The sequence below is a fragment of the Bubalus bubalis genome, chromosome 10 (assembly GCF_019923935.1).
Source record: "Bubalus bubalis isolate 160015118507 breed Murrah chromosome 10, NDDB_SH_1, whole genome shotgun sequence".
Classification (NCBI taxonomy): Eukaryota; Metazoa; Chordata; class Mammalia; order Artiodactyla; family Bovidae; genus Bubalus; species Bubalus bubalis.
In genome coordinates this window covers 1,225,948-1,297,592 of record NC_059166.1, presented here as the reverse complement: position 1 = coordinate 1,297,592, position 71,645 = coordinate 1,225,948, and the positions used below count along the sequence as shown (strand labels likewise).

At 49.1% G+C, this 71,645-nt stretch overlaps 2 long non-coding RNA genes across 5 annotated transcripts in view; both read right to left on the bottom strand.

The window, feature by feature from the left end:
• LOC123327625 overlaps positions 1-1,650 on the bottom strand; it is a 10,492-nt gene extending 8,842 nt beyond the window's left edge. Inside the window, exon 1 of one of the 3 annotated variants that reach the window (XR_006639616.1) lies at positions 1,304-1,650. This is a non-coding gene — a long non-coding RNA (uncharacterized LOC123327625). The remainder of the gene's footprint in view (positions 1-1,303) is intronic. The other 2 variants (XR_006542218.2, XR_006542219.2) reach the window with 2 other exon arrangements.
• Positions 1,651-36,649: 34,999 nt separating this feature from the next.
• On the bottom strand, positions 36,650-64,676 carry LOC123464599. Of its 2 annotated transcripts, XR_006639614.1 has the most exons (4): positions 64,031-64,676; positions 47,925-48,060; positions 37,218-37,323; positions 36,650-36,868 (listed from the first exon to the last, which is right to left on the bottom strand). It is a non-coding gene; the product is annotated as an uncharacterized LOC123464599 (long non-coding RNA). The 2 variants fall into 2 exon arrangements; XR_006639615.1 differs by lacking the exons at positions 47,925-48,060; positions 64,031-64,676 and adding an exon at positions 37,669-38,147.
• Between the last annotated feature and the right edge of the window lie 6,969 nt (positions 64,677-71,645).

Sequence of the window (71,645 nt, the reverse complement as noted above, 5' to 3'; positions counted from 1 at the left end):
GGAGCTCCTGCTCCCGGCAGTGATAGAATTCTAGTTGAGCTATTCCAGATCCTGAAAGATGATGCTGTGGAAAGTGCTGCACTCAATATGCAATATGCAGTATGCACTCAATATGCAATATGCTGGCTCCCGGCAGTAAGTGACCCCTGGAGGAGGGCATGACAACCCACTTCAGTGTCCTTGCCTGGAGAATCCACATGAATAAGAGGATCTTGGTGGACTTCAGTCCGTGGGGTCGCAAAGAGTCAGACGCGACTAAGCACAGCACATAGTAAGTGATACAAACGCTGCTTCATAATGCTACTAAGAAAAGGACTGGCTTATTCTGACCATGGTTTGTTTTTAAAAGATTAACAAGCAAACAAAAATAGTATCACAAATGGTCACAGGCAGCTCTATGTTGTTGCCAAGAACCCCTGGAAGGGCCAACTTGGGACTGAACCTTGGCTATGATCATCATAGATCATCAACAGCGGCCCCAGGATGGTTCTTCAGTATTTCTAGACGTGGGTTTCCGGATGCATAGAGTGTGAACCTCAATTCTTCCCAGAGTTGTCAGGAAGGCGAGCGGACACATGGGCAGGGAGCCTGTAGCCCAGGAGCTGGAGGACGGGAACCGCAGTTTGCATTCTCAGGAGATTGCTCTGGGGGGACTTTCCTGCTTGACGCACAAGCAGCAGCTCTTGGGTATTTGCTGCTGCTGCTGCGTTGCTTCAGTCGTGTCCGACTCTGTGCGACCCCACAGACTTCAGCCCACCAGGCTCCACCGTCCCTGGGATTCTCCAGGCAAAAACACTGGAGTGGGTTGCCATTTCCTTCTCCAATGCATGAAAGTGAAAAGTGAAAGTGAAGTCGCACAGTCATGTCTGACTCTTAGCGACCCCATGGACTGCAGCCCACCAGGCTCCTCTGTCCATGGGATTTTCCAGGCAAGAGCACTGGAGTGGGTTGCCATTGGGTATTTAGGGCTTCATAAAACCCTCTACGCCTCTGTGGAGAACATTTACTCATCTAATCAAACCTGAAGCCTCAGCAAAGACCGATTCTGGTGATTAAGAGCTAAAGCACCATCCTGCTTTGCAAGTTTCCAGTTGCTCTGTATACAAAGGTCAAGGTCAGTGTGAGCTCTCAGCCCAGATGACCCAGCAGGGTGCCTGCAGTGAGAAATGTATCAAACTCTCGGTCTTGTTCTTTGCTAAATATGCCCCCAAGGCCATTAAATGACCTCCTTTCATCACGACCAATGTGTCGAGAATGAAGATGCCCAGGGGGACAATTCTGAAAACTCACCATCTGCACTTACCGGGGACAAAGAGGGCTCCTTTGTGAGCAGCAGCAGATCCAAGGAGGCACATCATGAGATCACGGCACAGAGCTGGCTTGCCACAGATACTCAGAGTCTGGAATCATCTCTCCAGGCCAGGATGGGGGCCCTGGGGCTGTGTCCACCCACCTCCGTTCCCTGGAAGTCAGGGTCCCCGATCGCCCTTGAGGGGAACAGCTTGCGTAGTTCTGGGTGTTGCTGTATACTCTATCACGAGGGCCTTCTGCCAAGTCTGTCCTTGAGTCCTGGGACCTTCAACCTGAGTCTCGAATAACTCTTCGCAGACACAGTGAAAGTATGTCGAAAGTGATTTGTGAGTCTGTTTGAACTCACATTCCTGTGTTCTGCTGCTTGCTGTGGGCAATAATTTTCTGATATATTCTTATGAACAGAGTTTATATTAAAAGTGGCTATTTTACTTTTGAGACATGAAGTGGTGATTTCATTAAGGGCTTTTATTGGGTCTTACTAACTTGCAAATTTTCTCCAGTTGCATTTGCACACAGAACTTTATAAATATAAAGAGAATTCTGTATTTGCCATTTTAAAAAAAGATCTGAAGCAGTAGATTTGAGTGGATAGCATAGTTTTTATATATGTATGTACCATCACAAGGAGTTTTGTTAAAGCTCCCACTGGAGGAGTTTCCTGATCCTTAGTTGTGATGTGAACTGTGGTTCCAATGATTTGCAAACTTATCCAGCATCTTCAAACAGGTGAGTGGAGGATGCACGAGATTCTGCATGTGGAATGCAGGCATTTCCTAGGTCATGAACTTGCAAGATTGTGTTTATAGACTTCTCTTTTGTCTTTATGGTTTAGTCACTGAGTCGTGTCTGACTTTTTGCGACCCCATGGACTGTAGCCCACCAGGCTTCTCTGTCCATGGGATTCTCCAGGGAAGAATACTGGAGTGGGCTGCCATTTCCTCCTCCAGAGTATCTTCCCTTCCCGGGGATCAAACCTGCGTCTCCTGCTTCTCAGGTGAGTTCTTTACTGCTGAGCCACCTGGGAAGTCTTTACCCAGATGAAGTAAAACCTCCTCCACCTTGAATTCCTAGTAGATCAGGATTTTAACCCTTTTGTACCCTTCAAGGCAGCCATTCTATAAATACAAATCAGCTTATCCTCTGGGATAGAAGTAAGATTTCACCACTGACCTGTGTGTCTGAGCACACGTGGCTGCAGGCGGCTATTGCCTTGACATCCATCTGGATGGGACCCCATCTTGGTACCTGGAAGATGGCTTAATAAGAAGTAAAGCAGGTAAATCCCTGATGCCAGGAAAGATTGGGGGCAAAAGGAAGAGGGCATCAGAGGATGAGATGGCTGGACAGCATCACCACTGATGCCATGAACATGAACTTGGGCAAACTCAGGGAGACGGTGAGGGACAGGGAGGCCTAGCGTGCTCCAGCTTGTGGGGTCGCAAGGAGTCAGACAAGACTGTGTGACTGAACAACAGCAGCGGAGCAGGTGCCTGAAGCCACTGAGACACCGCGCTTCGTTGCAGGGAATCTGTTTCTTCCAAGCTTACCCTCGCATCTTTGTGAAATGCGATGGGGAGGAGATCAGAAGTAACCAAAGTACATGAGACTCAAGTCAAAGACCCTGTTTTTGTTTCCAGGACAAGTTTCCTTTCATGATGAAGCTTGCAGGATATAAATAAAGTATATGTATGGCTTCCCTCCCAGTGAGGAATTTGGAGGAGGGAACTTTTCTGTAGTAAAATGAGTAAAATGGCATCATAATTTTAGCAAAATTAAGGAGGTAAGTAAAACAAACACATCTTATGCTATGCACTTTTCTGGAAATTTCCTTTTTTGTCAATGCTGAGGCTCAGTAACTAAATGCTGAAATGGTCCTGGGTGATCATGAGAAAAAGCAGAGATTGGAGACATCCAATTTATCTACTATGGCTGGGGTTTAAAATATTGACTTTAAAAAATTAGATTATACATAAAAAATATTTGTAAATCATATGACCAAGAAGGGGTTAATATCCAAAGTGGATTAAACAGCTCATACAACTCAGCATCAAAAACATTTTTTTAATGGGCAGAAAATTTGAATGGACATTTTTTCCAAAGAAGACATACACATGGGCTGACAGGCACGTGAGAATATGCTCGAGATTGCTAATCACCAGGGAAATGCAGATCAAAGCACAACGAGACATCCTCTCACACCTGTAAGAATAACGATCATCAAAGAGACCATACGTAACAAACGCTGGGGAGGATGTGGATGAAAGGGAGCGTTTGTACACTGTTGGTGGGAATGTAAGCTAGCGCAGCCACTGAGGAAAACAGCACTGAGGTTTCTGAAAAATCTACAAATAGAACTAACAAGATCTAGCAGTTTCCCTCCCGGTTACATATATCCAAAAGAAACAAAAATACTCCTAAAAAGACATATGCGTCCAAATACTCATAGTAGCATTATTTATAGTAACCAAGATATGAAAGCAACGTAAGAGTTCATCAATAGATGAATGGATAAAGAAGATGTGGTGTAATACACACACACAATGGAATATTCCTCAGCCATAGTAAAGAATGAAACAATGCCATTTGTAGCAACATGGATGGACTTGGAGGGTATCACGCTAAGTGAAATAAGCCAGAAAGACAAATACTGTATGGAATCGTGTACATGTGGATTCTAAAAAGGGCAACAACTAGTGAATATAGCAGAAAAGGGACAGACCCACAGACGCAGAGAACAATCTGGTGTCACTTGTGGACAGAGGGGAGGAGGAGGGGCAAGACAGGGGTTGGGGATTAGAGGTACCAGTTGCTACGTGTAAAATAAGCTACAAGGATATAGGGTACAACACGGAGAATACAGCCAATATATTACAGTAAGTATAAATGGAGCATCCTTAAGAATTTGTGAATCACTTTATTGTATGCTTGTAACTTACATAATATTGTATATCAACTATACTTCAATATACAAAATAATAAAGTAATTGAAAAAATTAGAGTACACGTTAAATGCTTTTTAATTTTTAAAATTTTCAATGTCTAGAGTATTAGCATATTTCTAGGTATACATTTAGCAGGAACCCTTCCTAAACTATACCCGTCATTTAAATTCATCATGATATCAGCTACTTAAATCATACTCTAATTTCATTTACTATGGCCTCTTTGTTTATCTATTACATGCCTCTCTGGAATTATATTTATGATTTAATATTTTTGTTATAGGAAAGAAGTCACGCTGGTCAATGGTGGGCTGTCAGAAGAACTCTAAAAACAGGCATTTATGATAAACAAGGTCAGCGAGGCAGACTGTTGCAATTATGAGATGAAATTATTGCACATCTTGTTCTTTGCATTTTCATTTTTGACATTTATTAGGACAGTGGACATGTGTTTGACATCATTATTTCATGCTTTTTCTGTGCATTATTTTAGGCTTATTATTTTGTGTCATAAATACATATCGTTGCTATTTCACAAAAGCAAAGCACAATCAGTTCAAAATCAGAAAGTTAACAGCGGTTCGACGCAGCACAGATGGTGTGTTGCAGTAACGTGAAGCCTGAAGGGAAAGGCTGGGGCAGTGAGACGAGTGAGCCGGCGCAAGGAGGGAGTCCAGGCTGTGGGCTTCGGGAAACACGCAGAGGCGAGGAGGGGGGGGCCTGTGTGCGGAAGCCCTACCCCCATGTGACGGTCAATGAGCGAGGTGGCGAGGCTGAGAGGGTGAAGCCCCCGTGGGTGACATCAGGGCCCTTTCAAGGGGACCATGCACAGCTCCCCAGCCCCTTCCTCCACCAGGGGGAATGGGTCTGTGAACCAGGAGGGGGGCTCCCGCCTGTGTCTCCCCACACAGTGATCTCGGACATCCAGCCTGCAGGACTGTGAGAAGTCCATGTCCTCTGTTGGCAAGCCCCCTGTGTGTGGCCTCCTCTCAGGGCACTGACTGAGACAGGAGGTGGAAGCGGAGGGCTGGTGAGTGGGCGGCCAGCGCTCTTGGGACCAAGTGTTTTCCTGGAAAACCAAGCAGTGGAGAGGTTTGAGAAGGACCTACACAGCACAGGGGGCAGCGCAAGAGTGGGCGGCATTCGGGGCAGCTCTGCTGGGCAGTGTGCGTGTGCGTGTGTGTGTATGTTCATGAATGTGTCCATGCAGGTGCGTGTGCTCGTGTGTGTACATGCATGTGTGAGTGCACATGCATGTGTGTGTGTGCATGCACGTGTGCACTTGCATGTGAGTGCATGTGCGTGTTTGTATGTGTACGTGTGTGGTGTGTGGTGTGTGTACACACATGTGTGCATGTGTGGTCTCATGTATGTGTGCATGTGTGTGTTCATGTGTATGCATGTTGTATATGTACATATGTGCATGTGTGTGCACTCGTGTATGTGTGTGTTTATAGTTCTGTGTGTGTGTTCGTGTGTGTGTGTAGTATATATACATGTATGTGCACTCTTGTGTGTATGTGTTTATAGTTCTCTCTGTGTGTGTGTTCATGTATGTGTCCATGCAGGTGTGTGTGCTCGTGTGTGTACATGCATGTATGAGTACACATGCATGTGTGGTGTGTATACACACGTATGTGCATGTGTGGTCTCGTGTGCGCGTGTGTTCATGTTGTATACATACATATGTGCATGTGTGTGCACTCGTGTATGTGTGTGTTTATAGTTCTGTGTGTGTGCACGTGTGTGTAGTATATACATGCGTATGTATATGCGTGTGCTTGTGCATGTGTGTGTGTGTGTGTGTGTAGTTTCGTGTGTGCATGTGTATTTCTGACACCAGGAGCTTTCCCATCAGTGAACCCAGATCCCACTGCCTCTGGAAGGACAGTGGAAGGGCCTCCGTGGGTCTGTACACAGCAGCCATCGCTCCAAGAGGACCTGTCAGGACAGCTATACGTGGCCCGGATGCTCTGGGGTGGGACTGAGAAGACATGATGGGTGGCTTGGAAGCAAACCCTGATGACCTTAGGAGAAGGGTCCTCAGGAGGGGTCCGGGAGACCCTACCATCTTATCAGCACTCAGGCCCCCGCCGCCTGTCAATGGGCAGATTGATTCACTGCGAAGATGAACCATCCCACCCTCCAGCCTTTGCCCTGCCAGCTTCTCCTACCATGATCTGGTCCAAGCTGCAGGAGGGCTTTCTTCCTGGGGGCCTTCTGGGGTCCCCCAGGTCCAGCTTCCCTTTCCCCCAGAGTGAACTCGCCAGCACCTGCCTTCTGTTCCAGCTGGGCTCAGCTGGAGTTAAATCTGCCTTTGGTCTCACAGTTGCCTCCCGACTGTCTGTTTTGAAGTCCCGGGTCCCAGCACAGTCTGCGGGTTTTGGGGGTCTGTGTCTCAGCTGGTAAAGAGTCTGACTGCAATGTAGGAGACCCCAGCTCAATTCCTGGGTTGGGAAGATCCGCTGGAGAAGGGCTGGGCTACCCACTCCAGGATTCTTGGGCCTCCCTGGTTGCTCAGATTGTAAAGAATCTGCCTCCAATGTGGGAGACCTGGGTTCGATCCCTGGGTTGGGAAGATCTGCTGGAGAAGGGAAGGGCTACTCACTCCAATATCCTGGCCTGAAGAGTTCCATGGACTGTATAGTCCCTGGGATCACAAAGAGCCGGACACGACTGAGCCACTTTCACTTTCCCTTTCAAGTCCCCCAAAGCAGAGAGCAGACAGCTGACCATCTCGTGTCAAAGGAGGACACCCCACGGCCCATGTGTCCAGTCAGTCTCACATCTGTTGTCCTCACTTGCCCTCCAGTCCCCTCTGTCCGTCCTTGGTGATGAGGAAGGTCCCCAGGAGCACAGACGGGAAGGCCAGGCAGCTGGCAGGAAGGGGCTCTGGGAGGGTCAGGCTACCAGGAGCCGGCTGTTGAGCTCAGGGTACGAGAGCAAAGCTGACGGGCGACTCTCATGGGAAGAGCTTGAGTCTGAGCCTCGTGGGAAAGTGGGGTTTCAGGAACTCTCCCGGGGGCTTAAGGGGTATGGAGGTGGGGGAGCTAAGGGAGGGGTGAGATGGGGGATCCAGGCCAGATCCCCCAACACGGGGGCAGGAGGGCTCCTCCCCGCAGGGCCCGCCTCCTGCAGCAACAGGAGCATCTCAGGTGGACCGTCCATGCCCTGGTCACCGCTGACGCGTGTCTGCACCCCACTTCTTGCCCCAGGCCCTGAGTCCCTCCAGGGTCACTGTTCTACCGACCGCCTCTGCTCCTGGGGCTGGAGCCTTTGCTTAGAAACCCGTCTGCTGCTGAAGCGTTTGGAGGGCAGAATGCCCTCCAGGTTCCATTCCCTCACAGGAACGGCAAGCTAAGCTTTCACCCTCAAAGGTGACCTTTCCATTGAAGCTGTGGCTTTGGAAGGCGTCCACCACGTATCTGAGAGCAGTGTCAGGGCGGCTTCTCCGGTGTGGCCTCACCCCCAGGGAACCTGGGCGAGCCTTGTGGGGGTGTTGGGTGGGAGACTCTGGCTGGGCCTGGGAGGGCTGCATGCCCGGTTTTCATCTTCTCTGAGTATTTACAAAACCAAGATCTCCTTTAATCTCACAGCACAGCTGCGACTCCGCTGGGCCACACGGCGGCCGGGGACCGGCTCCTCTCTGGGAAGGGGGTGCCAGCGCGGCCGTGTCACCCGGGTCCCGGGTGGCGGCAGGAGGAACCCCACACACCAGTCGGTGGGGTCTCCAAACCCTGTATTTGGTCCCCGGGTTAGCTTTTGTGTTAATTTGCATGGTTTTGACTGAAGTCATCTGGCAATATTGAAGCCCAGAACAAAATCAGCGATTTCATCTGACATTATTGCGTGTAGGTTCATGAGGTTTTGTGGTTTCTTCATCAAGCATGTAGTTAAATGTTACAAAATGAAACCATAAAAACCTTGTCTAGGAAAAATTCTTGTCTCTCCAGAGGCGCCAAACGCACTCTAAGCTGAACGGCTGGGGAGGCTGGAAAAGTTAGTCTTGAATCAGCAAACCCCATGAGACAAGACATGACATCCAGCAATTAGATTGCTTTTAATAATTTAAAATTTTGAAATAAAAATAAACTTGGAAAAGAGGGCTGGTACAAAAAAACAGTGTCCTTCTGAATATCCCAGAAACCCTGAAGGTCAGATGTTGACTCACAGCTTTGACCAAGATCCATGAGATCATCTGAAGTTAAAGAAATAAGTCAGCCCTTTCCTCAAAGACAGCAAAGCTCGGACGCTGGGGTCCCAGCTCCCGCCGCTCGGAGCTCTGCGGCCGGTGTGCCTGCGTCTGCAACGCAGACTCCTGCAGTTTTAAACATTTCCTTGTGTAATGAAAAGTGTCTACTCATTATTGATGATGAAGATATCGATAGCCCCTGAATTCGAGGACCTCTCCCTCTGCGTCTCCTGTGAGTCACTGTGCCGCAGGAAGATAAGTTTCTGGTGCCCTGGAAGCCACAGTGTGGGGGGCGGTGGGGGGCGGTGGGGGGGGGGGGGCCGTGAGAGTTCTGCTGAGTCAGCGGATTCCTGGCCTGCAGGTTCCACTCCGGCCTGGGCAGTGGGGGAGGGGGATGAAGCTCTCCTCCCCTCTGGAGCTTACAGGCTAGTAATAAAGGACAAACATCAGGGACAAGATACATCGGTGCTGGTGAGAACCACCCGCAAAGGCAGGGATGTGGGGGCAGGGTGCCGTCTTACACAGGCACCAGGGCTGCACCCCGCTCCCCGCACACCCCCACGCCTGCCCCAGATGGCAGTGCCACATTCCTGCAGCTCCTGGTGCAGACCTGCTCCAGGCAGAGGGATGACCTGTGCAAAGGCCCCGGGGCAGGGCGAGCCTGGGTCCACCAGAGCCCAGTGTGACTGACACGGTGTGGGAGGCAGACAGAGTCCCGAGACCCGCAGCAGGAGCCTTGCTGGGGTGAGGGGCCCTCACGGTCTCTGCAGGACAGGCTGGCCAGGGCGGCTCTGCCTGCAGGGCTCGTGAGCGGGCCTGGCCCAGGAGGGAGCCCAGCACAGCCGCCCTCCCTTGCGATCTCTTGAGAAAGTGACACTTGGAGAAGATCCAGGCTTCAGCACCCGGATGGTCGCGGTTTTCTGAGTGGAGGAAACTGTTCCCCAGGACACACATCAGGAGTCCACAAACATCCTGTCTGCTTGGTCCCTGAGGCCCCCCAGGACACCCTCCCTCCCCCGGGGGAAGAGGGGTGCAAGGGGAGCCAAGCTCCATGCTTTTAGTTCTCATGGAAATGAGACCTTGAATACACCAGGTTTGGGGATAAATACGTTCTAAAATTTCAGAACAGGTAAAGATCTATGTTCCAAACGCCCTTCCAATCTCTGCAAACAGATGCGGCTTTGTGGAGCTGTGGGATGTCGCCGGGGTATCGGGAGGGACTTGGACCACAAGGACAGAGCGGGTAATGTGCGTTGCTTTCTAGCAGCTTCTTCCTGGCATGGGCAGCTGCTCTCCTGGAGACCTGGGGCTGGGGGAGCACACGCCAGGGCACAGCGAGCCCCAGGGGCGAGGCGGCCTGGCCGCGGCTGGGGCGGGCCTGGCTCCGATCTGGCCCCCGCGACGCCTGGGCCTGTGCCCCTCACGTGTGTCTTTCAGGCAGCAACTTGAGAGCAAAGTGCCAGGACAGACACAGGTGTGGCCTCGGGAGAGAGTCCTCGAGCCGGCTGTCACAGATGCCCTGGGGCCTGCCGGGGCCTTGATGGCCTGAAGACTCTCCTGTGACGCGTCTGCTGGAGAGGACAGGCCTCCTCCTCCCTTTACACTCAGCCCGGCTCGTGGCCACCCCTGTGTGGTTCGGGGGGACCACAGACCGTGCGTCCTGAGGCAGCGTCGCGTCCCTCGGGGAGGAGCTGCCCGTGCAGCTGGGAGCCGTACCACGCCGCCAGGAGGAGGAGAGAGGTGGCTGAAAGAGACGGGGCCAAGGGCTCCTCAGGGACCAGCCTGCCTTTGAAGCAGGAAGAGGAGAGTCTCCGGGTGCTGGCCGGGCTGCAGAGGCCGGAGGAAAGCGGTCCCGCCGAGGCCCATCATCCCTGGCGAGCGGAAGAGCCTCGTGGCCGGAGGCGCGGTTTCCTACCGGCTTCTAGTCTCTCCCTGCTTTGCTCATTGCATCATGAACTACAGCTTTTCATTTCCAAGACCATCCCAAGCTTTGCATTTTCTGTCTGCACAGTTTCCTAGAGGGAAACATTCTCTTCTTCCCTCGAGGCTACTCCAGGCAACTAAGACCTCAGTCACCGTCCTCCCCGGTCCCTGTGAGTTCGGCTGCCAAGCGTGTCCATTCCGCCCCCGAGCCCTCTTGCCGTGTCACCTAGATCAGAGCGACATCTACCACCGACCCTTCACGGCCACGTAGCAGACTAAAGGACAGAGTAGATATTTGTGGTTGGCAGAATGTTAAACTCGTGCTGCTGGACATCTTAGAAGCCAACTACATGATGATCAAATCCCAGAATAAAAAACAACTCTGAAAACCATCAGTCCCAGTGTTTCTCAAACATCTTAGCCACCATATCCTCTCTCCAAGCTAAATCCAGGGGGAAAGCCCAGGGGAGGCACTGTTGAAGAGGGGGTGGGGCTGGATGCCCCCACATGCTCTCTGCCCCCCACCCTGAGCACCCCCGGCCCGCAGAGGCCCCAGGGAGGCCCCAGGATTTGGAGGAGCAGTTTTCAACCATCGCTTACAGTTCAAGCCGTGCTAGGACCATGCCCAGTGAGCGCCTGACTACACAAAATCACCTCCGCGAGCAGGGGTGAGCCTCCTTGGCTTGGTCCTGTGCTCACCACACACCACTGGGCAGGAAGGAAAGTGAGGCTTCCTGGCCATGTGTGGGTGACGTTCTGCAGGATGGCCGTGGTGGTGTGGTTCAGTTCTAGGGACAGAGGGACAGGCCAGGTCTTGGTGACTGCAGAATGTCACCGCCCTAATTCACCTTTCTAAGCTTCTGCGTTTACGCAGAAAGTGTGAGGCTCAGGCAGTAAGTGGTTGGCGCTTGTTAATGACGTTGATGATGGAGATGACAAGAAGAGAGCTTCAAACAAGTTTATTCTCTTTCCCACACTGTGCATGGCGGGCCCCCCGGAGGAGCACCGGATGGTGTGCCCCATGCCAGCCACCACAGACTCACAGAGAGCTGTGCCCAAGAGCCGAACCCGGGGAGCTGAGGTTTCAGAGCCTGTAACTCCCTTGTGTGACATAGTTATTTTAAATCAGATGTGAAACATGAAGGAGGCACATAAAATTCTATTTTTAAAACTGAGAACCCTGGTTTTCACTTTGAAGTTTTGATTTTTTTTTAACTGTATTGATTTAGGGGTGTTTGAGAATACTTCTAATTATAATGGGACAATTAAAAAAAAGTGTGAATGACAAATACGTTTTGGTAGAAAAGGACCAGAGACAACGTTCTCTTGGCCCCTAGACACGCAGCTCTCTGCCCCGAATCTCAGAAAACCACCTTTCTCCAGGAAGTGAAGAACCCGCCTGGAATTCAAAACAACCAAGATTTATTTGCCCACATTTTCAAGAGAGTTCAGTTGTCTACTTGTACCTATAATCCTTTCTCAGTGATGAGTGGCTGCGTGACAGGGATCAGAGTCTGAGCATTTCCTTTTTATGGAGTGATGGGGGTGGGGGCAGTGAGGGTCTCACCGTTTTGCAGACAGTGACCCACTGACCAAAGCCAGCCCTCTGGCCTTCCCTCCGGCCCTCCCAGCCAGCTCCAGTCTCAGCATTCTGCGTTGAGAGGATGGAAGCCCTTCAGAGGGAAAATGACAAAACCCCTTGGACATCGACGCTGGAGAGGTCAGTGGGTCCCTGTGGACTGAGGCGCCCCGGACGCCCCGAGACAGACTCGGGCTCCAAGCTCATGGGGACGTTCCGGCTGCTCGCTGAAGCTGGAGCGCCATCCTGGAGCCGGGGCAGTGCTGAGGGAGGGGTGGGCTGGCTGGACGGAGAGTGGACGCCAGCCCCACTGCTGAGTGCGCCCCTCCAGGAGCCCTGGCTGCTCCGGGCGCCCCCGTGCGCTCTGCCTTCCGTGCACGCAGGGACAGGGACACCTGCAGGCCAGCTCCGAGCTGAGGGTCCTGAGGGTCCTGAGGCTCCGGGACCAGTGCTGCCGCTCAGCCCCAAGGCTCACGGCCCTCAGGCGACACTAAGTGCTTTGAGATGGCTCCAGAGTCCCCTTTCCGCTGATTCTTCCCAACTTGGCTTCCACCGCGTGGGATCTGGGCCCTTTTGTTCCCAGGCGGTCCCAGAATGTGCATGTCCTGAAGAGCCATCAAAGGCAAAGTTGTTCTGATTGGTTCCCCATCTTTTGTGGCTGTCAGAAAATAACCTGTATTTATTTTGAAATAATGCTTCCTGCCTTTTTGTTCTATATAAATATAATTTCTAGTTACTGTAGAGAATTAAGAAAATACAGGAGGGTGTATGGAAGAAATTTAAATGACTTATGTTTGTGCCACCCAGAGAGTACTTGGGTTAGCATCTCGGTGCGTTTTCTTTCAGGTTTTACGTGTATGTGTTTATACACGGGAGATTATTCACGTTAAGACGTTTGCTGTTCACTCAGTGCTGCGTTATGAGCAGCGCAGCCCCATCGGTGGTCACCCTGTAATAGGGAGGCCTGTTCCTCTGTTGACCTTGTAAGTTTCTATCTTTTAATATGACAGGGAATGCTGTGGCAAGCTCTGTGTGCAACTCCCCAAAACGGGTGGTCATTTTCTCAAATCCTGAAAGTGTTATGGGGTCAAAGGCCACAAGTCAGACGTTCTTGCCCAAAAGTTTGAACTCAATGTCTCACACACATTGCTGCCAAGGTGAACATTTCAGCTCCTTTGCATAGTTTTGTCCTCTGTGAGAGGTGAAACGTTACAAAACAAACGTGCTTCCAGCTATGATATTTTTCCTTGTTTTTAACGGAAGTTCAGACCGCTCTGGGAGAGGCGTGTGCAGGACTTGGGAGGCTTGCTGAGACTGGCTGGAGGGCAGGGCCATTGCACACGTGTTGGGATCCAGCTAGGTCTCCCAGAAAGGCGTGTGCGGTGGGAACCTCAGAGCCCAGAAACACGGCCTTATTTGGAAATGGGGCCTTTGCAGAGGGAGTCAAGGTAGGGTGAGGTTGTCAGGGCGGCCATAACCCAAAACGGGGCTTCCCAGGTGGCTCCATGGTAAAGAAGCTGCTGCCAATGCAGGAGATGCAGGTTCGACCCCTGGGTTGGGAAGACCCCCTAGAGAAGGAAATGCCAAGCCAATCCAGTATTCTTCCTGGAAAATCCCATGGACAGAGGAACCTGGTGGACTACAGTCCATGGGGTAGAAAAGAGCTGGGCATGACTAAGCAATTAAGCACACAACCCACTGTGACCCCTGTCCTTGTAAATAGAGGTTTGGATGCAGGGACAGGGAGAAGCCATGTGAAGATGGAGGCAGAGATGGGGGCCAGGCGTCCATGGGGGCCCCAGAGTCACTGACACTGCCCGGAACTGCAGGAGGTGAGGGAAGAGGCAACAGGCCAGGCCCCTGGCCTCTGACCTCCAGGGAGAACGCATGGCCTGGTTCATTGTCCCTGGTTCCCACCCCAGACACTTGGGCTGCAAGCCCCGTCACTTCTGGGACCCCAGTCCCTGGGGGGAGCGGGCATCTTCTCCCGGCTCTTAGCACAATGCTGTGGACCCAGAGCTTTCCTCCGGCTGCCGGTGCAGCACCCCTTCCTGCGGGGTTCTGGGGCGGCAGGTGTGCTGGGAGGCCTGTCCTTCTCTGGGTGCAGGCGTCACTCAGAGGCTTCAGGGGAAATACCTTGGATCATGTTTTGAGTACAGTCCTCGGGCCTCTTTGACGCAAGGAAGCTCGAGGCCGGCCCTCGGGGTCATACGGGGGGAAAGGGCGCAGGAGTGTCCCCGGGGTCACACGGGGGGAAAAGGCGCAGGCCCTCAGGGTCACAGGGGGGGAAGGGCATGGGAGTGTCCCCGGGGTCACACGGGGGAAAGGGCGCAGGCCCTCAGGGTCATACGGGGGGAAAGGGTGCAGGAGTGTCCCCGGGGTCACACGGGGGGAAAAGGCGCAGGCCCTCAGGGTCACAGGGGGGGAAGGGCATGGGAGTGTCCCCGGGGTCACACGGGGGAAAGGGCGCAGGCCCTCAGGGTCACACGGGGGAAAGGGCACAGGAGTGTCCCTGGGGTGTGTCCCGCTGGAGTGCACAAGCCAAAGCTCAGGGGAGGAACCTGGCCCAGCACACACAGCGTGCAGCGGGGACCCCTGGGCTGTGTCCTCTTTCAGAGTCCGTCAAAAAGTTGGTCAGTCCCAGGATAGGGTCCACAGGCATCACCCACTGCTGCCCATCGGGGTCCTTCTGCAACTTGAGGTGGCGCCCGCTCCCCCGGGGGCCCACGCCAGCCTTGCCAGCCACCAGCACACTTTTCACAGCTCCCCTTCCCTGAACCTGCTGGGCGTGTAATTGCTTCCGAGGGTCCACAACTGATGGAGAAGCTGAAACGCCTCCCGATCCCCAGCGCCCTTCTTGGGTAGACAAAGGGCGTTGACAGCAGAGACGTCCCACAGGGTCAGGCTCTTGGGAGTGGACGCTCCGCAGAGATGGACAAAGGCTGGGGACACGGGGAGGGAACCAAAGGACCACGTCCTCCTCTGCTGGACACTCGTTTGGAGCCAAAATGTTCCAACGGGTGCGTCCATTGAGAGCATTGCAGAAGCAACCCCCGGAGGGCAGGTGCGTGTCCAGGGCTGAGGTCCCAGGGCCCGGCCCGAGTGCGTCTCCCCGCACCCTGCCCTGCCTCCTGCCCCTAAGCTTGGTCCCTAAGGTAGATCTAAAACAAGAGCGAGTCTAAAATGTTGGGCTTTTGTCTATTAAAAATTCCGCTTCTTAAACAAAATAGTGCATACTTCTAATCTCTTCTCCTAAACCCGTTTTTGAGAGATAATTAACATGGATGTAGCCTTGACAACCAGGCAACTCCTCCTGGACCAGTGGGGCGGCAGTCAGCTGTCCTCATGCCTTCAAGCCCTCAGACAAATGGGACTGGGGAGAGTGGACGTTTCCTGAAGGATCCTCCCACCCGCTTCCCACTGGTGTCCATCGCTGCTTTCAAATACCCCGTGAACTCCAGCTCTGAAGCCACTTTTCCTCCTTTCTTCTATTTATTGTATTATCATCATTATCCTTTACCTACCAGAAAAGGAGATCATCGCCTTTGTCCTACCAATCAAAGGTTTTGGAGAAATCGTTTTCTCTGTGGAAACGACAGAGAATTGCCTGGAATGGTGCGTTTCCCGCCCCCCCTTTGCTTTGCAGGACCATCCGGGCAGCCTTCCCTCTGAGGGCACAGGTCGCCCCTCTGAGAGCCCCTGCGGGGCAGCACGCCTGTGGCAGGCACACAGCAGGTGTCCCCTTTCGGAGGCCGTCAGGATGCTGGCAAGCTGCCATCACGGCCCAGGTGCCAGGGCCATCTTCGTCCATCGAGCTTATTTCTGACAGGCACCAGCAACCTGGTACAGTTCCCCAGGGGCAGCTGAGAGTGACCGCTGCCCTGTGGCCAGGGGCCTGCACCCACGGGCACCCCTGGAAGGGCAGGTCTAGCACCCCACACCTCGCTGACCCCAGGCAGACCCCCCCTTGCCTCCCAGCACCTTGTGGGGGGAGCTGAGGCACCACCTGAGATCCCACGTGAAGGAGACTGCTCGTCGGGGGTCCCGTGGGGTCCCCCACAGGCACAGGTGGGGGCCCCACACAGGTGCAGATGCTGGAAGCGGGTCCCCAGGTGACTGGTCTGCCATGAAGGCACGAGGGGATGGTGGCCACGGCAGCATCTCCAGTCTACGGCAGGCCTGGAAAGGGGTCCTAACACACCCCCAGATACGACCAGGCTCATCCGAGTGGGCCCCGGTGCACTCCGAGCAGGACAGCATTCCTGCTGCCTGATTAAAGGAATTTTCTTTTGTGAATTAAACCACACAAACCCCAAATTGTGCTGGTAACAGCCACACACGCAGTCACCCTCAGAGCGCTGCGGCCACGAGGCTGCACCCAGACCACCCGGGGCTTAGCAGCTTCTGTGCCTCTGTGGGGACCGCCAGTTCCTCGGGGGGGATTCGGAGAGCCATGGGAACGGTTACCAGAAAAGCTCGCTTCCCTGCTGTTTTCCATAATTGCTCCTCCTCAACCCAATATGATTTAAGTGGAAAAAAGCAAACACATCCATTTCGGCCGGCCCTTCCCCCACTCCTTTAATATTTCTTCTTCTGTGTATAGTCAATCAAGGCCAACTGTGGGTGGTGACCGGGCAGTGGGGTCCAGCTCACCTGGGGTCCTGGGAGGGGAGGGCCCGGCCCGAGGGAGCAGCTCCGAAGCGAGAGGTGGGGGAACCGCATGACGCTCCGCGGGGGCCCAGTTTCTATCTCTTCTTCCTTTAAACACCCTGCAAGTGTTTGTCATCTCAACAGAACCGTCCCCTCAAGTAGACTCGTTGAGCTTGTTAGAAAATGAGAGTCAGAGATGCTGGCACCTGGTCTCACCTTGAGCTGACGGCCCCTCCTGGTTCATGGAGGCAGACCCTGCCTCAGCCGCCTGGGTGACCTTGTGAAGGGCACGAGGCTTGTTCCTGACAGACGATCCCCCTCGGCGCTGTGAGGGGTGAAGGCCTGGGGTCGGAGTAGTCTCTACAGCAGAATCACTCGGAGAAGAGTTTCAGGCTGTGCCGAGAGGGCGAGTTTTGTCATTTCCCACGCAAACAGTCATGCAGGGCCCCAGAGATGGGGCCTAGGGGTTGGCCTGCTCTGCGTGCGCTCAGAGGCTCCCAGAGGCCAACCCGGACCTGGGGCTTGGACTAAATAGAAGGGGTGGGGAGGGGGTCTGCAGACAGCTGTGGGTAGGGGTGGTGGGCGCTGAGGAGCGGCAGGGGGGACTCACCTGCCCAGCCAGGACGAGCCTGGCTCCACCTGGAAGGGACCGAGGCGGAGACACCGGTCAGCACGTCCTCACTCCCATCCAGCCGGGGCGAGTTGGGGGTGTGCAGGGCAGGTCTTCAGGACAGCAGGCGGTGGGGCTTGGCCAGAAGGGGCTCCTGAGCCGCACAAGCTGCCTGTCAGTTTACAAAAGCCACGCTAAGTCTAGCTCCTGGGGTTGATTCGCGCGTTCTCTCTCCTCCTCTGTCTCTGTCTCCAGCAACGTAGGACTTGCTTGTCCTCCTTCTCCCCGGGAGTGTGTGTGGGATGCTGCGTGCCTTGCTGTTGTGCGGGGTGGGCGGGAGGAGCAGCTCTGTCACCCCTCGCTTTCAGGGCGGATCAGCAGGCTCTGAGCCCCCAGCACCGTCCACTCCTGAGAGCTGTAACTGCAAACTGCACTGAGAGTTTGCGGTCACCTGTGGTCACTGATAGTCGGCTACGAGTCTGTGAGACGGGACCCAGAGGCCAGTTAGAAACACGAAGTTGTCTCCTCCAGCCTCACCTCTCCAGGTGTTCAAAAGCACACTTCACGTACGTTTAGGCGTGTCGTCCTTGAGAATCTCTGCCCGGGCCATCCTTGACGAGCGCAGCTTCTGTGATGCTGTCTCTGCTTGTGACAGAGCCGACGATCATCAGAAAGACACGCTGGAAAGGCAGGGGAAGAGAGGGTGGTTAAGACAGTCGCGGGAAAGCAAGCTAGGTGACCAGAAGCTCAGCAGGAAATGAGCCGCTTCCTGGGGCGTTCGGACGGCCGTGGCTGCTTTCGTCATCAGCCGATCTGAGATAAACTCGAAACAAAATACTGTAGGATATTTTGAAATCACTTCTGGAATTGGTTAGATCTGACAAGACAATTTTACAATCATCTTAAAAGGTTATAAACATAGAAGACACATTAAGCAGAATTCCTCTTCTGCAAAGACCCGCGAGGCCATTGCACCCGCCACCTTGGTCAGGACGAGACAGAGGCCAGAACCCGTATGAGGAGGCGGGGACCCAGGGACACTGCTCGTCAGACAGGAGCCACAGCACAGGCCGCTCTGGAGACGAGCGCCTGGGTCTGGGGCCTGAGGAGCTGCCCCCGGGAGGCTGGGTGCGGCCTCCAGGCTGGGTCGGCGGCTCTGACGGGTGACCAGTGACCAAGGCTGCAGTGTGGGAGGGGTCTCTCGGCCACACCCCGCTTCCCAGGGGAGGCCCTGCTCTCAGCGCTTCCCTTGGGGATCGCTCCTCCCCAAGCGCCATGCACACCTGGGTCCCGGCCACCTGGACCAGAACGTGCTGGAGCCAGCCTTTTCTGATCTTGGTGGACAACTCAGTTCTCCTCTGTCTCTGGTAGGAACCCAACTTACCCATCACTCCCGAGGGTTTAGGGAGTTTCGTGGAGGTGGGAACTTGCTGTATTTATTTTAACAGGGATTTTTTGAGATGAGAAAGAGGAGAAATGTCATGGTTGCTGTTTTCCTGATTTAAAGAAGAGGCAGAGAAGTTAGCATTTCCTGCCGATTGCCTTCAGAACTAGAACCAGACAATACCCTAGCTCAGCCCTCTCTGAGCTCCCACAAAACACAGCATTCTAGAAAACTCCATTGAAATGCATGGGCTCAAAGATGTCTGACTTTTGTAACTCAAAATAAGTGACAGTCAATGAGAACACTTGTGTAGACTTTAGTCTTAACTGAGTGGGTTAGTTGCTCAGTGTCCGATGCTTTGTGACTCCATGGACTATAGCCTGCCAGGCCCCTCTGTGCGTGGGATTTCCCAGGCAAGAGTACTGGAGTGGGCTGCCATTCCCTTCACCAGGGCATCTTCCTGACCCAGGGATCAAACCATTCTTGACTGTCTAAGCCACCAGGGAAGCCCCAGTCTTAACACTAAGGGGGAAAACAATTTCTTAATCACCTAGCTCAGTGCACTCTGGAGTCCAGAGGCTTCAGTCAAGAAATCTGCAGTCTCATTGACTCAACTGGGGTCAGGGTGGAGGGAGGTTTAAATTGCCAATCCTATCAAAAAGGTACTTCACATGAGAAAGAAAAGAACCCAACTCTACTGGTTCAATAAGCATCTCCAGCTATTTGTTTTAGAAGACCTTTGGTTGGATATTACATGACACTCACAAACGGTGCTGTTACCAGGAGAATTTCAGCCATCTGGAACGCACTTAGACACACACTGTATTCAACCAAGTGAGAAAAAGTCCACATAGTTTTTAATGCATGTTTAGAACAAAAAATGACTTAATTCTATAGGAAATCAACCCTGAATATTCACTGGAAGGACTGAAGCTCCAATACATTGGCCACCTGATGTGAAGACCTGACTCATTGGCAAAGACCCTGATGCTGGGAAAGACTGAAGGCAGGAGGAGAAGGGGATGACAGAGGATGGATGGCATCATGGACACAATGCACATGAGTTTGAGTAAGCTCCAGGAGACAGTGAAGGATTCAGAAGCCTGGTGCCCTGCAGTCCATGGGGTTGCAGAATACGAATGACTTAGCGACTGAACAACAACAACAAACTATAACAAACTACCAACGACTTCAGCATCTGAAAGTTCCTGCAGATGAACGCAGTGACTCGGCATGGAGCACGGAAGCTTTGTGGGCGAGTGAAGAGGAGGACACAGGGCCGCTCCGCCCCATCCCTCCGGACTGCTAACCTATGCTTACGTCCTGTATTGGTTTCCCGGGGCTGCCATAACAAATACCACAGCTGAGTGCTTCAGGACGACAGGGGTTTGCCCCCTCGCAGCCCAGGAGGTGAGCGGGCTGGACCCGAGGTGTCCATTCCCTCCTCCCCCTGCCCTTCCAGCCACCGGCGGCCCTGCGCGGCCCTCTGCTGGCGGCCCATCACTCCAGCCTGCCTGCCCTTCACCCAGCGTCGTCCCTCCGCGCCTGTCTATGTCCTGATCTCCTCTTCCCATGAGGACACCAGAGGCCTGCCCACCCCAGCGACCTCATCTGCCATCTGCAAAGACCCTGCTTCCACAGCCCCAGGGCCTGGGGGCTGAACGGAGCACAGGTTTGGGAAGCACAGTTCAATTCACAGCACGTGTGGCGGTCTTGCTGCGTTAGCTCATTGACCCTCTCAGCTACCCCACCACCAGCCAGGGACTCAGATTAACGAGACAAGCAAGGTGTCTCCTGGACCAGAGGGCCCGGGGGCTCCCTGGAGGGATGGGCCGATGAGCAGCACACGCGCAGGAAGGACAGCAGTCTCCTGAGCAAGGTCCACTTGGGCAGGAGGACCCGGCCTCGCGGGAGCCTGCAGCCGATCTCGCCCCGTCCATCACCAACCGCAGCTTTACCATGTCCTTCCAGCCCCTCAGAACTGGAGGGAATTCAGCTCCAACCTCCCGATTCACAGGCTGCTATGGCTGGGGGCCCTCCAGGCCTGTCCCCATCTGCCACAGCCAGTGCGAAGCTCACTGTCCTCCTGCTTCGCACCAGCCAATAACCCTTCCTGTCAAACCTCGTGCTGGTTGCCTATACTGCCATGGCATCAGGCAGGGGCAGGAAGAAGCTTTGTGGAGAGCTACGCGAATCCCTCCTTTCCCTGGCTTCATGCTCCCACTCCCCCCAAGCCCCAACACAAGGCGTTCTGGCCTTCTTCCCACGCAGGGCGACCACGGACCCCTAGACCTCCTTACAGACCCACCTTCTCCACCAGAGCGGCACCCAGGCCTGCGTCCCCTGGAGCCCTGCTGTGGTCCCTGGGGGGACGCTGGGTGGCACTGCCACGCCTGAGAGAAGATGCAGGACTCTGCACACGTGACCGAGCAGGGCACAGGCACCCACGCCGGAGAGCCGCTCAGCTGGTGTGTTCTCTAAGGTGATACGCGGATCTGACTTGCCATCAGCTGTCTCATACAAACGTGCGTGCTCGTGTGCTCAGGGTCTCGGCGTGTCCGCCTCTTTGCGACCACATGGACTGCAGCCCACCAGGCTCCTCTGTCCACAGGATTCTCCAGGCAAGAGTACTGGAGGGGGTTGCCGTTCCCTTCTCCAGGGGATCTTACTAACCCAGGGATCAAACCTGTGTCTCCTTTGTTTCCTGTCTTAGCAGGCAAATTCTTTCCCACCGCGCCACCTGCAATCTAAACGAGCAAACACCTATTATAAGGAAAGGAGAAACCTCACTGATGGAAAGGAGTCCAGGGTTTCGAGCATAATGTGAGTCAGGAGGGGCTGAGAAGGAAGATAAAATTCAAGTAGGTAAAAGCCTAGTGAAGAGCAGTTTAAACACTAACGGTTCCAAAGCATTCCTGATGGATGTCTTGTTTATTATGCCAATAAAATCATATTTGTCCTAACCACAAATATTTTCCAGTTCAACCTACATTCCATGGAAGCCCAAAAGCAAAATGGATGTGGCTGAATGAAGATGAGCAAGCTTCGGAAAAAAAAAAAAAATTAAATTCATTTCTCCATTTTTACACCAGAAAGTTCTCTGAGTACATCCTTTGAAAACGCAAAGGCCTCTGAATAGGTGGGAGACCCACTGTCTGACGAGTGGTCCCAAAATCAGCCTGCAGGTCAAGGAGGCCCCCAGACACCCGCGGGGCCCTCGGAACCTCCAGGCCCTGCCAGCAGACAGATTCTCAGCTGTTCAGTTCTCACAAGTTACAGGCTTGCAATCAGGATTAATAGACTCGTTCATTCTGAAGTTAAAATACACCGTGCCTGGGTGCATGCGTATGCTGCTGCTGCTGCTAAGTCGCTTCAGTCGTGTCCGACTCTGTGCGACCCCATAGACGGCAGCCCACCAGGCTTGTATGCCAAGTTGCTTTAATCATGTCTGACTCTTTGTGACCCTGTGGACTGTAGCCCACCAGGCTCCTCTGTCCACAGGATTCTCCAGGCAAGAGTACTGGAGTGGGTTGCCGTTTCCTCCTCCAGGGCGTCTTCCCCACCCAGGGATCAAACCCGCATCTCTCTGTCCTGCATTGGCAGGCAGGTTCTTGACCACCAGCACCATCTGGGAAGCCGTAAATACACTAAGCGATTCTAAAATTTTCCTTTAGAGTCCGAAAATGTGCTCCGTGTCTTTATTAGTTTTTCAACTGATTTAAAAAGTAGCAGCACAATGAATGCAAGGGCTTGGTGGAACCGGGGGATGGTGGTGCCTCGCCAGTGAGCTTAGGGCCACGCACAGCCCGCCGCAGGCCAGGCTGGGAGTCCGTCCTCTGCTGGTGACCCGGTGACACCGGGTTCTGTCACTGTGGAGAAGAGCCCCGCAGTGTTTTCATACTTTAAGGCCATGCGGGGAAAGCCAGGGTTACAAGTCTAACGACATGCTGATTCAACGACTTATCAGAACTGCCTTTGAGAAAGAAATCTAGTCATTATAAGGATTTTTTAATGAATCCACATTTTCTTCAGAAACAGATACATGGATTTAAGGTTTTGATCTTCTGATTAGGAATTTCAGTGGTTACGTGGCATTCTTGTAAGTGGAGAAGATGGTGGTTCTACTAAGAAAGTTGTCATTATCTTTTGGAAGAAGCTAAAAATATTTCTCTGGAAAACGTGATCGTGATTCAAAGCCAGGGCAGTGGTTTTGAGCTCTTCCTCTGGCAAGTTTGAAGGTCATCCCAGGAGTGCAGGAATGGGCTGCAGTTTTAAATGTCCGACTCGTAGTACAGAAGAATGTGTGTGCAGTTGAGTTTCTACTTACAGAATACAGTGGAAATAATGATTATGGCATTTGCATTTTGATAACTAAAAAGACATGCTGTCAACTGAGATAAATCTTAGTTTGAAATAGGTTATATGGTTAGAATTTTCATGAACTCAGAATTTTCTAATGAATTTGAAATTGGAAACATGCAGTTGCCAATTACACATTTTTATGTGTTTGCCAAGGAAACTTTTTAAAGAGGTTTGCTCCAAAGTACTATCATCTTGTTTCATTTGGGGGAAAAAGAGCTAAAAGCAGAAAGAATAGATTTTAAGCACGAATGGTAATTAGTCCATTCTGAAGGAGATCAGCCCTGGGATTTCTTTGGAAGGAATGATGCTAAAGCTGAAACTCCAGTACTTTGGCCACCTCATGCGAAGAGTTGACTCATTGGAAAAGACTCTGATGCTGGGAGGGATTGGGGGCAGGAGGAGAAGGGGACGACAGAGGATGAGATGGCTGGATGGCATCACTGACTCGATGGACGTGAGTCTGAGTGAACTCCGGGAGTTGATGATGGACAGGGAGGCCTGGCGTGCTGCGATTCATGGGGTTGCAAAGAGTCGGACACGACTGAGCAACTGAACTGAACTGAACTGAGATTGAGCATTTCTTGGCTTCATTTTGTCACAGGCCAATTAAAATATCATGCATTTTTTAAGTCAGTGGATTTGGATCTGGAATGCTGATTGTGGGCCCTGGCCTCTGGCTTGCTGTGAGCCGGGGCATGTGGCTGTGTTCCGTGAGCCGGGGCGTGTGGCTGTGTTCCATGCTACGTTTGTAACACGGGCAGCTCTCAGTTTCATTTTGCCTCACAGGTTTCACTTGAAAATTAACTGAAGAAACGTATGTCTACGTGATCAGCTCTTGGCAGGTCTTCAGAAGATGTAACTCCCCTTCATCTTCACCCTTGTCTATTGGGGGCGCGTATGCCACGGAGCCCACAACTTTTATGACAAATACAGTTCCCTACACGATTTTGTAACACCTGCTGCTGCTAAGTCGCTTCAGTCGTGTCCAACTCTGTGCGACCCCATGGACGGCAGCCCACCAGGCTTCCCTGTCCCTGGGATTCTCCAGGCAAGAACACTGGAGTCGGTTGCCATTTCCTTCTCCAATGCATGAAAGTGAAAAGTGAAAGTGAAGTCACTCAGTCGTGTCCGACTCTTAGTGACCCCATGGACTGCAGCCTACCAGGCTCCTCCATCCATGGGATTTTCCAGGCAAGAGTACTGGAGTGGGGTGCCACTGCCTTCTCCACACCTGTTGGTACCCAAACCAGCTGTGACACAGGACAATAGAGGTTCCTCTGTATTAGGAATCAAGTTAAAACTTTATAATTTTAAGTACTGATCTGTTTCTTCTTTCCCTTCTATTATAAGGAGGCTTCTTCCCTGGTAGCTCAGAGCGTAAAGAATCTGCCTGCAGCACAAGAGACCCGGGTTCAATTCCTAGATTGGAAAGATCCCCTGGAGAAGGGAATGGCTTTCTCTTCTATTATAAAGTGCAATCATTTTACAGTTTGAGAAAAAGAAAAATTATTGTTATTGCTTTGCTACAAAAAATATTTGCAACGTTTTCTAAAAGGTGCTTTTCATTTTATATGATCTGAAAAGAAGCATAATTTTATCATCTTCCCATAGTTTTGATGACTTTTATCCTTTTATCTGGCTTTTTATCCGACTCTGAATCAAATAATCTGCTTTTTTCCTCAGATTTTTGAGTGATTGCTTCATTAAAAAATAGGTGCTGCTATCTACATCTGGTAATTAAATTCAAGTTTCTTAGATACTCTTTAAATGAGGTAGAATCACTGCTTTGAATTTGAATTAAATGGAATGGATGTTATTTAATTAAAACGGGTCAATCTTAAGCAGATTCACAGAATGATAATCACTATAATAATAAATAAATCATTTAATCCTGACTTTAATTCATTACCAAGACATAATCCTTACATGAGCGGTTCACAATGTGAGAAGAGCTAAGCCCTGCTGCTTCCCGGGAGCCAGCGCCCGCAGCCTGCCTCTCATACCAGCCAGCACTGCCGTTCACTCGAGCACTCGTGTCTGACTCTGTGCCACCCGTCGGCTGTAGCCCACCACGCTCCTCTGTCCAGGGGATTCTCCAGGCCAAATACTGCAGTGGGTTGTCATTTCCTTCTCCAGGGGAGAAGCGTCTTGCTTACAATGCAGGAGACCTGGGTTCGGTCCCTGGGTCGGGAAGATCCCCTGGAGAAGGAAATGGCAACCCACTCCAGCACTCTTGCCTGGAAAATCCCACGGACAGAGGAGCGTGGTGGGCTACAGTCCACGGGGTCGCAAAGAGCCCGACAGGACTGAGCGACTTCACTTTCACTTTTCTCCAGGGGATCGTCCCAATCCAGGCTTCAAACATTGGTCTCCTGCACTGCAGCCCTTGACCTGCCCTGTAGATTCTTCACCAGGAGCCATCAGAGAAGCCCTAATTACCATACAAACACCAGTTAAAACAGAAGCAACGGCCCCAGGGCTCTGGATGGTCACAGTGGCCGCGCCTCTAAGGAGAAGAGTCAGGATTTAAGAAGCCCTGCTGGCCGAGTTTCCTCTTTTAGCTCCTGGCTTTGCCCTGAAGGCTGCCCGGGTTGGGGACTGTCCAGTGGACAAAGCAGTGCCTTTTTGAGACAAACACCGTCCATCTGTCCAAGGACCAGGAAGAGGATTCTCTGCACTGAGTGTGGGAAAAAGACCCCTTTTGTTTTTTCTTTGCTTATCTCGTTTTCCTTCTGGCCTTCTTATTTGGTGTTCAATTCCTAACGCTCTGACAGTAACGACTACTGAAAATCTAAAAATCTAAGAGAAAACGTGTCTTTCTGGCCAAAGGACTTAAACTTGATAAAAAAAAAAGGACCCAGTATTTGAAGAGTATGAAAAATCCTTAATATTTATTTTTCCTTCTCTTGTCTCAGCTGTACTAAATGAATAGACCTTCACAAGCAACTCTGACCCTCAAGAAAGGAAACCCTCAAGAAACTCAAAGAAAGGAAAGACCAGTGGGGCCCCGGAGCTGGGAAGGATAACTGAGTGGATTTCCTGCTAAAACAACAGCAACAAAATTTAATAGTTTCCAGAAGATTTTAACAGGATTCAAAATTTCATAGTGTAGTATTAAAAATGTCCAGGATCCAATCCCAAATTATTTGAAGTACAATGAACCAGAAAATTAAGATCAACACTCAGAGGAAAAGATTATCAACAGATGCCAATTTCAATTGGCCCAGATGTTCGAATTATCAGAGAAAGACTAAGGCAACTACTCTAACTATGCTCCTTGAGATCAAGGTAAACACTTTTGAAATGAATAAAAGTGAAGTTCTCAGGAGGAAATGAGAAGCTATGAAATGGAAATTTTAGAACTAAGAAATGTAATAGATAAAATTGAATAATCCCATGGATGGGTTTGCTTGTAGAATGTAGGAAGTAGAGTGAAAAGTCAATGAACTTAAATTTCAATGAATAGAAATCATTTCATCTGAATGACAGAGGAAAAAACAATTGAAGAAAATGAACAGAGTCTAAGGAAGCTGTGGAATAATCTCAAAATTTTCACACTCACAGCACTGGAAAGCCAGAGTGGGGAAGAAAGAGTGATGTTTGGAGAAAAATTATTTGAAAGAATAACAACTAAAACCTTCCCAAATATTGTTCAAGACAAAAATTTATATATTCAAAAATTCAGTGAACCACAAACAGAATAAACTCAAAGAAACCGTGCAACCTACTTGGGATGCTGGAAACTAAATATACAGAAAAATATTTGAAAGGTGAGAAAAATAAAGTTTTTCACTGGGCACATAAGAACCAAAGTGTTTTCTTTAAAAAAAAAATACATCTGTTCGTGTTTACTTTTACATAAGACATTTAAATCAATAAATAAAGTGGAGGAAAGGGCATTTTGGCTCTGGAAAAGGATGTGCAAAACATGAAGTAAAATAAAAATTAGTGGGTACATTATCTAAATATTTGGAACCTCAAACAAATATTTGGTTTGATTTTGAGGCAAGTAAACGACTCAGTCACTTCTTTTTTTATCCCCTCTGGCTCATCGTCTGTGGCGATGACCAACGAATGAAAACACTGGGAGGTGAGTGACGGAATATAATCAGACGGCTGAAGAAATTGCCTGTTACACTCCTGAAAGTCAGGGACCTTGGGAGCTCATTTACAGACGATCATGAAACCAATTGCTTCATTCTCGAACTTCTGTGATAATCGTGGCGTTTCTCAGTTCCAACTTATTAATGTCTTGGGATGAAATGAAGGCCTAATATTGAGCTAGCTTGCAAAATGTGTCTATAATATCATACTTAGGACTTGTGTGGTCCCAAATGCCGTCTGCCGCAACTGTACAAGTGCTCCTGCATGTCCTAGAGGATTTTATTTCTTCATGGATCACAACCAGTGATGGTAAAGTTCCAAGAGCTTTGTGAGTGTGTTTACTATGAATCTGAAATTAGAACAAGTCCACTATGTGTACAATAGGGCCATTAACTACATGAAACGAGGTTCCCCTTATCGACTGAAGGCATTTTATTAGCACACATTCTTTATGTCTTTCTGAAACTCCAGTTTCAAAAAACTTACACAAAAGAGAAAAGCATTATAAAGATGAAATATACACAGAAATTTAAAGAGAATGCAGATGAGAGCTTTTAACTGTTGACACATGGGTAAAATGGAGTTTAATTGTATCTTCGTTTATAGTGGATTCCATTTAAAATCTTCTCCACAGGCCCCCTTAGCACCTCCGGTCATGTTTTATAAGGTCATGGTTTGACCTCTAACATATAAACCCAAAAGAAATGCAGGAGGTTGTACCAATAGTTTCCTCGCATCTGATGAAGAAGGAACAGGTAATGCATGATCCACTAAATGCACTCTGAGAAGAGAAAGCCAGCTTTCCCTGCCATCACAATGCAGCTAACTCATGTCCTCATCACATCAACTTGAAAAAAGCATTTGTTCACAGCTATGGAGATGGTAAGAGCATTTGGTTATTTTATATCCACGTTTGCTGTTTTTAGTGATATCTTAATAAAAACAGGAAATGGGTATACTCAAGAGTCTTTCTATACTTTTATCAAATTTGTCCTTTTTAATTCTTATAAAGAAGAACATCTGGACAAGGACTTTGAGATCACCACTGAGAGAAAATAAAACCAAGAACTCCATTTCATTTTGAGGAAAGCACGAATGACCTGTGAGTCTGTCCGAAAGGAGTCTTGACTCCATGTGGCCGTGGAGGAGAAGACTGTGCGGTTTGCCCAGCGATCTGCATTACGCTGCTGGAAAAAAAACACAAAAACCCTATTTTGAAAATGTGTATGCATCAGTTATTTTGCTTTGGGAAACTGTGAAATTCATGCCAGTTATTAAAGAAAGCTCACTTTGCTTCCTTTCCCCACAACCCAGAGCTGAAATGTGTACAATAACCCACCTCTCTATGCTGCTGATGAGAACTAGCCGACTATGACATGAGGAACAAGTGATGCTCTTGATTCAAAGAGAGTTTCTCACTCTGTGCAAATACGTTCCTAATATTTTACTCATGTTTGTCATTTCTACCAAGTCTGAAGATTCTGGGAAGTCATCTGAGCAATAATTCTTGTTTATCTTGACTAAAGCCAGGTTGGAAAGATATATAGCAACATAGCAAGCCTGACATTTACTAGGCATTGATTATGATTTTGTTAGCAGTTTGTTATGAGAGAAATCTGAACAGTTCTGTCTTTGTGGGTATGGATATATATGATTTTCTATGCACTCAATTCTCACTCTCAGTACTGATCTGTCAGCATTTTTGAAGTTGCTAAACTACACTCTCAATAGAGAAAATATGGGTGAAATGGTGGAGAACATGTAGGGGTCAAAATGATGCTATTATTTATGAAATTGAACCCATATTAGGGTCTTAACAACTATTTACATTGTTGAATCTCTTCAACCCATAATTACCTTATATCTTGAATCTCATCTGAAATTTCTCTTTAAGACTTTTTTTTTAATGTGAAACATTTTTAAAGTCTTTAGTGAATTTGTTGCAATATTACTTCTGTTTTATGCTTTTTTTTTTTTTTTTTTTTTTGCCACTAGGCATGTGGGATCGTAGGTCTCCAACCAGGGATCGAATCTGTACCTCTGCATTGGAAGGCACTGGACCACCAAGGAGACCCTGACATTTTTTTTCTGGCCTAAACTGAAGAATAAACTGAAGAACTCCCCAGAGAAACTGTGTGGATCACAATAAACTGTGGAAAATTCTGAAAGAGATGGGAGTACCAGACCACCTGACCTGCCTCTTGAGAAATCTGTATGCAGGTCAGGAAGCAACAGTTAGAACTGGACATGGAACAACAGACTGGTTCCAAATAGGAAAAGGAGTACGTCAAGGCTGTATATTGTCACCCTGCTTATTTAACTTCTATGCAGAGTACTTCATGAGAAACGCTGGGCTGGAAGAAGCACAAGCTAGAATCAAGATTGCCTGGAGAAATATCAATAACTTCAGATACGCAGATGACACCACCCTTATGACAGAAAGTGAAGAACTAAAGAGCTTCTTGATGAAAGTGAAAGAGGAGAGTGAAAAAGTTGGCTTAAAGCTCAACATTCAGAAAACTAAGATCATGGCATCCAGTCCCATCACTTAATGGGAAATAGATGGGGAAACAGAAGAAACAGTGTCAGACTTTATTTTGGGGGGCTCCAAAATCACTGCAGATGGTGACTGCAGCCATGAAATTAAAAGACACTTACTCCTTGAAAAGAAAGTTATGACCAAACTAGACAGCATATTAAAAAGCAGAGACATTACTTTGCCAACAAAGGTCCATCTAGTCAAGGCTATGGTTTTTCCAGTGGTCATGTATGGATGTGAGATTGGATTGTGAAGAAAGCTGAGCGCCAAAGAATTGGTGTTTTTGAACTGTGGTGCTGCAGAAGACTCTTGAGAGTCCCTTGGACTGCAAGGAGATCCAACCAGTCCATTCTGAAGGAGATCAGCCCTGGGTGTTCATTGGAAGGACTGATGCTGAAGCTGAAACTCCAATACTTTGGTCACCTGATGCGAAAAGCTGACTCATTGGAAAAGACCCTGATGCTGGGAAAGATTGGGGGCAGGAGGAGAAGGGGACAACAGAGGATGAGATGATTGAATGGCATCACTGATTCAATGGACATGAGTTTGGGTGAACTCCAGGAGTTGGTGATGGACTGGGAGGCCTGGCGTGCTGTGGTTCAAGGGGTCGCAAAGGGTTGGACATGACTGAGTGACTGAACTGAACTGAACTGAACCCAGAGAAAAGCAAAGCAGGTCACTCAACCATTAGGAGAATTTCCAGGTCAGAACAGAGAGCATCAGAGACCGCCGTAATCCAAGAGAATTACAAAATAGGCTGGTTGTTCCAGAGGCTATAAGGCAAAGTGCTGCTGCACAAATCTGCTTGCAAAGAGATCACCAGTAGCCTGGCGTCTGCCACGGAGAGGGTGCGGCACGAGTCTGCCAGAGTCCACGTCCCAGTGCCAGCCGCCCCCCAGGCCCCTCCGCTCCCTCCATCGCCTTTTCCCTGGGTGGTCCGTGGCTGCCACCGAGGTCTCAGGAAGCATTCACTGAGGCAGGACACAGGAGGACGGCGTCTAAAACTGAGAGCCAGATTCTTACTCTTGGGCTCCAACACCAGCTTCTGAAAACTGCGGCGGGGATGACTGGAATCCCAAGAGACTCATGGTGACTCTAGGAACCAAGCTCAGCGTGCTGTGTGGGTCTTGGGGGTCGCAAAGGCAGACTACCCTGCTGTCCCCACGTGGACGCAAGTCTTCCAGAGCAGAGGAGCAGGAGGAAGCGGAGGCCTCCGGGGCAGGGAAAGCGCTCGGACCAGGCTGAGTGGCTGAGCAGCGGCCCGGCCCCGCTGTCCTGCCTCCCACCCCTGCTGCTTTCTAAGCGGCGGAGCCCTGGTCATGAGCGTGGGGGACAGAAGGCGCCCAGGACAGGACAGCGGGAAGCAGGGCTCAGGAGAGGCTCCTCTGTCTGCCTGGGTGCGGGGCCCACAACACAGAAGGGGTCAAGGCAGAGGAGCTGAGACAGTCCTGCTGCAGCGAGCCAGACCTGCTCGGGCCTCAGAGAGACAGAGAAGGGGCAGCAGAGCCACTGCTTGTCGCCAGGGGCTCCAGGGCCCAGGGGCACGGCGGCCAGGGACGGTTTGCAGCTTTGGCCGAAGTGGAGGCTGATGGCCACAGACCAGACGGGGTGAACTCCTCTCTGTGGCGTCCAGGAGTGGAGCAAACCAGACATGTCTTCCCCTGAAGACACACAGAAGATACACAGTCCCCTTTGGAACATACAGCTCACACCCCGGGAGGAGAAACAGGCGCACAGCTCTGAATCAGCCGAGTTCAAACTGGCAACGACTCAGGGCTCAGAGACTCTAGTTTTTAAAGTGAGTAGGTTAGATCTCCTGCCACAGAGATACTGTGATTCCACTGAAAATCAAACCCAAATTTAAAAGAAAGCAAAATTCCTTTTTAAAAAACAGGCTTGAGGTTGTAGCTCATGGGAATACTGCCTTGGCCATATTTGTTGCTCATGAGAATTCTGTATTGCCTATATTTGAATGCCCCTGCAAGGGCCATTCAACAAGTGCTTATTTATGGTATAGGGTCAGAAAAGGGATTCTCAATGTATCTCCTGTTGGAGGAACTAGAAAACACCCCCGAAATCCCAGAGCCCATTCCTGAGCGCATCCTTCTTGCCTCAGACATTATCCATGCGTGCAGGAAACGGCTTGGCCTCTGGTGTCTGTGAAGCCAGGACGGTACAGCAGGTCTTCGGGACGGTAGAGGTGCTTCACTCTTGTGCTGACAGACTGCGCGCCTGAAATGTGTCCTGTGCACCCGAGAAGCTGGATTTTAAGTTGTGTTCAGTTGAGCTTCAGTTAACTGTGATACACAGGTGACCATGGCCCTTGTGATGGACACTGAGGCAGAGGGCTAGGTTCTTATCCACAACCCTGCGTGTGGCCAAGACTGCGACTGCGTTCCTTTCTTTCCTCGGTAATCTTGCATCCTTCTCATCGCTACAGTCAGGCGGAGGCAAAAGATGTCGGTCGAAGACCTCAGTCTTCTCTCTAGACTCCACCTGTCTGAACCTCAGTTGCCGGCTGGGCTGATCCAGGAGGAAGTCTGGAGACCCGCCTGGGTGCTGACCCAGTGCTGAGTGTGATGGTGCAGACACCTCTGGGACTGGGCTGGGCTCAGAGGCTGCTTAGCCGAGCTGCGGAGAACAAGACAGACCCGAGGCAGAACTGCAGCAGAGGGGCTGGTGATGTCGGCGCGCTGTGTGCGGGGGGCCTGCTTCTCGGCTGGGCTCCTCGTCTCGAGTGACTGAACGTTATGCAGGCTGGGCGTTTGCTCCACGGTCGTCATTCTTGTTCCCCAGTCCGTTCACACAGCTGTGATTCACAGTGTCTCTTGCGTCTGTATTTCCTCCCCTTTCACCAGCTATTGGCTCATTACACATTCACTCTTTATTTGTCACGGACTTACTAGCTGTTGGGAGGTAGGAAAAAGCTAGGAGCACAGCCAAGCGGAGCCCCCGACTTTCTGTTGCGTTTAATCTAATCAGGGAAACAACAATGCCCCAAATCTGTGCTGGGCAAGACACATCCTCTGGCTGCCTGCCTTCATTACACCTCAGCCAGTGACTTCAACGCTCCTTTGCGATTTCCTCACATCATTTCCTCCTTGGGTCTCGAGGGGGTGATGGGAAGACAATGCTAAATATGTTAGCTTTTATACTAAACATGGTCAGTTTTCTAGTCTGTATCCAACCAAAGCTCGAATCTGGGGAGATGATGTGTCAGGTTAAAGCATTTCTTGCAGCGTGTGGTGCCCATGTAACCAGCTTCCTCAGTGATGCCTGCTCCCCTCCCCCGAAGAGACCTGTTTAGGCAGGAGAGACCCAGGGGGCAGGTCCGTCTCAGCCTGTTGTCCCGCCCTCCGTCTCCTGTGGGCACCACGTGCAGAAGCCTGGAGTGAGGCAGCCAGCGGGTGAGCATGAGCCCACAGCGTGCTGCGCTGGTTTGGGTAACGGCAGCTGCAGCGATTCAATTTCATTGTCACAAAAAGTTGGTAACAGTGAATTGGAAGTTCAGTGTTCCTCCTCACCCCGATGTGGTGCTTGGAATCCTGACTTTTTCCACTGTGTGGTTCTCTAGCCCCACAGCTTCTGAGTTCTTTGCATGAGGCCAGCAGGCAGGTAAGAGAGTCTGGAGCTGGCTTACTTGCTTCTTGAGATGCTGACCTACCATATGAACTTTAAACTCCTACACTGGGAACCCGAGGTTTTCCAGCATAAAGCGATATCCCTCACGACTGCCAGATGGCACTTGCTTATCCACCCAGCATTCCTGTCGCCCAGACATGCACGTCCTCACTCAAAGCACCCTTTGACTGCCGTGCACGCGCTTCACCCCCCAGAGTTCTGCTCTGCAACTTCCACCCCAGTCACCCTCTCAAAGAATCGTCTCAAACACCGTTGTATGCTGAATCCTTACTCCTAGATGAACGTAACTCTTTCCTTTCATCTCTCAGACTTTAACATATACATCTCGTTTGATAGTTCATAACAGTTATTTTAAATTCAAGTTCAAATCTCATTATCTTGAGATAAAAAAGATAATGATAGATTGTTACTGAAGATTATTAACCAGCTTAAAAAATTCTACAGTTTGAATATTCAAACCATGTTTTATTTTCTAAATCAAATATATAAAACTCATTCATTGCCTCCTTATAAGTCAAAATTGGAATCTATAATTTAACAAATATTTGTTGTCTTGGACTGCCTACTATCTGAGAATTTCAGCTTCATGTAAGATTTATTAATCTTAATAATTCAATCAACATAGAAATAGTGGAAAGATGGATTCTGTGTAATTAAAAAAACTCTCCATGTGGCACTCGATTTTTCATGTTTATGAAATTACGTCTGGATGTCTGTAGATGAGCACCAATCACCTCATTTGTTTTTGTAACCACGATCCCAGACATTTCTCTAAATGAAATAATCTGTTGGTTCCATTTGTAAGTTGCGTTTTTCAAAAAAAAATCCTGCACTTGGATTTTTGAAAGTTTTTCTCTTTTGTCAAAGGTTAAATACCACCAGTCCCCCACACTCCAGCTCTTTTTCTCCTAGGTGACAGCAAGATGAAAACAGAAGCGAAAGCCGTACACACCTGTCACTGAGGGTTAAAACCCGCTAATATCCACCCTCACGTCACTCCAGCCTCTCGGATCAGTTTCCACTCCTCCTGGCGGGCGTTGGTGACGCTGGAGTCGCCTCGCTCCTGCACCCGCGTCCCAGGAGATTCCCGTCGGCCCAGTCTGCCATCAGCTGCTGCTCATCTTCAGTTGCCAGAAAACCCAGAGATGCTGCCTTTAGCACCCACAGGACACTTGGGACAGCCTGGGAATGCTTCTGTGGCTGTTGCTACAAAGGACAGGAAGGATCTCCATGTGGGGTTAATGCAGCCCTCCCCCACACCAGGGTGCGGGCTCCTGTAGGGAGCACCAGAAGTTTCCGAGACCAGCCGGAACCACTGTGGTCAGGCCGCACCCGTGTAAGGAAGGTCTTTGTCTCCATCTCTGACGCGCGTGATGAAACAGCACCAGTCAGGTGCCCGGCACTGAGTGACGAAGAGCTTGGAGGACCCTTCACAGCCAGGGGACTCAGGACTGTCCGTGCGTGTACACACACCTGGGGAAGCAGGCTCCCTGCAGAGGGACCCCTGAAAAAGGGCTGAGAGCGGGGCACAAGCTTTTGTCAGGACCCGCGCCAGGAGAGCGAGAGGAGAACCGCGGGCCAAAGGTGCCCACCTGGGAAAGGCAGGCCAGGGAACAGCCGCGGAAGGAGGGGAGGGTCTGAGATGGATTTCGACTATGGGAAGGAGCCACTGGGACTTTCTAAATAAGAAAAGATGTGCTTAGTTTATGCTTTGTAGGGACCGCTTGGCCACTGGCAGGAGCTGACTGTAGGGGAACGGGACCCGCTGGCATCAGGAGGCTGCTCAGACATGTGGCCGCCCAGGACGGCGGCAGCGGGGAGCCGTGGCGGCGTTTGCTCCCTGTGTTGGAGGCTGGTCCGATGCAACGTACGACTGAATTGATCATGAGGTGCGAGGTTCTGAGGAGGAGGGGCGTCCAAGGCTCCAGCCTCGGCTGAGGACACAAGACTAAGAGAATGGTGGTCCCACCGGTTGCTGTGGAGACTAGGGCTGGGGCGGGGGTTGGGTGGCATCCGAGCCTCTGGTGGAGCGTTGCGTTGGCATCACTCATGGGGTAGATGTACGGGGATGGGGGAGTCTGGGGGTGATTTGGAAGGCAGCGGCCTCCAGCGCTGTTCACACGCACGCTGGAGGAGGTGCAGGGGGCACCGAGTGCCAAGGAGGGAGCCCGCCCTGCTCAGTGTTCAGCGGGAGAAACGGTAAAGACTGGAAGGTTAGGGGCACAGCAGGGTGGAGGCACGGATGTTTAGCCCAGGAGCTTGGCCAGGAGAAGATGAGTAGGGTGACAAGTGAGGACCAACCCCTGGATGACCTTGTTGGTAATCTTGCCAAATGCCTTGCCTGTTCCAGTGAGGTGGCAGGGACCACCTGAAACGCTCTGAAGAGGACTTGGGAGGTGAGACTCTGGGGACAGTGATATATACATGTATGAGAAAAGCATGCATTCGTATTATTTAATAACCAACATGTACTGTTTGGAAGAAGGTGCTGCTACTCCAGTACCACTCAGAAACTGGAAGATGGACAATTATTCTGCTCCGTAAGAACAATGATGCATCTGGGGCCTTGTCCTCACTAGAAACTCAGGTAAATCCCGCATCATACCGCGAGATGGCTGCAGTAACGCACCCTCACAGTGACCTGCACAGCTCTGCCACCGGGGCATGTTGACTGGCGTGATTACACGATGCATCTTCATCGTGTATCAGTCCATGTGCTCAGTCACTGCCGTGTGTCTGACTCTCTGCAGCCCCGTGGACTGTAGCCCACCAGGCTCCTCTGTCCATGGGATTTCCCAGGCAAGAATACTGGGGTGGGCTGCCATTTCCTTCTTCAGGGGATCATTCCTGACCCACATCTCTTGTGTCTCCTCCTTTGGCAGGCGGATTGTTTATGGCTGAGCCACCTGGGAAGACCTATATTAGCCAATAATGCAACAGAAAATGAAAAGATGAGTCTGTACTATCACATGTTCACAAAGTCACTAGTCAAAATAAATCTGTTAGCCAAAAGTACATTCAATTACATAGAATTTTTCTTGACTTCTGATTTTGAAAAGCTTCTTTATTACCAGACAGACTTTTTAAGTTGCCCAGGAATAGATGTCTTAATAAATCTCCTTTTATCAGGAAAACAAATACCGTGCCATTGACGACAGAATGATGACCACAAGATGAGATCTTTTTAAAAAAAAACAAATAAACAAAGTCTCAATTAACCAGCATAGCCCCTTAAAGCGGAGAAGGCAATGGCACCCCACTCCAGTACTCTTGCCTGGAAAATCCCATGGACGGAGGAGCCTGGTGGGCTGCAGTCCATGGGGTCGCTAAGAGTCGGACACGACTGAGCGACTTCACTTTCTCTTTTCACTTCCATGCATTGGAGAAGGAGATGGCAACCCACTCCAGTGTTCTTGCCCGGAGAATCCCAGGGCCGGGGAAGCCTGGTGGGCTGCTGTCTGTGGGGTCGCACAGAGTCGGACACGACTGAAGCGACTTAGCAGCAGCAGCAGCAGCAGTAGCAGCCCCTTAAAGGTCTGAGGAACTTTCCAGGTCATCTGTCCTGAAGGTTTGCAGAACAGTTGGCTTGTCCTTCCTCTCCTGTCTTCCAAGAATTTTCAAGTCAGACTGAAAAAGGGAAAGGACCACAGAAGCCAGACTGTGAGATGGAGGTGGCAGGATCGCATCCACTTATCCCTAATTTAAGGATCTTTTGGGGTTGATGGGGCTTCCCTGGTGGCTCAGCTGGTGAAGAGCCACCACACTGCAGGAGACCCCGGTTTGATCCCTGGGTCGGGAAGGTCCCCTGGAGAAGGGAAAGGCTACCCACTCCTGTATTCTTGGGTTTCCCTGGTGGCTCAGCTGGTGAAGAGTCATCTGCACTGCAGAAGACCCCAGTTCGATCCCTGGGTCGGGAAGGTCCCCTGGAGAAGGGTAGGCTCCCCACCCCAGTGTTCTCGGTTCCCTGGCAGCTCACCTGGGGTTGATGATGCAGATGGGAACCCAAGGATATCTCTGACAGCAACTGGAAAAGCCAGACTCCTCTCTTGGCTTCCATCTGCTACAGTCCTTCGAGTCACCTGCTGGGATGTGGGCGACACGTTTATGGTTCAGGCAGCCTCAGGTCCAAAAGGCTGGGGTATTAGTTTCCCCAGATTATAGGGAAGGGGGGAAACCACACCTGGGAAGAAACCAGAAGTGGAAACTTCACCCCGCTGTGGCCCCAGCATGGAAAGAGTGAGAAGGGAGGAAATGAGTGGCTGTGACCGCTCTCCGCAGGAATGAGGCAAGGTGGGGATGCAGCAGGACGTGGTGCCAACGATGCCCCGAGTGGGGGTTCGGGCCCCAGCTCAGGCCGGGCGCCGGGGCTGAGGACGAGACCTAGTCACTGAGGATGGAGTCAGTCGCTGCGGGTAGAAGACGCCTACCTGAACAGACAGCAGACAACTGGGCGAAGGCTTCATTAGGTTCCAGACTCCATGGGGACTGAGCCAACTGAAGTTGAATGGAAATGAATGTTAAGAAAATGCTGTGCGGTGTGGGCACAGACTGTCCGTAAACATACAAGAGGAAATTCTCCCATTTGGTAGGTGGGGCAGCAGCTAGCATGCCTCTCAGTTCAGATAAAACAGACTCCGGAACTAGTAGGACTTAAATATCAGCAGACAGACACCATAAATCCTCTTAAGAGTGTGGGAAGAGGTTGATACCGTTGAACAGGACAGTTAAATTGCAGGACAGAGGAGCTGGAAAACCTCAAGCCCTATGGGTTTGTCCATAAATCGTGGTGGGCATTTCAGGTCAATGGCACCCCACTCCAGTACTCTTGCCTGGAAACACCCATGGACAGAGGAGCCTGGTAGGCTGCAGTCCATGGGGTCGTGAAGAGTCGGACACGACTGAGCGACTTCACTTTCACTTCTCACTTTCCTGCATTGGAGAAGGAAATGGCAACCCACTCCAGTGTTCTTGCCTGGAGAATCCCAGGGACGGGGGAGTCTGGTGGCTGCCGTCTATGGGGTTGCACAGAGTCGGACACGACTGAAGTGACTTAGCAGCAGCAGCAGCAGCAAAGCATCACAGGTCAAACCGCCCCAAGGCTTCGTGGTCACTCTGTGGGGTCAGCTGCGTATGGTGAACGCTTTGTTTCTGTTAAAATGTTATTCTTTCTGTAATGTTCAATGTGGCAGTGCTGAAAGTGAAGTCATGAATCCCTGCAGTGTGATTTTTTCCTATAAAATAAGTTTCCCAAATTGTTGTGGAAAACCTTGAACTTTTTTCTTCCTTTTCTACTTGGTAGTGTCTCTTTGCCCAGCGTCTTTCCATTATGTTTCTTTCCTCCGATCATAAAGGAAGTGTTTGTCCAATTTAAGTAGAAATGCTCTGTCAATATTAGTATTATTCTTCAACTATTGAGATAAAACTTGCATACAGGGAAGTGATGCCTTGACTTGTAATCGCCATTCCAATCAATATAGAACCTGTCAATCACCCCAGCAGATGCTTAAACTGAAGCTCTCCCCCATCCTCCACAATCACCCACAGTCCTGACTGCCATCCTCTTAGGGTAGGTTTCCTTGCTTTTGAACTTCACACAAATGGAAGCATCCGATATAAACTCCTCTGTTTCTGCCTCCTTCCACTCAGTATAATGTTCTAGAGACTCAAAAAGTTACGAGAACCAGTTAATACTTTTTATTGCTGAGTCATGTTCCATTGTGTAACATACCACAAGCTTATCTATGTGATGGATGTTGGGTTGTTTATAGTTTGGAGCTATTATGAATCACATTTTGTCTAAGATATTTTATGGACTGATATTTTTTAAGGGAAATAAAAAGATAACGAGTGAAATTTTTGCAAGCTTTCCAAAGTGTGGTGCAACCGTTTTAGACTTCCATCAGCAGTCCATAGGAATTCCTGTTAATTACAACCTTGCCAGCATTTGGTCTCTCAAAATTCTAAATTTTAGCCATACTGAGGTTAGTGGAATGGTGTCTTGTGGTGATTTTAATTGATATTTCTCTGATGATGAGCAATGCTGTACCCCCTTTCAAGGGTTTATTGGCAAATTCTACAGCTTCCTTTGAGAAGTGTCCAAGTCTTTTGCTCATTTTATTAGGGTCCTTTTTATTATCTGTTTGTGGAAATTCACTGCATGTATTGAACATGAGACCTTGTCAGATACATGCCTTGCAAACGTTTTCTCCCAGCCTCCGACTGGCTTTTCCTTTTCTCGATCATGCCGTTCAGGTCAGGAGCTTGTTGTTTGGGTGAAGTCCAATTTGTTGACTTGTACGTGTACTCCTTTTTGAATCCATTCTAAGAAACTTTCTCCAGTGTGAAGGATAAAAATATATTTCTGTTTTCTTCTGGAAGTTTTACAGTTTTAGCTTTTATGACTCATCTTGAATTCCTGCTGTAGGGGTCTAAGGATGGGGCTGTGGTTAATTTTCTCCATGTTCATCCAGATGGTGAAATACAATCTGCTGACTGAGTCCCCTGCTCTTTTCAGCTTCTTTAAGGTTCATTGTCTCAAATTCAGGTGCTTTGTAGTAAGTTCTGAGATCATTTAGTGTGAGTCTTCCAATTTTGTTCTTTTTGAAGTTGCTTTGGCTATTTTAAGTCCTTTAAATTTCTAAATAAGTTTGAGACTCAACTCATCAGTTTCTGAGTCCATGAGGATTTGCCTGGGATTGTGTTAAACCTGTAGATCAATTTGTAGACAATCTTAATGATATTGTAGATTGTAGACAATCTTAACGATATTGAGTCTGAAAATCCATGAACATAGTATGTTTGTCCTTTTATTTAGTTCTCTTCTAATTTCTTTCAGTGTTGTTTAAAAATTCTCAATATAAATGATTTGCATGTATTTCACTAAATGTTCAATTCAGTTCAGTTCAGTTCATTTCAGTTGCTCAGTCATGTCCGACTCTTTGCGACCCCATGGACCACAGCACTCCAGGCCTCCCTGTCCATCATCAACTCCCAGAGTCTACTCAAACTCATCTCCATTGAGTCGGTGATGCCATCCAACCATCTCATCCTCTGCCGTCCCCTTCTTCTCCTGCCCTCAATCGTTCCCAGCATCAGGGTCTTTTCAAATGAGTCAGCTCTTCGCATCACATGGCCAAACTACTGGAGTTTTAGCTTCAGCATCAGTCCTTCCAATGAACCCTCAGGACTGATTTCCTTTAGGATGGACTGGTTGGATCTCCTTGCAGTCTCTCAAGGGACTCTCAAGAGTCTTCTCCAACACCACAGTTCAAAACCATCAATTCTTCGGCCCTCAGACATCCATACATGACTACTGGAAAAACCATAACCTTGACTAGATGGACCATTGTTGGCAAAGTAATGTCTCTGCTTTTAATATGCTGTCTAGGTTGGTCATGACTTTCCTTCCAAGGAGTAAGCCCTCCTAATTATTATGATATTGTAAATGGAGTTCATTTCATTTCATATTTCAATAGTTTCACTGTAGTATATATAAAATATAATTGCATTTTACTCCCTAGATATTGTTTCATTCTAGTAACTGATTTGCTGATAAACAATGTTATCTTCTTCAAATAAAACTTTTTTTATCTTTCTTTTTAATCTTTGTGCTTTTATATTTTCTCACTGCCTTATTTCAATAGGAAGGTTTTCAGAACAATGCTGAATACAAATGATGAGAAAGGGTATCCTTGTCTTCCTGACCCTAAGAGGAAAACACTCAGTGCCTCACCATTGGCGTATGCAACGTGTCCATTACAAAATACACATCATGAGAGTTGCAGGTCCTCTGCTGGCTTTTATATAAAGCTTTTACATAATACAGGCACTGTTTTCTTACATTCAAGTTTGTGTTTGCTGAGATTTCTATCAGTAATACATCTATATTATTAAACTTACGATGCAATAGGAAATCACTGGGTACTGAATTGTGAAATGTCATGGTTATGACGGTGCCAAGATGGCAGTGGTCAGTTCAGTTCAGTCCAGGTGCTCAGTCTTGTCTGACCCTTTGCGACCCCATGGACTACAGCACACCAGGCCTCCCTGTCCATCACCAACTCCCGGAGTTTACTCAAACTCATGTCCATCAAGTAGGTGATGCCACCCAACCATCTCATCCTCTGTCATCCCCTTGTCCTCCTGCCTTCAATCTTTCCCAGCATCAGAGTCTTTTCCAATGAGTCAGTTCCAATACACACAATTTTGCTGTTAAATAAAAGTTATTTTTTAACAATAATGATAATAAAGATGTTAGATGGTAGGTTTCTCATAGTTGGTTTTATTTTGTTGAGGGATTTTTATCACGAAAGGATTGAATTTTGTCAAATGCTTTATTTGAATCTATTGAGACAATCATATAATTATTTAAAAGAACCTAGAATCCCAGGGACCAGGAAGCCTGGTGGGCTGTCGTCTATGGGGTCGCACAGAGTCGGACACGACTGAACGACGCAGCAGCAGACATAAAAGGGTATCTATTGAGCTTACACAAAGCTCAATATCAGACTTAGCTCATCTGTGGTACAGAAGTCATAGTACTTGTTTCCACTGGAGGTGGGCCTGACTGGAAGTGGGCACAGGGAAACCTGGCAGTTTAGTAGAAAGGCTGTGTCTACTGACCCCAGTGGCGGTTACACTAGTGTGTCCACTTGTGTCCATTTCGCTGGGAAGAAGCACTTGGTCATGGAGTGTCATCTACTTTAGATATTAAGGGACTTAATTTTGAGCATTACTTTGCTAGTGTGTGAGATGAGTGCAACTGAGCCGTAGTTTGAGCATTCTTTGGCATTGCCTTTCCTTGGGATTGGAATGAAGACCAACATTTTCCAGTCCTGTGGCCATTGCTGACTTTTCCAAATGTGCTGGCATATTGAGTGGAGCACTTTCACAGCATCACCTTTTAGGATTTGAAATAGCTCAGATGGAATTCCATCGCCTCCACTAGCTTTGTTTGTAGTGATGCTTCCTAAGGCCCACTTGACTTCGCACTCACCATTGTGGTTATCTGGGTCATGAAGATCTCTTTTGTACAGTTCTTCTGTGTATTCTTGTCACCTCTTCTTAATATCTTCTGCTTCTGTTAGGTTCATACCATTTCTGTCCTTTATCAAGCCCATCTTTGCATGAAATGTTCCCTTGGTATCTTTAATTTTCTTGAAGAGATCTCTAGTCTTTGCCATTCTATTGTTTTCCTCTATTTCTTTGCACTGATCACTGAGGAAGGCTTTCGTATCTCTCTTTGCTATTCTTTGGAACTATGCATTCAGATGGACATATCTTTCCTTTTCTCCTTTGCCTTTCACTTCTCTTCTTTTCACAGCTATTTGTAAGGCCTTCCCAGACAACCATTTTGCCTTTTTGCATTTCTTTTTCTTGGGGATGGTCTTGATCACTTCCTCCTGTACAATGTCATGAACCTCTGTCCATAGTTCTTCAGGCACTCTATCAGATCTAATCCCTAGAATCTATTTCTCATTTCCACTATATAATCATAAGGGATTTGATTTAGGTCATATCTGAATGGTCTAGTGATTTCCTTACTTTCTTCAATTTAAGTCTAAATTTTGCAATAAGGAGTTCATGATCTGAGCCACAGTCAGCTCCAGGTCTTGGTTTTGCTGACTGTATAGAGCTTCTCCATCTTTGGCTGCAAAGAACATAATCAATCTGATTTCAGTGTTGACCATCTGGTGATGTCCATGTGTAGAGTTGTATCTTGAGTTGTTGGAAGAGGGTGTTTGCTCTGAGCAGTGCATTCTCTTGGCAAAACTCCTTTAGCCTTTGCCCTGCTTTGTTTTGTACTCCCAAGGCCAAATTAGCCTGTTACCCCAGGTATCTCTTGACTTTCTACTTTCGCATTCCAGTTGCCTATGATGAAAAGGACATCTTTTTTTGGTGTTAGTTCTAGAAGGTCTTGTAGGTCTTCATAGAACCATTCAACTTCAGCTTCTTTGGCATTAGTGGCTGGGACATAGTCTTGGATTACTGTGATATTGAATGGTTTACCTTGGAAACAAACAGAGATCATTTTGAGATTGCACCCAAGTACTGCATTTTGGACTCTTTTGTTGACTATGAGGGCTACTCCATTTCTTCTAAGGGATTCGTGACCACAGTATAGATATAATGGTCATCTGAGTTAAATTCGCCCATTCCAGACCATTTTAGTTTGCTGATTCCTAAAATGTCAGTGTTCACTCTTGCCATCTCCTGTTTGACCATTTCCAATTTACCTTGATTCGTGGACCTAACATTCCAGGCTCCTATGCAATATTGTTCTTTACAGCATTGGATTTTACTTCCATCACCAGTCACATCCACAACTGGGTGTTGTTTTCATTGGGGCTCCGTCTCATCATTCTTTCTGGAATTACTTCTCCACTGATCTCCAGTAGCATATTGGGCACCTACTGACCTGGAGAGTTCATCTTCCAGTGCCATATCTTTTAGCCTTTCATACTGTTCATGGAGTTCTCAAGGCAAGAACACTGAAGTGGTTTGCCATTCCCTTCTCCAGTGGACCATGTTTTGTCAGAACTCTCCACTGAACTGATGGGATTTAATAATCTATTATTTTGTTAAAATTTTTCGCGCTTATGTTCCTGAATACAATTGGTCTGTATTTTCCTCTCTCTATATATATCATCTTCAGTTAGTTCTGATAGCAGTTCAGTTCGGTTCAGTAGCTTTGTCATGTAAGACTCTTTGTGACCCCATGGACTGCAGCACGCCAGGCTTCCCTGTCCATCAACAACTCCCAGAACTTACTCAAATGCCTGTCCATTGAGTTGGCGATGCCATCCAACCATCTCATCCTCTGTCGTCCCCTTCTCCTCATGTCTTCAATCTTTCCCGGTATCAGGGTCTTTTCTAATGAGTCAGTTCTTTGCATCAGGTAGCCAAAGTATTGGAGCTTCAGCTTCAGTCTCTTAAGAGTCTTCTCTAACACCACTGTTCAAAAGCATCAGTATTAAAAGTTTTGATATCAGAGTAATTTTAACCCCATAAAACAAGTTAAGAAGTATTTTCTCGTACTCTATTTCCTGATTTCTTTTTTTTAAAGATTGGTATCACTAGACTGATTTCAGCCAAACTTGAGTAAAGATTCTGGATTTACCCTTTTGCTTGAGCCAGCCATAAAAAATTCACACCAACCATGCAAAAATGATTTTCAAAACACTAGGACTAGACAGAGAAGGATGGTGATTGATGAGCAGCAGATGACTGATCTCAGAAACTAAGTGGGATCCGCCTGGTTAGTGTTTGGATGGGAGACATGGAAAGCAACTGAGCTGAGGTCTGTGGTTGCTTTGGGTCTCTGCCTTGGATGTGTTTCTAAGCTGTGTCACAGGATCAAAACACCAGCCAAAACCTGCAAGACCGCTGGAGTTGAGGAGACTGGTTTGACAGTTTGGTGAGACTAAGGCAACCAGAGTGCACAGGACTCAGTGCTGGAGATGAGAATGACAACATCAGAGAGAATCCGGAGATCCGCAGGGGTCCCACTCGACAGAGGACTGGTGAGTGCGTGTGTACTAGGCTAGGGAGTGACCCATTCTAAAAGATTACAGGAAAACAGTGGCTGGAACTCACACCTCCCACCAGCCACACTGGAAAACTCGTTATTCGTGGGGCGTTTGTTATGGTAGTCAGGAATGTCTTGCATCAATGGTGGGAAATAATTATTCTTAGAATAAACACTGCTCTAGACTCACTTAATGAATCATAAAAGCAAGAGAAGAAAGGCTCAAACTGCTTGCAAGAAAATTAACTGCAACCCTGGACAAAGCTCAAGAATATTTACAGGAATTAAGAAATATATAACTCTTCATAAGATGGACTACACCTTGTCTGGTATTCAATCAAAAATTACCAAGCCTGCAGAGCAGCAGAAAGGCCTGATGTATGAGGAATGACACTATTCATCCATTAAAACCAGCCCACAATGGACACAGATGGTAGAATTATTAGAGAAGGACGTTGAAACAGTTACTGTAATAAAACTAAAATATCCAGGAATCTCATAGGAAACATAAAATATAAAACAGACAAAATTCAAATTTTAAGAATTGGTAAATAAAATGTCTGAAGTGAAAAATGCACTAAGTCGGATTAATGGCAGATTATACACCGACAGTAAAAAGATAAAGAACTTGAAGACTTAAAAACAGAAACTATTCCTCCCCCTCAAAAAAGCACACACACACACACACACACACACACAGAATAGAAGAATGAAAATCAAATGTAAAGAACATCAGTGAACTCTGAACAGAAGCACACTAACATACATGTAATTGGAGTCATCAAAAAAGAGGATGGCTTGGGGGTAGGAACATTTTTAAGTAAATAATGTCAAACAATTTCCAAATCTAGTGGCAACTATAGACCCACAGATCCAAGAAGCTCAACAAACCCCAAGCCCAGCAGCGCAGGAAAGCACACTGGTAATCCACAGCACCACGCAGGAAAGCACACTGATAATCCACAGCACCACGCAGGAAAGCACACTGATAATCCAAACCCCAAGCACAGCAGCACGCAGGAAAGCACACTGATAATCCACAGCACCACGCAGGAAAGCACACTGATAATCCACAGCAACACACAGGAAAGCACACTGATAATCCACAGCAACACGCAGGAAAGCACACTGATAATCCAAACCCCAAGCACAGCAACACGCAGGAAAGCACACTGATAATCCACAAGAACACGCAGGAAAGCACACTGATAATCCACAAGAACACGCAGGAAAGCACACTGATAATCCACAACAACACGCAGGAAAGCACACTGATAATCAAAGCCCCAAGCACAGCAGCACACAGGAAAGCACACTGATAATCCACAGCACCACGCAGGAAAGCACACTGATAATCCAAACCCCAAGCACAGCAACACGCAGGAAAGCACACTGGTAATCCACAAGAACACGCAGGAAAGCACACTGATAATACACAGCACCACGCAGGAAAGCACACTGGTAATCCAAACCCCAAGCACAGCAACACGCAGGAAAGCACACTGATAATCCACAGCACCACGCAGGAAAGCACACTGATAATCCACAGCAACACGCAGGAAAGCACACTGATAATCCACAGCACCACGCAGGAAAGCACACTGATAATCCAAACCCCAAGCCCAGCAGCACGCAGGAAAGCACACTGATAATCCAAACCCTAAGCCCAGCAGCACGCAGGAAAGCACACTGGTAATCCACAAGAACACGCAGGAAAGCACACTGATAATCCACAAGAACACGCAGGAAAGCACACTGGTAATCCAAACCCCAAGCACAGCAACACGCAGGAAAGCACACTGATAATCCACAACAACACGCAGGAAAGCACACTGGTAATCCAAACCCCAAGCACAGCAACACGCAGGAAAGCACACTGATAATCCACAACAACACGCAGGAAAGCACACTGATAATCCACAGCACCACGCAGGAAAGCACACTGATAATCCACAGCAACACGCAGGAAAGCACACTGATAATCCACAACAACACGCAGGAAAGCACACTGGTAATCCAAACCCCAAGCACAGCAACACGCAGGAAAGCACACTGATAATCCACAGCACCACGCAGGAAAGCACACTGATAATCCACAGCACCACGCAGGAAAGCACACTGATAATCCACAGCACCACGCAGGAAAGCACACTGATAATCCACAACAACACGCAGGAAAGCACACTGATAATCCAAACCACAATGGCAATCGAATTGCTCAAGACCAGTTAAAAGGAGAAAGTCTCAACAGCCGACCAGGAATGTGCACGGAGGAGTGAATGTAAGGATGGCAACAAATTCCTCATCAGAAACAATATTTGAAAAAACGGTGGCTGAAAATCTCCCACATTTGATGAGAACATTAATTTGATAAAGTAAACTTAATTAATTTGATTAAAAGTATTAACACATTAAAGAAGCTAAACAGACTTTATTAGAAGAAAGATTCCAAATAACCCAACACCTACATTAAGAGGGCTTCCCTGACAGCTCAGTTGGTAAAGAATCTGCCTGCAATGCAGGAGACCCTGGTTTGATTCCTGGGTCGGGAAGATCTGCTGGAGAAAGGATAGGCTACCCACACCAGTATTCTTGGGCTTCCCTGGTGGCTCAGATGGTAAAGAATCCACCTGTAATGTGGGAGACCTGGGTTTGATTCCTGGGTGGGGAAGACCCCCTGGAGAAAGGAAAGGCTACCCACTCTAGTATTCTGGCCTGGAGAATTTCATGGACTGTACAGTCCATGGGGTCACAAAGAGTCAGACACGACTGAATGACTTTTACTTTCACTTTCTACATTAAGAAGCTAGAAAACTGAAAGCAAGCTTCAAGAAGGAAATAATAAAGATTAGCGTAACAAACTACCATGAGTTACTCCAGAAGAAATAGAAAGTCTGAATATATTAAACAAGCAAGGACAATATCAAGACCTTATTGTCAAAGGACAATAGCAAGAAAATAGAAGACAACCCACACAATGGGAGAAAATATTGCTCACTTATCTGATAAGGGGCTAGTGTCCAGAATATATGAGAAAAACTTTCAATTCAACAATGAAAATAAAGAGATGCAGTGAAAATAGGGCAAAGGGTTTGTAAAGATATTTCTTCATAAAAGATCCACAAATAGCCAATAACCACATGAAAAGACACTCACCATCTTTGGTCACTGAATGCACATCACAACAACTATGAGATAATATGCCGCTGCTGCTGCTGAGTCACTTCAGTCGTGTCCGACTCTGTGCGACCCCATAGATGGCAGCCCACTAGGCTCCCCCGTCCTAGGATGCCTATAATTAAAGAAGGAAAGTAACAAGTGTTGGCAAGGATGTGGAAAAATCAAGTCATACATTGCTGATGGGAATGTAAAATGATGCAGCCGATTTCTAAAACAGTTGGACAGTTGCTCAGAAATTAAGCCTAGTTTTACCATATGACCAACAATTTCCCTCCTTGGTATAATCCCAAGAGAACAGAAGACAAATGGAAAAACCCAGGCCTTCCCCCCAGCACAGCTCCTCGAGGATAATGGCGATTCTCTGCAGCCTGGAGGGCAGCCTGCCACTTGCCTGTCCCGCAGCCTCTGGGGGTGGGTTGTGGGGGCCGGGTCCTTCTCTCTGACTCCCTCATCCTGGGCACCCGCTGAGCTTGGTGTGGGAAGGACAGTCCTGGGCCTCCCTTCCTGATTCCAGCCTGGATGGCAAGGTGACGGCAGAAGGGACGACGGCGAGACCAGCTGAGCACACAGGGCCCTGGCTAGGAGCCCCTTGAGCTCTAGTACCTGTGAGCTGCAGAAAGAAGGCGTGTAACACGTAAACGCTGCAGTGTTTGTGTAAGAGCACGTGTAACATACATGCACACACACACACCAACAGCCGGAGCTGCAGGGAGCTGAGACGGAAGGTAATTTAAATGGTCTCCTCATACTTTTCTTGATGGACTAATTCATAGGATCACTACGTATCTATTCCATGCTCAGAAAAAACAAACGATAAGATTCCTCTGTTGAGCTATGAACGCTCCCAGAGGAAGAGTTCCAGCACATGCACACGCCACCTGGGCGGGGGCCACGGGTCGGTCTTGGGACCAAGCTTGCCGGCTGACTGTGCCCCGTGGAAATGCCGGGGGCCTTGCTGCAAGTGCAGGGACCGTGGGACCCGACGCGCCAGCGGTCTGGGACAGGTGACGCAAGACGCCGGGGTGACAGGCCAGTGGCTGGACAGGCTGGAGACCTCTGGGGAGGGGAAGGCTTCTGGGGAAAGTCCACTTGCAGGAGACCCACTTGCGTCTCACAGGCCATCATCCTGATCTTAAGGACTCTGACCTCACCAGAAGCACAGTTTACACAGATGACACGTCTGGGAAAGATTATAAAACCTTTTAACAAGAAGTGCAGAGTCTGATGCTTTAAATAAATGCAGAGTTCCAACTGAACGCAACTAGCCTCACTTTTGAAAAGCTCCCAGTCGCCAGAACACGGGGATGTAAGAATTTTTACTCCAGACTTCTTTTTGAAGTGTTTCACAGGATTTTGCAGGACGTGGTGTGATTCACTAATGAGAAAACAGTTTTTCAAGATGAAGGTCATTTCTCTCGATCATCAAAACTCAGAGGAAATGTAGCAGCTATAGAGACCCATTTTAGGGGAAAAATTACCATTGAAAGAAGAAAATAGTGTTCTTTTCTTGCCGCCACAGATCTCCTTAAACCCTTAAGTTTAAGGGTTAAACTTAAATCCCTTCATGAGAGAAGACTGTCTTTCAGGGAAAGAGTGAAGTGTGGTTTTGATAAGCTGCCACGCCCTTTCCCCGGTTAAAGTTGAAAGCCCAGCCGGGTGGCAGCAGTCAGAATGAGTCCTCTGGCCCAGGGAGGCCACGCCAGGCCCGCGTGGGACTGAGGCTGCGTGGGGAAGTGCACTGGGAAGCATCCCTCTGTCCATGAGTTGTGTCTGGAGTGCTCCAGGGAGGAGGGTGCAGGGTCTGATGCCCCGACAGGGCCACGCCCTCCCTGACGCCCAGAGCAGGGCCACGCTCCCTGACGCTCACAGCAGGGCCACGCCCCCCGACGCCCAGAGCAGGGCCACGCCCCCCGACGCCCACGGCAGGGCCACGCCCCCCGACGCCCACGGCAGGGCCACGCCCCCCGACGCCCACGGCAGGGCCACGCCCTCCCTGACGCCAAGAGCAGGGCCACGCCCTCCCTGACGCTCACACCAGGGCCACCCCCTCCCTGCCGCCCACGGCAGGGCCTTGGGAAACGGCTAGGATGCCTTTCGCAGGGCTCAGAGACCTTCTCCATCACCCAGTTCTGTGCTCCACGTCCAGAAGGATGCTGGAAACAACCAAGACATCCTGAGCATGAAGATTAAACAGACTCTGGGCACAGAAATGAGGTTGAACTCGGCAGAATTCGTCACGTGCTTGGCCTTGGATGAACGTCAGTGTTTTCGTTGTAGGTTTGGAAAACGCCTCACACCTAACACGCGCGGGTGGACACAAAGGCCAGGGCTGGCCCGGAGGAGAGGACACAGCAGGACTCGCTCTGGTTACATGACTCAGAGCTGACCGCTTTCTTTTGTGCATGTTTTCACGATTTCATCTCTCTTAATATCCACCAAGACACCACTCATGGTCATTTCATTTCTGAAAACTTTTGATATTTTGTGTGTTTACACTTAAAAATTACTTAATACTGTTTAATATTTAGTTTGAATAAACTACCCGATGTGAGTACTTGATCAAACAAAATACTTTAATATACAACATTTTTCACACATGGTTTCCACACCCTTTCCTAAAACTGGATACAAGAATTTTCAATATTAAGGGGAAATTTTTGTTTTTCTTTTGAATTTGAATCTACTTAAGACCATGTGGTTTCTAACATGAAAATCAGACTCAGTCTTTTGTTATTGCTGTTGTTGGGGGTGGGGGCTGAGAGAAAAGGCTGAAATGACTTCTTAGATGTTGAAGAGCCCTAATAAAACAATTTGATGAGCCAAGTGTAAATGCGTGGGAAACACATGGATTGCATTTTCTGTACAATACACAGGGGCTCCCTCATCAGGGGGAAACACTCGGCCAGGGCCTGAGCACAAAACGTCTGAAGGGCTGGGGGACTTAATGATATGTGACTGGCCCAGGTTCGCTGAGCTGAGGTATAACACTAAGGCTCTCTCTGCAAGCACTTATCTGACTTCCCTGGGAAAGGGTCAGTTGTTGGAACAATGCAAAGTGATTACATATAAGGAAAGCTTGAGCAAATTTAGGACCTGACTTGTAAGAGAATAGGAAAAAAGTATTAGTCACTTAGTCATGTCTGACTCTTTGAGATCCCGTGGACTGTAGCCCACTAGGCTCCTCAGTCCATGGGATTCTCTAGGCAAGACTGCTGGAGTGGGTTGCCATGCTCTCCTCCAGTAGACTCTTTGATGTAAATTACGGAGAGAGATAACCCCTTAATCAAAAATGGACAGATTCTACCCTAAATGACTGGTTCCCTCTGAGTTTTTGAAAGGGATGAAATCTTTAAAATGTAGGCAGAGAAAAAGCAGTTTATGGTGAAAGCTAGTCACCTCGACTTCATGGATATGTGTGTCCTTTCACTTGTTTCAAAAGGGATTTGAGCACGGCCCTCGTGTCACCAGAAAGTCCACCTTAGCAGGATCACCTTGTAGACAAGTGGTTAGCACAGGTTCTGAGAACCTGTCATACGTGTTTCGATGTGCATGGCCAAGTTTAGTCACATAAACGTGACTCTGTAGGACTGCAGGAGTTCTTTAAAGCAGCCAGTCTCACATAGGACAGCACAGGGCTTACCTCACAGCACTGAAAAGCATGGAAGAGTCATCACTGGTTGTGAGGCTAAAGGAGGCGATGCCAGCGGGAGAGGGAGGCACCCTACTGACCCTGCCATGAGCAGAACGCCTGCCCTCGGCTCTCCGTCTTCGCAGCACCTGATCTCCGTTCACTCTTGCTGGCTAGGTGCTTCTTCATGCTATAGGCCCACTAACTCGGTGCTTTCCTTCCCTCCCTGCCAGGAGCTGATCTCTGGCTTGTAGACTGTCATTCTGAGAACCAGTCTTTATGGGAAAGACTTTGAGTTTTCCTAACAACTCGGTGATCTGGAATGTTCCATTGTCTGGTCAACAGTGAGTATGGGGCCTGCAATCCAAACAAGCTCTGGACGACTTCATGGGAATCTGGGCTTCAAACTTATCTCTTGCTGAAGTTAAAAGCACGAGTCGTCTTCACACACGATGCTGCTGTCGATACCCTGTGAAGACTGGGACACAGGAAACCCAGTGGGGCGTTTCGTTCTGAGAGGTGTTTGGATCCTACGCCCAGAGGGGAAGGCAAACTGATCTTCAACATTCACATTTAGAGAAACAGCTGAGAAGAGGTCCGTGCCGTCTTTTCTTCTAATCTAGTTATTAAAGTTTCATTTTTGTAAGCTCAAGTCACCATGGTTGGCCATTTACTTTAAAATTCAGGCCTCTCGTTAGACTAGTGTGAAATGAAAGAAATGCAATCTGACATGTCAAAATAGTTCTTAAATTAATAGGATTAATTATATATAGATTAGGTGTTATATTACTATAAATCAAATCTAAATTATACACTAAACACATGGCTTTATGAATATCTGGCAATGTTTTTAAAGCACTGATATTTGACCTCAGGTATGATGCTTATACTTTCTTTTCATGTCAAATTTGGGATGAACATTAAAAAAAATCTTTGGCCCATATAAGCATTCCAAATATGGCCGTTATCCAAGTCTCCTCTGAAAATGCAGAAAATTAGAAATCTGGGATGTTTTATAAGAGTTCTAGCAGTTTCTGTTTCTAGTTAAGAAGTGAGTGGCAAGGGACTGGTCTCGTGATGTTCTTCTCCTGCTTCTGGTTCACTCGCTGATGGGTCCAGAAGGGCCGGAAGGCTCACGGAGGCATTTAGAAGCTTAAAAGCCAGCTTGGCCCAGACCAGTAGACGCCCCTGTGCTGGTGGATGGGGTGCGAGAGGCTCACTGGGGCGGCGGCGTCGCCCAGCAGTCTGTCATCTACCCTGCATCCATTCCGTTCCCTTCCTGGTGTATCAGGATTCTTGCCAACTTCAGGGAAGGTTTCTGCCTCAGAGCAGCCACTGGGACTAAAACACTTCTCCAGGCAGTCCCAGTCGATCCATCTGCATGCCTCTTGCTTGGTGCCACAGCTGACCGCAGCTGTTTTGCCTGGGGGCCAGCTTTCCCAGTGGCCCATTAAGCGTCCTGATGACGAGCCCTGCACACAGCGGTGCTCAGTCTGCACAGCGGGAAGATTCCCTCATCCTTCCTTTCAGGACTTTTGAGTGAGAGAATGCAGCACAGAAGAGACGTACGGAAGACAATGAGCAGAAACCATTCAGGGACAGACCCAGAGGGAATCAGAAGCACAGGCTGACATCAGAGACAGCTGGCCAGAGGAGGAGAACAGAGACAAAACACGCACGGACAGTCACACGGCGCAACGCTCGATTGAGGCCAAGTGTCTGCTTCCGAGGCACTGTCCACTGGAGTCCCTGTGCTTATTGAACATCTACCACGTGCAAGATGCGGTGCCAGGACTGTCCCAGGGACACTGATGTGTGTCGGATGAGGCCTTGGAAGTGCGGATGCAGAAGCAGGGGCAGTGAGGTGGAGAGAGAGACCCAGGCCGCAGGTGAGGTTAAGGAGCAAGGCTGCGTCTCCCACCGTTCACACCCAGGCTCTGATCTGCAGCCCTCATGGGAATCACATTACCTCATTCGCTTTAGCCAAGCTATTCAGAGGATTTGTACGCACTTTCATACAGTTTATCTAGGTGTAACTCACATGTCATCACAATGGTCCAATTACAGTATACAATTCAAGGCTCTTCATTACATTCAAAGAGTTGTGTGACCGTTTTAGTCAATTTTAGACCATCATCATCATTACCAGAAGCCCCAGAGTCTGTAGCTGTGGTCCCCCTCTCTGATTCCCCTTTCTGCAGGCCAAAACAACCACTAAACCTTTGTTTAATTGCCCAGCTAGACCCTCTAGCATGAAACAGCTATGCAGCAGACATACCTGTCTCGGTCCTGGTCTTCAGGAGAAAGCACCCGGACTTCCACCAGCAGGTAAACTGTTGCCTGTGAGGCTTGCACGGCCGCCCCTTATGAAGCTGAGGTTTTTTTTCACACAATTCCCTGTTTTTTGAGGGTTTGTTTTTTAAGTCATGAAAGAGTGTTGGATTTTTGTCTAAGGCTTTTTCTGCGCCTATTGCCGTGATCATGTGGGGTGTTGTTTTTCTTATTCTATTGATATGATGTATTACATTAATTAACTTTCAGAGGTTGAACTAACCTTGTATTCCTGGAGTTGATCCTACTTGGTCATGGTATATAGTTCTTATATATTGCTGAATTCAACTTTCTAGTACTTTTTATGTGTATTCTTGCACCCATATTCATAAGGAATATTGACCAGTAGCTTTCTTTTGTGTGATGTCTTTGTCTGGTTTTGATTTCAGGGTAATATTGGCCTTAGGTAAAACCAGGGCACTGCTCTCTCCTCTTTATATTTTGGAGGAGTTTGTGTCAACTTTTCTTTAAATGTTCAGTACAAGCCAGCGGTGAGGCCTCTGAGCCTGGGCTTTTCTTACTGGTTAGTTTTTATTACTATTAATTTAATCTCTTTGTTATAAGATTATTCAGATTTTCTATTTCCTCTTGAATAAGTTTTCTCAATTTTTTGTCTCTATAGATATTTGTCCATTTCATGTAAGTTATCTGATTTTTATGTATCACATGTTCACAGCCTCCCCTTGTTATTCCTTTTATTTCTGTACGATTGCTAGAAATGTTACCTCATTCATTCATGATTTTAGTAATTTAAGATATCTTTCTTTTTTTCTTAGTGTAGCTATAGGTTTGTTGATTTTGTTAAATTTTTTTAACCTCAAACTTTTGGTTTTATTGATTTTTCTCTATTGTTTTCTATTATCTATTTTGTTTATTTCCACCCTGATCTTTGTCATTTCTTAGTTTTGTGTGTTTTAGGGTTGCTGCTGCTGCTGCTGCTGTGTTGCTTCAGTCGTGTCGGATGCTGTGCGACCCCATAGACGGCAGCCCACCAGGCTCCCCCGTCCCTGGGATTCTCCAGGCAAGAACACTGGGGTGGGTTGCCATTTCCTTCTCCAATGCAGGAAAGTGAGAAGTGAAAGTGAAGTCGCTCAGTTGTGTCCAACTCTAGCGACCCCATGAGCTGCAGCCCACCAGGCTCCTCCGTCCATGGGACTCTCCAAGCAAAAGTACTGGAGTGGGGTGCCATTGCCTTCTCCGGTTTTAGGGTTAGTTCACTGTATTTTGTCCAGTGTCCTGTGGTGTAAGTCTTCTGTGTGTTCTAGGGTTAGTTCACTGAGTGAAAATCATGGCATCCGGTCCCATCACTTCATGGCAAATAGATGGTGAAACAATGGAAACAGTGGCAGACTTTATTTTCTTGGGCTCCAAAATCACTGCAGCTGGTGACTACAGCCATGAAATTTAAAGACACTTGCTCCTTGGAAGAAATCTATGACCAACCCAGACAACATATTGAAAAGCAGAGACATTACTTTACTGACAAAGGTCCATCTAGTCAAAGCTATGGTTTTTCCAGTAGTCATGTATGGATGTGAGAGTTGGAACATAAAGAAAGCTGAGTACTGAATAATTAATGCTTTTGAACTGTAGTGTTGCAGAAGACTCGTAAGAGTCCCTCGGACTGCAATGAGATCCAACCAGTCAATCCTAAAGGAAATCAGTCCTGAATATTCATTGAAAAGACTGATGCTGAAGCTGAAACTGCAATACTTTGGCCACCTGATGTGAAGAACTGACTCATTTGAAAAAACCCTGTTTCTGGGAAAGATTGAAGGCAGGAGGAGAAGGGGACTACAGAAGATGAGATGATTGGATGGTATCACTGACTCAATGGACATGAGTTTGAGAAAGCTCCAGGAGTTGGTGATGGACAGGGAAGCCTGGCATGCTGCAGTCCATGGGGTTGCAAATAGTCAGACACAACTGAGCAATTGAACTGAACTGAACTGATCAAGCTCTTAATTCCATTTAAATTCATCTCTTAGTGATTTTGGGGGCTTCCCTGGTGGCTCAGATGGTAAAGAATCTGTCTACAATTCAGAAGACCCAGGTTCAACCCCTGGGTGGGGAAGATCCCCTGGAGAAGGGAGTGGCACCCCACTCCAGTATTTTTGCCTGGAAAATCCTATGGGCAGAGGAGCTCAGTGGGCTACAGTCCATGGGGTCACAAAGAGCTGGATATGACTTAGCCACTGACACTTTCTTTTCTCACTGTATTTTGTCTGGTATCCTGTCGTGGAAGGATAATGGCTCTGAATTTCCCCAGGTGCCCTGCTTTTGCCGAGTCCCACAAGCTCTGAGATGTTGCTTCTTCACACTTACTATATGCCGGGGACATGGTCGCTCCAGGAGCATGTTCCGTGCGCACTTGAGAAGAATGTACATTCATTCTGTTGCTGCTGGGTCACATGTTCCTTGGATGTCTGTTAGATCTAGTTGGTTAATAGTGCTGTTCAAGGATTCTGCTTTGTCTATTAATCTTCTGCCTTGTTGTTCTGTCTATATTAAAAAGTGAAGTATTGAAGTTTCCAACTATTACTGTTGAATTGTCTATCCCTCCCTTCAGTTTTGTCAGTTCTTACTTCATGTATTTTGGAGCTCCATCCATTGATCTTAAAAACTATCATGATGTGCATGAATTTGGACTACTATGAGCCACATTCATATTGTTAACTTGAAATATTCCACATCTCTACAATTCAGGGCTCGCTGGGTTGCTTTGGAGCAGGAAGTGTACCTTCAGGAATTACTGATGTGGGTTATCTGACCTTGGTTGTTGCAACATGCATCCATTGCCTACGTTCTGTTTTCTTGTTTTATCTGAAACACATTATATATGCTTCATGTGGAGGCTTTTACACCAACTGTGTTTTATGGCTGTTCTCAGAGTTGTTTGTATTGCTTCCAATAGTTCAGTGGATCTATGACTAAATGAGACTCTTAAAAGGTGAAGTTTTTGTTTTGTATTCTGATTACAGGCTTCTCGGGTGGCTCAGTGGTAAAGAATCCACGTGTCAATGCAGGAGATGCAGGTTCAGTCCCTGGGTAGGGGAGATCCCCTGACCAAAGGAAAGGCAACTCACTTCAGGAATCTTGCTCGGAAATCCCATGGACAGAGGAACCTGGAGTCAGAACAACTTAGAGGCTAGGCCGCCGCCACCACCATCCTGATGACGATGGAGGGCACACACGTTGGCTCACAGGCTGAAGGTTACAGAGCTGCACGTGACAGAAAATTTCAAGAGAGGACTTTGAACAGAATGTCTGTTAGCTCATATTAACGTTCTGCCAGAAAAGCACAGGTCTTTTTCGTGTATGAGTCTGTAAACTCTAAAACTGCAAAGCTAATAAACAACCGTGAAACGGTGAAGGGCTTATGAAGCACTAAACAAGTATCAACTTTATTTAATGCAGCTTGGGTTATAGCTTTAGAACAGGTGTTTTTAAGAGCATGAATTAATGGCCCAAAACACAATTCTCCAAAACAAATAGAAAAGAAAAAAAAAGCAGGATTGTCGGGGAAAGAGGGCCTCTCCTGGTGATCCCATCTTCAGGGTCAGACAGCCTCTCCTGGTTCCCTTTCCCATCATCACCACGGGACCACAAGGAAGGGTTTTCTGCAGGAACTGTTGGGGCTGACTTGCTGTCCTCCCCAGGGCTGGTGTCCTGTTCCACCAGCCTCCTGGCCTGTTTAATCTCCCCTTCCCCTGCCGCCAGCCCCCATCCTCACGCCCTGGTGGGTCTCCCTGTCCTGAGTGTGGCTGAACCGGGAGCCATGCTTTTCACAGACAGAACGTGAGGTGGTGGCTGTGTCCTGGCTCTGCAGCTGTGCTCACGTGCTCCCTCCAACAGAACAGCCACTGTGGGGGCCTATCCTGGGAGAGGCCCACAGGCCAGGAGTTGATGGCAGGTTCCAGGCCATAGTCCTGGATGTACAAAGCCCTCAAATGACCATGTGGGCGAGCTTGGGGCCAGAGCTGACCCGGGCCCACCCAGACACACCCCGGGGACCATGGTCCCAGGCTCCACACTGATTAGGGCTTTGTGAGAAACCCACATAATGAGAAACGCTGGGCTGGATGAAGCACAAGCTGGAATCAAGATTGCCAGGGGAAATATCAATAACCTCAGATATGCAGATGACACCACCCTTATGGCAGAAAGCGAAGAGGAACTGAAGAGCCTCTTGATGAAAGTGAAAGAGGAGAGTGAAAAAGTTGGCTTAAAGCTCAACATTCAGAAAACTAAGATCATGGCATCTGGCCCCGTCACTTCATGGGAAACAGATAGGGAAACAGTGGAAACAGTGTCAGACTTTATTTTTTGGGGCTCCAAAATTACTGCAGATGGTGATTGCAGCCATGAAATTAAAAGACGCTTACTCCTTGGAAGGAAAGTTATGACCAACCTGGACAGCATATTAAAAAGCAGAGACATTACTTTGCCAACAAAGTTTCGTCTAGTCAAGGCTATGGTTTTTCCAGTGGTCATGTATGGATGTGAAAGTTGGACTGTGAAGAAAGCTGAGCACCGAAGAATTGATGCTTTTGAACTGTGGTGTTGCAGAAGACTCTTGAGAGTCCCTTAGACTGAAAGGAGATCCAACCAGTTCATCCTAAAGGAGATCAGTCCTGGGTGTTCATTGGAAGGACTGATGTTGAAGCTGAAACCAATACTTTGGCCACCTGACGTGAAGAGCTGACTCATTCGAAAAGACTCTGATGCTGGGAAAGATTGAGGGCAGGAGGAGAAGGGGACAACTGAGGATGAGATGGTTGGATGGCATCACCGACTCAATGGACATCAGTTTGGGTGGACTCCAGGAATTGGTGATGGACAGGGAGGCCTGGCGTACTGCAGCTCATGAGGTTGCAAAGAGTCAGACATGACTGAGCGACTGAACTGAACTGAACTGAACGGAGAAACCCACACGGAGCGTCCACACCCATGGAAGCTGTGAGAGCATAAATGGAGCTTCAGACTGCTGTGCTTTGGGGTGGTTTCCAGGCCTCAGCTTCCAGGAGGTCCTCCCCCTGCTCCCCAAGACTTCACCTCTCTGCTTCTCCAAGGCAGGCCCTTCTCACATCCTTTCTTAACGCTTCAGCTGCGCTTTTATCAACATGCTGTTGTTTTCCTTACGCGTGCCTTGACTCACTCTTGTCTGTTTCCATCTGATTTCTTACTGTGCCGTCAGTGTCTGGCTACTGTACAGGTTCAGTAAATACTAATTGCACGAGTGAATGAACGGGTAGAAGACTCCCAAACTCACCGTCTTACAAAGTTAGATCTCTGTGAAAGGGTGGACGTTTAGTCAGAATTATGATTCACCACAATTGCACTCATCTCACACGCTAGTAAAGTAATGCTCAAAATTCTCCAAGCCAGGCTTCAGCAATATGTGAATTGTGAACTTCCTGATGTTCAAGCTGGTTTTAGAAAAGGCAGAAGAACCAGAGATCAAATTGCCAACATCCGCTGGATCATGGAAAACGTAAGAGAGTTCCAGAAAAACATCTATTTCTGCTTTATTGACTATGCCAAAGCCTTTGACTGTGTGGATCACAATAAACTGTGGAAAATTCTGAAAGAGATGGGAATACCAGACCACCTGATCTGCCTCTTGAGAAATTTGTATGCAGGTCGGGAAGCAACAGTTAGAACTGGACATGGAACAACAGACTGGTTCCAAATAGGAAAAGGAGTTCGTCAAGGCTGCATGTTGTCACCCTGTTTATTTAACTTATCTGCAGAGTACATCATGAGAAACGCTGGACTGGAAGAAACATAAGCTGGAATCAAGATTGCCAGGAGAAATATCAATAACCTCAGATATGCAGATGACACCACCCTTATGGCAGAAAGTGAAGAGGAACTAAAGAGCCTCTTGATGAAAGTGAAAGAGGAGAGTGAAAAAGTTGGCTTAAAGCTCAACATTCAGAAAACGAAGATCATGGCATCTGGTCCCACCACTTCATGAGAAATAGATGGGGAAGCAGTGGAAACAGTGTCAGACTTTATTTTTCTGGGCTCCAAGATCACTGCAGATGGTGATTGCAGCCATGAAATTAAAAGACGCTTACTCCTTGGAAGGAAAGTTATGACCAACCTAGATAGCATATTGAAAAGCAGAGACATTACTTTGCCAACAAAGGTTCGTCTAGTCAAGGCTATGGTTTTTCCTGTGGTCATGTATGGATGTGAGAGTTGGACTGTGAAGAAGGCTGAGCACTGAAGAATTGATGCTTTTGAACTGTGGTGTTGGAGAAGAGTCTTGAGAGTCCCTTGGACTGCAAGGAGATCCAGCCAGTCCATTCTGAAGGAGATCAGCCCTGGGATTTCTTTGGAAGCAATGATTCTAAAGCTGAAACTCCAGTACTTTGGCCACTTCATTGGAAGAGTTGACTCATTGGAAGACTCTGATGCTGGGAGGGATTGGGGGCAGGAGGAGAAGGGGACGACAGAGGATGAGATGGCTGGATGGCATCACTGACTCGATGGACGTGAGTCTGGGTGAACTCCGGGAGTTGGTGATGGACAGGGAGGCCTGGCGTGCTGCGATTCATGGGGTCGCAAAGAGTCGGACACGACTTAGGGACTGATCTGATCTGATCTCTGATGATTCAGAGGAGCCTGGATTACAGGAGAGGCTTCAGCCAGGAGGCCAGTGTTGGGAGTGATGACGGAGCAGCCCTGAGGCAGTTCAGAGCTGGGGGCTGGCCGCAACCACCCCCCCAAAGGCTGATGTTTGTCACACGTGGCTGGAGTCCTTCCATACCTGTGCGTTCCTGCAGACACAGGGAACCAGGGAAGGACAACCCATTCTTTCCTCTTGACTTAACTTCCATTGTCAGACAGTTTCGTGACTTGTCAGGAGGCACATGACAAGCGACAAAGTGACAAACACGCGTGCGTGTGCGTGCTCTGCATCTTCCCGGCGTGCGTGTACGTGCTCCGCGTCTTCCCGGCGTGCGTGTACGTGCTCCGCTTCTTCCCGGCAACTTCGGAGCCCTTCGGTGGAGACGTGCAGGTCTAAACAGCAGGTAGACTTTAGAATCACACGGGGGACCCTGGAGGGTCTGAACCAGCCATCCTGCTTTAGATGATTCTTATTCTGAACGTCATTTCAGAGTCCACTTTGCGTTGCTCTTCTACAAACTTGCGATTGAGAGGAAATTCTATTTTTAGACCACAGCAGGAGCTGAAGCTAAAACTGCAGTGCTTTGGCCACCTGATGGGAACAACTGACTCATTGGAAAAGACCCTGATGCAGGGAAAGATTGAAGGTGGGAGGAGAAGGGGACGACAGAGGATGAGATGGCTGGATGGCATCACCGACTCAATGGACATGAGTTTGGGTGAACTCCGAGAGTTGGTGATGGACAGGGAGGGCTGGTGTACTGCAATTCATGGGGTCGCAGAGTCGGACACGACTGAGTGACTGAACTGAACTGAGAAGGAGTGGAGTTGGTTGACAACCCAGGCAGGGAGGGTTAAGATTTCCCACCGAGCAGGATCACAGACATCCCGCGAGATAGGTCTGGTGAGAGCTCCAACGTCTTCCTGCACCAAGAGGCCTCAGGTTCACAGCTCAGTATCATCCGACAAAACCCTCATTTTTCAACAGACACCCCCTTTGTTATGATCAACACTGAAGTCTCCATCCGTTAACCTGGAAAATCGCTAAAACGGTACACATGAAAATTTGGTAGAGTTTTTGGTACTAAATCATCAGCAGCTAGGACTTTGTTTCTCATGCAGTAAGAATTCTTTTCATTTTTTGGTTTTCCTCAACACTTCTATTTCTCCTTCTTAAAACTAAAATATGTTACCAAGAAAAGTTTCTGCTTTCCTCGTTCTTACTGATTATTGACGCAATGAGAGACTTCTAGAGATTTCTGCCTTTAATGGTTAGGTTTTGCCTGGAAAGCCTTGTCTGTCTGAGAGGGTCTTCCAGCCCGAGTTCTATCTTACACAGGCTTGCGGTTTTAGAATAAAGTGAAATAAATGAGAGCATCTCCAGAAAGCAACACTGAAGAATTAAAGCCTCTGTGTGGATTAGTCGTCATCTCAGTTTATGAGCCTTTCCCAGAAAATTGAATGTGGTGACAGGGTGAGAGAAGTAACACCACACGCACCTCCAGGGTCTTAAATTACCCGGAGAAAGAGGCTCACCCCGGCCGAGAGCACAGGGCGAGAGCCGCGGCTGAATCGAAGGATTTAGGGGCTGGAGACGGAGCTGCCAAGCCAAAGTCTGTGCAGAGCCGCGCGGCCGGCCGGGCAGCGGTCAGCAGACAGAGCCGCTCTGTGTCTCCGCTGGCAGCACACCTGCGGCGGGGCTGGGCGCCGCCCTTCTCTGACCCCAGGTACCCTGGCAGGGCAGCCGCCGGCGGCCCCGAGAGCCCCGAGGTTCCGTCGGGATCCGACTTCTGTCTCAGGCACGAGTGCAGCAGCAGGGGCGTGGCGCCGCGGATTCTCCGGGCTCCTGGAGCAAAAGGCTGGCCGGGGGAGACTGGTGGAGTGCGGGCCTGGGTGCCGGCCGTGTCCATTTTCTTGGAAGAAGCCGCGGGGATTTGGAAGCAGCGTTTGGGCTCCTGCTGAGTTGCACATGGCAGGATAAACATGGCCCTGAAAGAGTCTATTAGGGATAATTAATCATTTTCGCCCGAGATGGATTCTGGAAGGGCTCCTATACCTTCACTGCAGGAGGAATTTCTAAATGCCTCGCAGAGGCACCATGCTTTTTTTTTTTTTTTTTTAAACCATTTAACAAGGCCTGCTTCTTCAGAAAGCATTTTCTATCTAAATGCACTGATGTCTGGACCTCAAGAAATGATTTAAATGTTTTTCTCAAAAACAAGGCCAGCATTTTTCAATGCAACTGTTTTCGGGCAGAACACACTGTGCTTTTTGTGGACTGGGTCTTGATACTTACAGAGATTTTAAAAGAAAATATTTGGGCTGTGGTTTAAGAATCAAACAGTCTTAAGTATGTCAATAACGAGAGGCTGGAACTCTTCCTAAAAAAATATATACTGACTCCCGAGTGCAGGGCCAGCGCCTGGAAGCCAGGCTGTGCCAAGGGCCGGCACTCTCACCCTGCTCTGCTGCACAGGCGGCCGGAGGGGTGGGCACGGGTGGCCTGGTCCATCGCGTGGCACCATCCCCAGAGCGCCGACGCGGCCCTAAGGAGAGCATCACCCTGATTCAGCTCCGTGTCGTCCGCGGAGTGAGCTCTGCCATTTCAGACTCTTCTTGCAGGGTGCTGAAAGTTGCTCGGTCGTGTCCGACTCTTTGCAAACCCATGGACTCATCCATGGAATTCTCCAGGCCAGGATACTGGAGTGGGTAGCCTTTCCCTTCTCCAGGGGATCTTCCCAACCCAGGGATTGAACCGAGGTCTCCCGCACTGCAGGCAGATTCTTTACCAGCTGAGCCACCAGGGAAGCCCTCCGCAGAGTGCATGTGGGTTAAGACACCTTGCTATCTGAGAGGGACGACTCATTTTTCCTCCTAACCTGGTGGCCAAAACTGATAGATCCCTCTGCTGCATCACCTCTCATGGGAGCCAGGCTGGCTGGTCTGGCCTCCTGCATACGGGGCTGGGCCCGCGGCCAGCTGGTGGAATCGGCGATCTGACTTGGCTCCCCCGGGCCTCCCTTTTGTAAAGCGGCTTGCACAAGGGTCAACCCCAGCTGCTGCTGGCCTTCTGGGTCTGGGGGGAGGGGCAGGCACCGGACCTGCAAACCTGCAGTATCTTCAGTTTAATCAGCATGCGGTGATTCAGACAGATCCACACACAACATTCCCACAAAACCGGGTTCTCCCACAAAGAGGGACTTGGTGGCGGTCGGCGGCCCTCACCGGTGTCCAGGAGGGGGGTGTTTGGGGAAGTTTGGGGTCAGCTCGTGAGGGCAGGACCCTCATTGCAGGAACAGCCTAGAGGTTAGGATGCTCAGGCCACAGATTTGTTATAAAAGACACCTCGTCTTGTTAATCTTCATAACTTAATTTTGAACCCTGGTTTCAGGATGGGTGAAATGAGATCTGAGTTTAGGGAGGGCACCTGTGATCTCCACAGGACGGGCCTGCTCACGAGGTGTCAGGAGGGGGAGGTACCCACCTGGCCGGGGTGTCACCGTGGGCCTGCCATGTCTGCAAAGATGGCCTCGCTCCTGCTCAGCCTTGGGTCCAGCAAGCCTGCTCCGGTTCCGTCTCCAGACTCTTCAGTCCGCTCAGGACTCCAGTTCCTTCATCAGAACATGGGCACTCGGAGAGGCTGGGCCAGGGTCCCAGAGCCCTGCGTAGGGACATGCATCGGCACACAGTTCTGGGTTTCCCTTCTTGCCCTCCCATTCTCAGGAAACCTTAGCAAGTCAAGGCACAGACACAACTGTTCTGACTCTTCTTTATCTTTTGAGTCTTGCTTTCAGGATACAGATTTGAAATTCAAAGGTCAGGGCTTGGCACATTTCCTTGTTAGGCTTGCTTCAAGAAAGGAACATGTGCTGGGGGGTTGAGAGGAGGTGGGGTGCAGAGGAGATGCGTCGAGATGGATTTACCGGGGGGCCCACACCTGGGTTCACAGATTCACGTCTGGGATAGATGTGAGCAACGGTTACACGCACCCTGCAAGGACAAAGAGCCTCATTCACGATTCTCATGTGAGCAGAGCCTCCGAGGCCAACAGCGGGGCAGGAAACCCAGGAAGCCAGGCCCTGGGACAGCAGCAACTCCAGGAAGGCCACAAGCAGCTTGACTCAGCTCTGCTCCCCTGGGGTCGTCACGACCCGCTGGGTGAAGCCGGGCCTCACAGAGAAGAACTGACCCCGTTCAGCCCAGGGCAAAGGGCAGAAAGGTGGGAGTCCCCTTGTTCCGCGACAAATTGAGATAATCATGCAAACACCCGCTGTGCTTAGCCTTGCCCTGATACAGCGGTTGTTTTGGAACATATAATCGGCCAAATGACTCAATTTTCCACTTCAGCTTTATTTGTAGATAGATTTTAAGATAGGTTTCCAGTTTATACACCAATTCTCCTTGGAGAAGAGAAAAAACAGTGAAGTGTATTTTATGAAGAATACCAACTACCAGCGACTTTGATGCATGTGTGTATCAAAATAGAAAGCTAGTTATTTTTTTTGTCCTGCATTTTTAAAAAAGAAAATCAATATTTATTCTTTATCAACATCCAGAAGTCAGCAAGTTGTGAAACTATGTACAAGTTGAGATTGACAACATTTACTTTCTATTAATAATATAAATAATATAAAACAAGGGAAGCCAAGTGGTGTGAGTTGTACACCCGGATTTCAGCTCCAAATCTTTTGTTGTGCTGAGCAAAGTCAGCAACCTAATTCCACAGACGGAGTGTACGATGCGGACAGGGTCTGATGCTGTGTCTTCAAGGGGGCAGGGAAAGCAGGAGGGTGTCACAGTTATGTCCAGACTCACAGGACAACTCATGTCTGCTCTTACTACAAGGCTTTCCAAAACAAGGCTTGTATCGTCTTTTGGTTTATGATATGGTTATGACCAAGGAAAGCCAGTTTTTTTTTTTTCTGATGTCACTGCATGACAAGTCTTAGGGTTCTGTTTTTTCCCTGGAATTCAAGCTCTACATTTCTACTCTACTTCAAGATCGGAACTCGTAAGTACATTTCTATTTACAAAATGGATCAGAACTTTCAAGAAACATAGATTCAGATATGTTGCCCCCGATACATGCTTAGTTGTGAGAGCAAACCTCTGAGGCAATGTTGTTCTGAGCCAGCCACTTCGAAGAACCAGGAGCTCAGCGGTCAGACAAGCCTGCTCACCTTGACCTCCCTGGAGATAGGTCAGTAACAGGGCAGCGTCATCACATGGCAAGGCGAGGGCCCTCGGAGGAAAGGCACCTCGGAGAAGAAAGCAGGAAGGGAGAAGGGTGTCTTCAAAGACAGACTTTCTACTCCGATTCTAAGATGTCATGACTCACACGCCTCCAAAGCAAGTTTTCCTGAAATTAATTCCAACCCCTTTGTAAGAGTCCCTTGGACTGCAAGGAGATCAAGCCAGTCCATCCCAAAGGATATCAACTCTGAACATTCACTGGAAGGACTGATGCTAAAGCTGAAGCTCCAATACTTTGGTCATCTGATGCGAAGAGCCAAATCATTGGAAAAGACCCAGACGCTGGGAAAGATTGAGGGCAGGAGGAGAAGGGGGTGACGGAGGATGAGATGGTGGGATGGTGTCAGTGACTCGATGGATGTGAATTTGAGCAAAGTCCTGGAGATAGTGGAGGACAGGGGAGCCTGGTGTGCTGCAGTCCCTGGGATCACAAACAGTCAGACACAACTTAGCAACTGAACATCAGCAACCGGTGCAAGAGGCTCTCCCTGCTAATGGGCAGCTCCTCCCAGAATGGTCTGCAGTTCCAAACCAAAGTCTAGCATGCCTCTGCCACTCCGTGCCCCGACGTGCCTCTTCCAGGGAAACCCCTCACCCCCCTGCATTCACATTGCTGGGGAAACATCCTCTGATCTCACATGACTGGCCACCACCACAGAGAATAGGCACAGCAGATACATATACGTGCTCTTTCTAGCAGGAAAGGTTTATGCTCATAAACAGCATCTCCAGCATCTAGAAACGGTGTTGGCAGACAATATGAAAATGCACACTGGATTCACAGAGAAGTCAATTAGAAAGTAATTAGGACGACAGCTGCTGCTGCTAAGTCGCTTCAGTCGTGTCCGACTCTGTGCGACCCCACAGACGGCAGCCCACCAGGCTCCCCCGTCCCTGGGATTCTGCAGGCAAGAACACTGGAGTGGGTTGCCATGTCCTTCTCCAATGCTTAAAAGTGAAAAGGGAAAGTGAAGTCGCTCAGTCGTGTCTGACTCTTTGAAACCCCATGGACTGCAGCCCACCAGGCTCCTCCATCCATGGGATTTTCCAGGCAAGAGCACTGGAGTGGGCTGCCATTGTCTTCCCCGTAGGACTACACAGCAGTAGTCAAAAAGTACAGGGGAAGACGGGATTAATTATGGCAATGGTAATTCACATGTAAACTGTGTTATGTATAAATTAGGGGCTCACCCAGGGCTTCCCCCTGCCAATGCAAGAGATGCAAGAGACGTGGGTTCAATCCCTGGATCAGGAATATCCCCCAGAGTAGCAGATGGCAACCCACTCCAGTATTCTTGCGGGGGAAATCCCATGGACTGAGGAGCCTGGCGGGCTACAGTCGATGGGATCACAGAAAGTTGGACGTGACTGAGTGACTGAGCCCTGCAGCATGTATAATTCAACAAAGTACTCAGATGTGTCCCTTAGAGACCTGCACATTCTGCAAAGCTCACGAGTGAAGATGGATCTGATGAGGCCACAGACTTGTCCACACAACACAACACGTGAAGCGAGTGTGCTTTCTTCATGTGTCCATTTCTCTGCTTTTCTCATGACCGGTCCTTCCAGTGTTCCAACAGATTCTTCAACAACCTCTCCTCGAGGACTCAGGCACATCAGTGATGCTTTAACTCCATCTTCCTCCTCGGAGTCTCCTTTCCCTAGTCCCCCTCCTGCTCTGAGGTGCCCTGGCCCTGCTGGACCAGCCCTTGGGGGCTGTGGGGGCACCGAGCCGCTGGGAAGCGCCGAGCCACTGGGGAGCACTGAGCCGCTGGGGAGCCGCTGGGGAGCGCCGAGCCGCTGAGAGGAAGCAGCGCCCATGCCGTGTGGTCCTGCCTGCTGGGGACACTGGTGTCGGAAGTGGGTTCAGCCACGGTGAGAATGGCAGGGAGTGGAACCCTGGGGAGAGGGCCTCACCCCACTTGTCAGGAGTTTCGGGGCCTCCAGTAACGGGGGCGATGGGAGGCAGCGCTTCCCACGGTCCCCAGGCTTCCTCATGGCCGGGCGCTGTCAGCTGAGACTTCCCTGGGGGAAGCGCAGGTTGGACAGACAGAGCCAGGCAGACACAACCAGGGATCTTCCCAGGGATGGCGGGGCGCTGCCAGGGAGACCTGCGGGGAGGGGCGTGTGTGTGTGTGTGTCCTCGAGGAGAGGTTGTTGAAGAATCTGTTGCAACACTGGAAGGACCGGGCATGTATGTGTGTGATGACGGAGGGGCTCTGGGTTTGGACAACGTCTACATGCTTATGGCATGAGTGTGAGTGTCAGTTTATTCAAAATCACACACTCAAAAAAATGATGACATCGGTTTATACAAGATTCCCTATTACTAAACTATCTCATAATGCACATGCCACTGCTTTGGCGGCTCAGACCAGCTCCGGTTCCACAAGGTGGGACCAAGCAAAGGGATCCACTCGGGATCTCCGGGGCTGCTTGGGTGCTGATGACCGTGGTGAGCTCCCTTGGCTTCCACACTCGTGGAGGCAGACACCCAAGGACGTGGGAGACCCCGGCTCCTCTTCTTTCTCTGATCTTCTTCCCTCTGCCCCAGCTGTGTTGTCCCCATTTGCACACCAGACACGCCTACCCGGGGCCTTTGCACGCATCCTTCTGGCCCCAGGTCGTCTCCCCAAGGACAGCTGCACGACCATCTGCACACTCCTCGCGGGTACCCACTCCTGCCACTCATCCACATGCAGCCTCCCCGGCCTCGTGCTCACCCTGAGATGCCAGCCCCGCCCCAGGGCCTCCCAGGCCTCGTGCTCACCCTGAGATGCCAGCCCTGCCCCAGGGCCCTGCCGCCCTTCCTGGCCTCAGTGTGTCTTCGGTCCTGATCACCAGCGCTGTGCTGCTAATTCCGCCCTCCCTGTCCAAACACAAAACAAACACCCTTGACTTGTGGCACTGGCATTTCCTTCCACAAACGCTGTCCCTGGAAGGCAGGCTTGTTCCACCCTTTGCTGCGCCGTCACCGATGCCCGCATGGGGAGAACCTCGCTGGTCCGCCGTCTTGAGCGGGGTCGCCAGCCGCAGCTGCCCGTCGCCCCGACACATCTCACTGAGCTCATTTAGGGCCCATGGGGCGGGTCTCTGGGGCTCTTTGTGTCCTCCTGGGTCCCCCGGGTCCACAACACAGCCTTTGTGAAACAGGCGCTTGACAAACGTTGGAGGCTGAGCAGTGTGGGAAAGCCTGCCGCTTGCCTTGGCCCCGAGGCAGTGACTCGGTCCATGTTTCTGTGAAGTCTGGAAGAGGGTGCAGGAGAAAACGCCTGCTCTGCAGCTGTTTCACCCGTGAAGGCAACACCCCTCACTGAAGGAGAACCCGCAACATCACCTTGGCCTCAACATGATCGCTCACCACGCTGATAATCGAGGAATGACAAAGCGTTAGTGACGAGGCTACTGACTCGTCTAAACGTGGCTCGACGCATCAGGATCCCAAGACGGTGACGACATTTATGGTAATACCTTCAGAGCACAAACCAAAAAAGTGGACAGACATATATATACAGACATGCTTTTCATATATGAAGGAATTATTATATTTCACTTGGAAGAATCAGGAAAGGAATCACTGAAGAAATTGTACTGAGAAAATATGGCTATTTATGCAAAAATAAAATCTGTTTTTAATGCCATTCTTCAAGATAAATCCTAGCCCAAGACCAAAAACCTTATAAGAACTGGACACAAAAGTGGGAGAATAATCATCATAAAATATTCACAAAAACTGAAGTTAAAATGGCTAAAAAAAAACCCCAAAATTCATAGCAAAATGTGCAGAAAAATGTAACCTAATACTGTGTATACTTATGAAGTTAGCAAATAATTGAAAATTATATTCCTCATGGCTAGTGTGAGTGTGTGTGTGTGTGTGTGTGTGTGGATGTGTGTGGTGAGACAGGTACTTCATTTTTTCAGCAGAAAACTTATTAACATACTCTTTCTGGAAAATAATTTTGCAATATGTGTCCATTTTCATTAAAAAAGCCATGTGCTTTGATCTAATGGCTTCTAGGAAGCTATCCAAATGAAATACCAATAAATGAAGAAAAATATGTTTATTCACTCTGATGTATGTTAAAACATTATTTATCATAGAGCTAATTTTGAAAGAATATGAATGTGTAAATTGGAAGAATATTATATAAATTTTACTATAGCCATATTATAGAAGAGTGCAAATATTAAAGCTGATGTGTACAAAGACACTCTAGCGTTGTAGAAACGTCCCTGTGAATACATTAGCAAGTGAAAGTTTAGATGGAGAACAGCAGTCTCACTTCACTTACAGCCTTGAACCTCACCAGATGTTCATAGCCATCCTAGCAGGGTCGTGGAATTGACAAGCAATCCTCATTTTCTTCTTCATTTCTGTTTGGTTTCCTAGGAAGAGCACTTGTTGTGATTTTACTCAGAAAAGCTGTTCAATACCCATAATTAGAAAGTGAGTCTACGTCCCTGAGGGTGGGGCTCTGAGGGGCCCCCCACGTCCTCCTCGGCGCCTTTTCTACAAATGCCTTAGTGACCGTGGTGGGCTGGGTGATGTCCCTGCCACACCCCAGAATCTGGCCAGGTTAGAGACGGGGTCTTTATGGTGGTGATTAGGTTAAAACAGCGCCATCAGAGTGGGCCTTGTTCCAGCAGGACCGGCGTCCTCATAGGTGGAGGATCTCAGGACACACACACGGATGCCCGCATGAGGACAAGGCGGGGAGATGGCCGTGTGCACGCCCAGGAGAGAGGCCTCGGGGAGCTGACCTGCTGACCCCTGGATCATGGCCGTCCAGTCTCCGACTCTGAGTCAGAAACGTGTGCTGGTGAAGCCCGTGGTGTGCGGTGCCTGTCAGGACACCCGAGTTACATTTCTGGAACGGCGACCTCTGTAGGCAGATGCTTCTGACATCAACAGCATGACCTGAGCTGGTGGCCTCCACTGTCTGGAAGGCATTCCTCTTTCAGGGGGGTGGTCTCTTGAATAAAACTGTGTAAGTTGACACATGTGTGTGAGGCTAACAATGTTGAATGTGGATATTAATTTTCACCGTTCTCGGCTGGAGAAACAGTGTGGAACGGCCAAACGGATGAATTGCAAGCACCAGACTGACATCCGTGGGGTATTTGCTTTCACACTTGGGAAAAGGGGAAATGCAGACCCGGCTGCAGAAAGAACAGATCCTGAAGAAAGAACAGGCCCTGATGGCGTCGCACCGGGAACACAGAGGGGAGACCTGCGGGCAGGCAACGCGGTGGCTGCCGCCAGAAATCTCCGGCCACGAGGTGACGGCTGAGCAGGGACCTGCCAGCATCTCGCGGAATCGCCCTGAAATGCAGCCTGCGGGGAAAGAGGGCCTCCCCAGGGCAGGGTGTGGGGCCATGAGCCGCTGGAGTCCTTTCCAGGAGCCAGGGACAGCGCAAAGCCAGTCCACTGTGGCTCGAGGGATGGAGCTTGTCTCCGTGGCTCTGACCCTCCCTGAAGGTGTGAGTCACCGCCACGGGGCAGCGTCTGGCAGTTCACCCCCTCGCCCTTTCTCCCCCTCCCTCACCCCATCATCCAAACTTCCAAACACGGGGACTGGGGAACACGGCACCACAGTGACCCCGCAGACCCAGCAGGTGGCTACGATGAATACTCACGGGAGGCTGGTTGTTCCAACATCTCCGCCCACCACCCCATCCACCCCTGGATTTGTAGCACATCCCAGAAATCCTTTGATTGGCCCTGATGCTGTGGCCTTGAGCAGGTGAAGTGGGCAGCAAACCAACGAGCTTCTCCAAGGCAACCACCTGATCAGTGCCAGGCGGCGCCTTTGGGCTCTGACACCTGACTTCTCACTCGTCTT